General features: G+C 44.2%; 1 long non-coding RNA gene across 4 annotated transcripts; it reads left to right on the top strand.

The window, feature by feature from the left end:
- The first annotated feature begins 31,859 nt into the window (after window positions 1–31,859).
- LOC132490664 (uncharacterized) lies at window positions 31,860–55,069 on the top strand. 4 transcript variants are annotated; one of them, XR_009532590.1, is made up of 6 exons: window positions 31,860–31,989; window positions 38,202–38,339; window positions 38,585–38,671; window positions 40,584–40,763; window positions 51,412–51,754; window positions 52,681–55,069. It is a non-coding gene; the product is annotated as an uncharacterized LOC132490664 (long non-coding RNA). The 4 variants fall into 4 exon arrangements; XR_009532585.1 differs by lacking the exon at window positions 52,681–55,069 and having other exon boundaries at window positions 51,412–52,565; XR_009532587.1 differs by lacking the exons at window positions 40,584–40,763; window positions 52,681–55,069 and having other exon boundaries at window positions 31,862–31,989; window positions 51,412–52,565.
- Window positions 55,070–72,089: the final 17,020 nt, after the last annotated feature.

The raw sequence follows: 72,089 nt of genomic DNA, 5'->3' as shown, positions 1-72,089 counted from the left end.
CCCGCTGCCATTCTTCACCCCTTCAATCCATTTTCCCTCTGAACCTGTGGAGAGCATTCTAAAACCCAGGTTTGCTATGTTCACTCCCCTGCTTGAAACCTCCCCTTGGGTACTCTCTTTAAATAATTTCTTCTGTGGGCATGTGGAGTCCAAACTTCATGACTTACGAATTAATTCATGTCTCCATTTACAAATAATCAAAGCCACAAGGCTGCCAATCAGAACTGTTGATTAGCCGGAGATAAGAAGTGCTAATAAAATTTCAGCTCAAAGCAAAGAAACTTGATGTGTTATTGACCTTTGCGGATTTACCTTGGGAAGCAGGGTATGGTTCCTGCTGAGCTTCTTGAAATCCTAAAAATAGCTCAGAGATACCCTTTCCCCGGTGACTGCCTACTCAGACTCTCAGGGGTCAGGGATGCCTGATGGGGAAACCACGTGATTGGGGGAAAGGGCAAAGTCTTAACCAGGAGTCGAGGCTCACATACTTGGCTTGATCCTCCCTTTTGAGTTTTGTCTCTTGCTCCTTCCCGTTGGCTGTCTGTTCATGGGTGTCTCCTTGACCATCTGGGAGGGACTTGAGGGCTGAAGTCTAGCCCAGTACAGCACGTGCTCAAAAACTATGGAATAAATGAATGGCACTGCATAACGTACAACAGATTTACTTTTAAATTATTTCTCAGATTATTTTTCTCATAATTCGAGTTTTTCGAATTTTAATGCACAGGTGACCGTTATGAAGACTCGACATATAGGTTCTAGATCTTGGCGTTTATCTACATGTAATAGGATGCTAAAATGTTACTCACTGGGAATTATAAAAGGATTGAAGTAAAGAGGCCAGGACAGAGGATTTTCCTGAAAGGAGTAGTTGGTTGGAATGTGGTACATTTTCCCTTTTCACAACCTTTTTTCTGCTTCCCCCATCACCCGCCAGCTGCCGCTGCCCGGTGGCTGCCCTGGAGGTGGTATTTGCTCCTTACTTCAAGCCAAAGGAGACAGGCTCGAGGGGGACCACTCAGAAAACTTGACATATGTCCCCTAGAACTGGGGGCCTGGGTACATGAGAATTCCCATGAGTCATCCCATGAGGCAAAGGGACCTGCTGTTGGCTGGTGGAACAGTGTGACCCCCAACTTCAAACATCTGAATAGGGGGAACTTTAAAAGGCATGCCAGTGGATGGGATGCCTTAAGTAGTGGGAGAAGGAGAAGCTCCCAGCAGGCAAGTCTCCAACAAACCCAGAAAAAGCACCCTCCCCCTCAAGAGAAAGAGTGAGATTTGAGCACCCACAACAGCCAGCAGGATGTGATTACATCTGAAAGAGGCAATCCTCTTCTTCCTCCTCCCTTCGAAACCTGTGTGCTCACGGGTGGTTGGGGAACATGGGGAGGAGAAGGGTAAGGCCACCCTGTCATCATGGTCCACGGCAGCCTCCCTGGCTAAAGTGAGGGTGGAGGGCTGAGGAATTGTAACCCTGGGCTTGACATTTTAATCACTGAAATTAGACTGTGCTTGGGACTAAAAGTGACAGCAGGACGGTTTGTTATTGAAGAGTGACCAGAAAAGGGATGAGAGTTGACTGAGATTTTATCCCAGGGCAAGGAAAGAACACCCCGCGAAGCTGGTTTGAAGGGACATTTGGGCTTGGTGAGGGGAGGTTGGAGAAAGTTGTCCAATACAATGGCTCCACTACCACATTTACAGAGATATATGAAAACATATTTACATACATATACATATATAACACAGATTTATATCTGCACATGTGCATACAGATATAGCCATATGTATAAGACACGTATCCATATATACAAACTACCATTTTTGAGAATCCATTACTGCACATGCTCTAAGCCAGGCATTTTTACAGACATTAGCTTTAAATTTCAAATAGGATAGGTATTATCCTATCTTACAGATGATAAAACTGAAGATCAAGGGCATGAAATCTTTTATTATTGAAGTATAGTTGATTTACAATGTTGTGCCAGTCTCTGCTGTACAGCAAAGTGACTCAGTTATACACACATATACATCTTTTTTTTTTTTTTTTTTTTTTTTACGGTACACGGGCCTCTCACTGTTGTGGCCTCTCCCTTTATGGAGCACAGGCTCCAGACACGCTGGCTCAGCGGCCATGGTTCACGGGCCCAGCCGCTTCACGGCATGTGGGATCTTCCCGGACCGGGGTACGAACCCACATCCCCTGCATCGGCAGGCAGACTGTCAACCACTGCGCCACCCGGGAAGCCCCACATATACATCTTTTTAATATACTTTTCCATTATGGTTTATCACAGGATATTGAATATAGTTCCCTGTGCTATACAGTAGGACCTTATTTTTTAGTCATTCTAAATGTAATAGTTTGCATCTACCAACCCCAGCCTCCCAGCCCATCCCCCTCCCTCCCCCCATCCCTCTTGGCAACCACAAGTCTGTTCTCTATGTCTATGAGTCTGTTTCTGTTTTGTAGATAGGTTCACTTGTGCCATATTTTAGATTCCACATATAAGTGATATCATATGGTATTTCTCTTTCTCTTTCTGACTTTCTTCACTTAGTATGATGATCTCTAGTTGCATCCATATTGCTGCAAATGGCATTATTTCATTCTTTTTTATGGCTGAGCAGTATTCCATTGTACATATGTACCACATCTTCTTTATCCATTCATCTGTTGATAGACATTTAGGTTGTTTCTATGTTTTGACTATTAAGGGCATGAAACCTTTTATCCTAAGATCGCATAGCAGATGGCGGAGCTACAATTCAAACCCAGGTCCCCTCCCTTATCCAGACTATATCTTTGGCTCCCCTACTACATGCGTGAGCTGGGTCTGTCCCAAGGTCTAGGTTTTTTCCATGACCTTATGTGGCCTGTAGATTTGGCACTTCCTGTGTTTCTTTATGGAGCTCTCTCTCTATGCATAGATAGGATGTGATTAATTAAGCTATTGGCTCAGACTAACGGATTCCCCCTCCCTCTTAGCTCGCTCAGGTCTTGGGTGGCTTCTTCTGAACAACATAAGGTCACATGTCTAAGGCACATGAAGAAGGTGACTGGGCTGTGGAAGCCTGGGGGACCGAAATAGCGCTGAGGGGTGGGCAAGGTGGGAGTGGCATAGGGACTGAGCTCACAGCTTGATTATTCAGTAAAATAGGTTCACTTGTCCTGATTGAATTTCCGGGTAAGCACATCTCCCTCCTTTCTCCCTCTGGTCCTCTCTGCACGCTGCCCATGTGGTCAAGAGACGTCCTTTGTCTCTGGAACAGCCACCTTCTGGGACCTTGCACAGCCCACAGAAGGCCATTTATCCCATCTCATTGGGCACCATTTTTGGTACCCACATGTGGTCTCCCTGAAGCAGGCTGTAACCCCATGGGGCTGCGCTGGGGGAAGTGGGGGAGAGCTTGTACACCGGCATTTCCCACGCTGCTGTCGTTGTCCTGACATTCTTTGAATAAGGTGCCCTGCATTTTCATTTTGTACTGGGCCCAGCAAATTATGTGGCCGATTCTGGAGGGGGGCACCTTGGTCTGACAAACCCCTGGGTCCTCCGTAGTGCCCAGCACCATGCAAATTCAGCCCAAACCATGTTGTGTGAGAACTTGTTAAACAGCAATAGGCCTGAACTGCTTTGCATGGTCTGTGTGGGTGTGGCCTGGGCAGGGTGATGCATGTATGTGTTACGTAGGAAGGGACCTCGTTTCCTGGGTTCCACCCGATGCAAGGGAAAAAAAATCCACTATAAACTGAGATCTCAATCAGGAAGTTACTCTTCTCAATGAAAGGAAAGAGATGAATTATTCCATCCATTCCTACACCAGAGCCAAACCCCAGAAACAAATACACAGAGCCAGGCATCTGGCCATAAAACCTTGAAAACAGAAAGAAGCCATCCCCTTGGGTAATAAGTAATTAGCAGCAGGTATTTTACTAAAAGGATCAGAAAGATGCAAAGCTTCCCTGGCAAAGCGATTGCTAGAGACTTGGCACTTACAGTGTCAAGGACAAGCACAAGGCAAGCACAAGCACAAGCACAAGCACACAGGCAATGACGATTAATGTTCTGCAAATCCCAAGAGCCCTACATACCAGGTGACCACTGATATGTAGGATCAGGGGCTGATCAGGAAAACGGAAACCATATATAACAGAGGGAGTGTAACACAGGGAATCTGCTACACAGGTGATATGGGTGAGCCTAGATGGCAAACAGGGTTCAGTGAAGTACTTGAAGATGAGTCAGGGGAGGAAGTCATGCCCACCTGAAGCTGGAGAAACAAAGGGAAGAGATGGCGCTCCTGGATCCCAGTGTGATCTGGAATCAGGCAGGACTGTTCAGTGAAACCTGGAGCTGCTGCCAGAGAAGACGCCCCAGGCAGAGAGGTAGGAGGAGAAACACCTGCCTTCTTCCCTTCCCCCACCCTCCACTCTTTTGCCAGTGCCTCCCACTGGCTGACACAGGAGTCTGGGAAATGCAGCCTGCTGGGTCATCCTGCCGTGATACAGAGCAGGGGAAGGATGTAGAATGGACCTGAGAGCAAAAAGGCCCAGGGCTGGCACAGCATCCTAGCACAGAATGGGAGGGGACACTACAGTAAAAGACTACGAGAAGATCTCAAGGCTATGAGAAAGTCAGATAGATTTAGCAATAATAGTAACACCAGCCATATATTGATAACACCATGTGCCAAGTGATACTTGATTTCATGGAAACTTTTATGACAACCCTGTGAAGTAGGTGGGGTCTGATCCCCATTTTGTGGATGAGGAAACTGAGGCTCAGACATTAAATAAATTGCCCTAGGTCTCAGCCACTCAGTAGTGGAGTTGGAGCTGGAGGTCAGGTCAGTATCACTCATAACTTTGCCTCTAACCACCACAATGTGCCCGTCGCTTAGCTATTCCTGGGCTGAGTGAGAGGGGAGATTGGTGATATCAGAATCCCCGGCAAATCATTCATAGTTTGTGGATACAGTTGTATTCAAGGGAACTGAGCCATAAATTGTCTAGAATTTTCACTTTGTGGACTGGTTCAGCAAATTCTTCTCCTTCTCAACAAATTCTTTTATTGGTATCATGAAGTGTCAAGTTAGTGGCCCCTCCAGGTAGGATTTTGGCCAAATAGCTAATCTGGGAAGATCCCTCTGCTGACAGTCTGGTCCCCAGAGTGGGAACTTCTAGTGAGCAGAACACCTTGAACAAATCTTATCCTGCATTGTCTTTTTTTTTTGGTAGCAATTCCAGTGGTTGTGTAGTGGAATCTCATTATACTTTTAATTTGCATTTCACTGATGATTAAAGATGTTGAGCATCTTCTCATGTGCTTATTGCCCATATGTACATCTTCTTCTATGAGCTCTCTGTTCAGAACTTTTAAATTTAATTTTATTTATTTATTTTTGGCTGTGTTGGGTCTTCGTTGCTGTGCACGGGCTTTCTCTAGTTGCAGCGAGCGGGGGCTACTCTTTGTTGAGGTGCATGGTCTTCTCACTGCGGTGGCTTCTCTTGTTGTGGGGCATGGGCTCTAGGCGCGTGGGCTTCAGTAGCTGTAGCACATGGGCTCAGTAGTTGTGGCTCACAGGCTCTAGAGCGCAGACTCAGTAGTTGTGGTACACAGGTTTAGTTGCTTCTGGCATGTGGGATCTTCCCGGACCAGGGCTCGAACCTGTGCCCCCTGCATTGGCAGGCAGATTCTTAACCATTGCTCCACCAGGGAAGCCCTGTTCAGAACTTTTGCCTGTGTTTTTTTCACTGGGTTGTCTTCTTATTGAGTTGTAAAAGTTCTTTATATATTCTGGATGTATATTATTTACAAGATATCTATCTATATATATCTATATATCTATCAAGTGATCTATCTCTCATCTATCTATCTATCTATCTGGTGAATCTTTTCTTATATCTGTTGCTTGCTTATTTATTTTTTCTTAATAGTGTCTTTTGAAGAGCAGAACTGTTAATCTTGATGAAATCACTTAATCTTTTCTGTTTATGATTAATGTTCTTTTTCTGGGACCCATCTAAGAAATCTTAGTCTACCTCAAGGACACAAAAGTTTTTCTCCTATATTTTCTTCTAGAAATTTTATAACTTTAGCTTTTATCCAGGCCCATGACCCATTTAAAGCTAATTTTTTAATTTTCATTTTTTGTATAGTGTGAACTCTGGGTCAAGATAAATTTTTTTTTTTTCTATTTGGATATCCACTTATTCTTCTGGTGCAGTCTCTGGCACTTAGCAGGTATACCCTAAAAATCTTGTTTTCTAATCTCCCCTTGACCTCAATTCCTGGGACCTGGGGAAGCTCCATGAGCAAATGAATGGGATCTCCCGTTATGTATGTTAGGAGAAGGTAATAAATCAACTAAGGTGTTCAGCAAGGTAAAAAGAAGATCAGGGCATCTGCTCCATCCATTCCTTAGGACGTTTCCTAAGGAAGTTTTGCCCAGTCCCCTCAAAAGTGTTCTGCTGTTTTAACTGCTAGAAGAGTTTAATGATAAAAATATGCCCTGGACATGCATTTCTGTCAGATATGGAGCCCAGCCAATAGCCCTACTTTCAGACCTGACTGTAAGATGCTGGTGACTATGGATACCAGAAATGATGAGAAGTGTCACGATAGGCAAAATCAGACAACTCTGCTCTGACAAGGTAGCTCCATGGCCACAGGGCTTTCTCCTCTATGGGAAGATGGAACCTTATCCCCATGTCATCTTTCTAGCCATGTCAACCTTATTCACATGTCATCTACTGTAAACTTGGGCACAGAGAAGCTTCAGGGAAGGTGCGGATCACCTGGCAGGGCAAGGCTGACCCACTTATTACCTGCAGCTCTGAAATGACTGAGCTGGGGTGGGGGAAGGGGAAAGATAAGGAGGGATGAGGTTAGGGAAAAGTGAGGAGGGTGTGATTGATTGAAACATTGGACACAAATTCTTCACTTCTATCTAGGAGTATTCTACATCCACACCCTTGTCAGAGCTTCATGGTGGACAGGCGGGACCTCCCTGCCCTTTGACTTTGGGCTCAGTCATGAGACCTGCTTTGGCCAATGGGATATTCACAGATTTAATGTGAGGGAGGATTGAAATGTGATTGCTCAACTGGCTTCCTCTCGTGCTTCTGCTATTGCTGTGAGGTGTGTGTGCCCTGAGCAGCCACTGCCCTTTTAGTATAAACCCCAGAAGGTGACAGGTGGAGGAGAGCAACCCCAGTTGAGTCACAGACCTACAAACAAGAAAAGTATTTGCTCTTAGTCACTGACATTTTGAGGTTGTTTGTTATGCAGTGTTATGTGTCCGTAGCTGACCAATACAGAGGGGAAAGCTGGTGTGTGTCGGGGAGGTGTCATGTTGATGGGAAGTTCCAGTTTCTTTCTTAGGATTCTGGCTCAGCCTGACAGCCCTCAACTAGCTGCTTCTTGATCTCCCTGGCTCCCCTGGTGGGCTTCAATGCTCTGTTTCTCAGAGGAGTTTTTGGAATGCGGGCTCAGCCAAGCCTGCTTTGAGTCACCCAGTGTGGTAGATTGTTGGACTAATGACCCCCAATACATCTAATGCTTTCTGTGTCAATTTTCTTGTGTGGTTCTTTCCCAGAATGATTCTGGGCTTGGCTGTGTGACTTGCCGTGGGCAGTAGACATTAGCAAATGTGATGTGAGCCGAGTTTTAAAAAGTGAATGTGCATTGGGCTTGCATCCTCTTGCTGCTGGGAATTCGTCTGCCATTTGTGAAAAAGCTGGGCCAGACTCCTTGAGGATGAAAGACCATGTAGAGAGAGGCCCCAGTCATCCTAGAAGCCTTAGACATGTGAGTGAGGATATCCTGGACCATCTGGCTCCAGGAGAGGAACCTAGGCCAGAAGAAGTGCCAGCCCACCCACGGGATCATGATAGCTAGTACATGTCTGTTGTTTTAAGCCACTACATTTTAGGGTGGTTTGTTATGCATCAAGAGCTAACTAATACACCCAGGCAAAAGACAGTTTGGAAAATCAGAGAGGTATCATTCATGCATATACACTTTTTGAGCACTTACTATGTTCTAGACATTGTGCTATGGGCTGGACTTGGGATCTTGAGGTAGGAAACAAGTTTGACTTTTCAAATGGAGAATCAGAAGGCAGATGGCCATGCAGGGGTTTTGTCTAAAGTACAATCAAGATCGGTCCTGTGAGAGGTGGATGTTGACACAGTGGAGAGCAGGGCATCCAAGGCTGAGAAGAGTAAATCCAGGAAACACTGATTAGTACGAGGGCAGAGATCTGAACTTCAGGTTCAAGTTAGGCTGACTGTGAGAGCAGCAGTGGGTGAAGAGAACAAAAGGGCCTACCACTTGGGAGATGCCTGCCCCAGACCAGAAACTCTTGTTCCTTAACTGCAACAGCAGGATAATGAGAATAATCCCTGACATCTGTTGCACACCCTCACACCTAGTTTCTCATTTGATTCTCATGACCTTGTGAGTAGGTGGGCCAGGTGTTCTTAGCTCCATTTACCGAAGTGGAATTGAGGTAGAGTGACTTACTCCCGGCCCGACAGCCACTAAGAGGCAAAGCTGGGCTCTGCTTAAGTCTAAGGCTCACTATGTCTACCCATCCACTGAAAATCTTCCAGGACCTGGAGCCCAGCATTGGTCCCACAATAGCCCTGGAAGGCCCAAAGGATGCAGGATCATGGGGCAAATAGCAAGGACTGGGATAAAATGGCAAGTTCTGGGTGTTGGTCAAGGCAGGGAATTAGGTTCAAGGGAGTTGGGTGGGTATCAAGGGCCCTGGAAGGAGGGAAGGAGAGGTTGTGTAGTGAGCAGGAAATATATGACACCAGTTAGTGAACAAACCAACCTCTCCACTATCTATCTACCCAACCATATACCAACCATCCATCTACTCACCCACCCATCCACCCATCCAACTATTCAACCACCCACTCAATCAGTCAACTACCTATCTACCTGTTAACCAACTACACATCCATCCATCCATCCATCCACCCATCAATCCATCTAATCAATCAACCATCCAAATAACCCACCAACCAGCCAACCTGCCAACAGACAACCAAGCATCCATCTATTCATTAGTTCCTTTTGCTAGCAATGCAGAGTGCTGGATGCTGAGTCTCACTTGACTCTTTTTTTCCCCCTTACCTCCCACATCCAATCCATTAGCAGGTACTTAAAAATATCTGCCCTAAAATATGTCTCAAATATGCCTCCTTTTCCCATCTCCGTTGCTTCCTCCCCAGGTCATCATCATTGCTCCCTGACTCCTGAAATAGCCTTTTATCTGGTACTGCCGCTTCTGCCTCTGTCATTATACTGTGAGATGGATCACATCCCTTTCCTGATTAGAGCCTTTCAATGGTTTGCTCATCACACTTAGCAATAAATCCAGACTCCTTACCAGGGTGATGGCACCCTGGCTGATAGCTCTGATCTCAACTTCTGCCAGTTCTTCCTCTATTTACCTGACTCCACCCTTACTGGTGTCTTTTTGTTACTCACCTTCATAAGCTTGTTCCTGTCTTAGAATCTTCTCCTTCGCTTTCTACTCTGGAATGATCTGCCTTCAGATCTCAGCATGGCCAGGGCTTCCTTTGGGTCCAGTCTTCGGATGTCACCTCATCAGAGAGGCCTTCCCTAAGTTCCTTCTCTAGAGGAAACCTCCAATCTCTCTCTCATCATCCTGTTTCATGATCTTCAGAGCACATATCACTTGAATGTATTTATTTAAACTCAATAACAAATGAACAATAAATACATTGTGGGTTGTTTGTTTCCATTTTTAGAATAAGCTAGATGAGAGCAGGGCCTTGCCTGTTTCATTCACCGTTGTATCTCTGGTGCCTAGAACAGTGCCTGGCACATTGTAGGGCCTCAGGGAATGGCAGTTGTGGATATTATATGCACCATCTGATTTCTCCTTGCTGCCCGATTTCTTTTGTCCCAGAGTGCACTGCTCAGTCTCACTTTCATGGCAAGGTGACCTAGTTCTTTCAGACAGAAGACGTGCTCACTTCTTTGTTATCATCCTCCCTGCAGGCCCCCTGGGGGATGTCCACACCATAATGTACATCCAGGCTGGTGCCTGTGAGGGCATGAGCTGACCAACTTCATTTTCAGGATCCACCCCAGTGGGATGTTGGCTTCACCATTTTCATGCAAGGACATCCTTCACCTTTTTCTTCTGGGGTTTTGCCTTCTTGGATCCTCCCCCAACCCCAAAGAACTCTCCTTTTGGTATGAAATTAAGCAGATGGAGTCAGAGCAGAGCCTTGCAGGGTATGGCAGGACCGAAGCACATTGGAGCAAACATTCTAAGTGGAGAATATTCCCTGCCTCATTGAGCAGGGGATTAATGCTGTGCCCTTGCCAGGAGTGCAGTAGTGAACGTGACACTGTGCTCAGTTGTCCCAAGTTGAGAACTTTCCAGATAGCTAAGTGTTTTCATTCAAGCTCTTAACACTTAATATATACTTTTAGTAGAATTATTTTGAAATGCACCATCCACGTTATTTCCTTATTAAGAAGAACTCATGGAACATAGTTAGTCTTTGGCTTCCAGGCTCGGGGTTCTCATTTTGAACAGAAATGATTTCTGAGCCATAACACCGTGAACCCAGTGACCACAGGACCAAATGGCCCCAGGCCGTAGAGATGTGGAGAGAGATCCTTGAGTCTGCTTTTCCTTTTTTTAGAAGGATTTTATTTTTTAGAGCAGTTTTAGGTTCATAGCCCCTAGAGAACGGCTAGGGTAAATAGGACTGGACCACCTTGGGGATGATGTTCGCATGCAGGGAAGCAGCCACAAGACTCCATCAGTGGGTGGAGACTCATGCTTTAAAGGCAAAGAGAAGGGGGAAGCCGTGTCCTTCTTGAGTCTTGAATTCCTACTGCCTTAAGGCTTGTAGGTGGCAACGGCCCATGCTTGGAGCAGCTGCTCACACATCTGTGTCCCTCTGCAGCCCTAAGAAGTGTGTTTGCTTGGAGAGGAATGTAGAGCAGTAGACTTGAGGTCTGGGTGGGTGGTGTGGTGGTTTATGGTAAAACCTCTCTGCTAAATTCTCTTCTTTATTGGATGTAAGGCTGGATCTGGGATTCTCTCATTCTTTACCCCTAGTATTGCAGGGCAGAGGTGACCCTATCTGTCAGCGAGACTCATAAGCTCATTGGCAGTCACTGACATCTTTCTGATTGCCTAATGCACGGTGGGCCAAATGGGAGTCCTGGACAGGGAAGGGGGGTCTTGCCAAAGAGGCATCTGGGGGACAGGAAGGAGGCTGTGTGTCCTTTTGTCCAAGTCAGCACAATGCAGGAGAAAAGTATACTGTGGAGTTCACTCCCATGTTCCTGGGAAGACCAGAATATTTTGCAAAACTAGCAGATAAGCAGTGGAGATGGGGATTCTGCCTCTGCCATTGACACAGAATCCTGGAAAGATCAGGTCTTTGGAATCATGCAGATCTAGTTTTAAATCCTAGAACAGTCACTTACAAGTTGGGTGGCCTTGAGCAAGCAATAATCTCCCTAAGTCTCAGTTTCTTCATCTATACAATGGGAATACTAATACCTATTTGCAGGGTTTCATGAAAATTAAATGAGAGGTGGGGATGAAAGATCGGCAGAGGTAGACTTTCTATACATACTAGCATTTTCCATTTCTCCCTGCTTATAAAGACAAAACCCAGCCTGCTGCTTCTCTTCTCTTCTCTTTCCCTTCTCTTCTTTTCCCCTTGTCTGCGTGGGAACCATGTGCAGATTACTTAAGTAGTCTCTAATTATGAAGCTGGGAAATTGGGCAAGAAAACACAGCAAACCTTTTATTTCTCTGTAGACTGAGTGTGTGCATGTGTGTAACAGGAGATTGGGTGAAGGAGAGTTAAACTTCCCCAATTCTAACCACAAACATACTGTAGGTACTTTTATTCCTGTCTCTTCTCTGTATCCTAAATGATTTATTTTAAGGTCTGCTATAAAAGCAAGACATTGCTTAATTGTCTTGCTATAAAATATGTAAAGTATGACACTATTGGGGCTCATTAGCTAAAGCGGAGCTGCTGTTTAGAAATCCATACGGTGATACTTGTTAATGAATGCTGCAAATAATGCTGCTAACTACCTAAAGAGTAATAATAGATATGTCAGCTCGAACAAACAAGTCCCCAGTCCCCAGGGGCCGTGGAGACACTGGATCATAATTAGTGGGGCAGAGCAGACACTCGTATTTTTGTGGCTGTGGCTCTCTGTGTGCTTCCCCGTCATTCCTTCTGGGTCTGCAGAGGTGGAGTGCCTCTTGCATTTGCACCCTCGTCTGGTGAAGCCTCTTTTCCTGCTCACAGTGGAAGTCACCAGTGGACGATGCTGAGAGTCAGAGTTCCATTTGCCAAAATGTGGAGCTGTTAGGATTCTTTTTTTTTTTTTTCCATTTTTTTAATTAGTTTCTGCTTTATAACAAAGTGAATCAGTCATACATATACATCTGTTCCCACATCCCCTCCCTCATGCATCTCCCTCCCTCCCACCCTCCCCATCCCTCCCCTCCAGGCAGTCACAAAGCACCGAGCTGATCTCCCTGTGCTCTGCGGCTGCTTCCCACTATCTATCTACCCTACGTTTGGTAGTGTATATATGTCCATGCCTCTCTTTCGCTTTGTCACAGCTTACCCTTCCCCCTCCCCATATCCTCAAGTCCATTCTCAAGTAGGTCTGTGTCTTTATTCCCGTTTTACCCCTAGGTTCTTCATGACATTTTTTTTCTTATATTCCATATATATGTGTTAGCATACGGTATTTGTCTTTCTCTTTCTGACTTACTTCACTCTGTATGACAGACTCTAGGTCTATCCACCTCATTACAAATAGCTCAGTTTCGTTTCTTTTTATGGCTGAGTAATATTCCATTGTATATATGTGCCACATCTTCTTTATCCACTCATCTGATGATGGACACTTAGGTTGTTTCCAGCTCCGGGCTATTGTGAATAGAGCTGCAATGAACATTTTGGTACATGTCTCTTTTTGAATTATGGTTTTCTCAGGGTATATGCCTAGTAGTGGGATTGCTGGATCATATGGTAGTTCTATTTTTAGTTTTTTAAGGAACCTCCATACTGTTCTCCATAGTGGCTGTACCAATTCACATTCCCACCAGCAGTGCAAGAGTGTTCCCTTTTCTCCACACCCTGTCCAGCATTTATTGTTTCTAGATTTCTTGATGATGGCCATTCTGACTGGTGTGAGATGATATCTCATTGTAGTTTTGATTTGCATTTCTCTAATGATTAATGATGTTGAGCATTCTTTCATGTGTTTGTTGGCAGTCTGTATATAGGATTCTTATTTACAGGTGGAGCGGTGCTTTCAGTGGGTCTCTCAATCCCTTGAGGATAAAGCTGAAGCTCATTATTGTTATCCACTCCACGGCTCTGAAGTCTGAAATAAAGCAGAGTGGGTGTGGGGGGAGAGGGAGTATGTGGGGCGCTGGTGTGTTAAAAGCCATTTGGTCCTTGGAAAACAATATGACGGTTCCTCAAAAATTAAACATAGAATTACCATATGGTCCAGCAAGTCCACTTCTGGACTACCCCAAAGAATTGAAAGCAGGGACTCAGACAGATATTTGCACACCCATGTTCTTAGCAGCACTCAAAAGGTGCAAAAACAATCCAAATGTCCATCGATGGATGAATGGATAAAGCAAATGTGGTATGTACATACACTGGAATGTTATTTAGCCTTAGAAAGAAGCGAAATTCTGACACACGCTACAGCATGGGTGAACTTTGAAGACGTCGTCGTGTTAACTGAAAGAAGCCAGATACAAAAAGACAAAGACTGTATGAATCCACTTGTATTAGGTACGTAAAATAGTCAAATTCACAGAGACTGAAAGTAGAACAGATGTTATCGGGGGCTGGGGGTGGGGATGGTATGGGAAGTTATTGTTTAATGGGTACAGAGTTGCAGTTTAGGATGATGAAAAGCTTCTGGAGCTGGATAGTGGTGACAATTGCACCACAATGTGAATGTACTTAAAGCTACTGAACTGTATACTTAAAATTGACCAAATGGTGAATTTTATGGTATGTATATTTTGCCGCAATAGAACAAAACGCCAGTGGGTCCTTATTTAAGTCAAGCTGGTACTCTGTGGTCAGATGTGGCTAGAAACGTCCCACATTATGCCCTGACCCAGTGGTTGGGAGGAAGTGGGGTGTAGGCAGGTCAAAGACATGGGCAAACATTGGGATACTTTGTGGGCAGTGAACTAGGCCAGACCAGGGGTGCTGGGGCTGAGGCAACCAGAAGTTGTCTCTGGTTCAATGTCGTGGCCTCTGGTCATTGCAGAAATGCTGTTGGGATTGCTGCTGCCTCTGTTCTGTGCTTTAGTTTTGACAGTGTCACTGGACCCCTTGACCCTTCTGTGAGACCCCTGACAAGTGACATTCCCTTTCTTGGTTCAATTCCCCCTTCTGCCAGGGGAACGGGCTGGTGAGGAGGCTCTCAGAGGCACCTGAACCCTGGCATTCTAAGAAGCCAAGGACACTCCTGGAGACCTTTGAGAACTGAAAGGTCCCCGCATCCTAGGCTGGGCTTGTGCAGAACTTTTGAGGTCCTTGACAAGGAGGCATCCTGGACCCCTGGCCAGGCTGGGGACCTGCCTGGGCCAAGACAAAACCATCTCTCTATTGCTTTATGAAGTTTCCACACGAAAGTGTTAAGTCCCAGGACTCAGGAGATAGACCGTGTTCAAATCCTGATTTCTCCTCTTACTGTTGATTTTAGCATATGAACCTCTCTAAAGCACCAGTTTCCACATCTAAAATAGTGGGACTTGCCTCATAGGCTCATTGTGAGAATTAAATGATATAATGTGAGTAAAATGCTTAGCTTGTGCCTGAAACATGGCAAATGTTTAGTATTGAAATTAATAATAGGTATTTTTAATACTTAGGAATAAACCTACCTAAGGAGGCAAAAGACCTATACTCAGAAAACTATAAAACGCTGATGAAAGAAATCCAAGATGACATAAACAGATGGAGAAATATGTTCTTGGATTGGAAGAATCAATATTGTGAAAATGACTATAGTACCCAAAGCAATCTACAGGTTCAATGCAATCCCTATCAAATTACCAAGGGCATTTTTCACAGAACTAGAACAAGAAATTTTACAGTTTGTATGGAAAAACAAAAGACCCTGAATAGCAAAAGCAATCTTGAGAAAGAAAAAGGGAGCTGGAGGAATCAGGCTCCCAGACTTCAGACTATGCTCCAAAGCTACAGTAATCAAGATAGTGTGATGCTGACACAAAAACAGAAATATAGATCAATGGAACAAGATAGAAAACCCAGAGATAAACCCACACACATATGGTCACCTTATCTTTGATAAAGGAGGCAAGAATATACAATGGAGAAAAGACAGCCCCTTCAATAAGTTGTGCTGGGAAAACTGGACAGCTACATGTAAAATTATGAAATTAGAACACACCCTAACACCATACACAAAAATAAACTCAAAATGGATTAAAGACCTAAATGTAAGGCCAGACACTATAAAACTCTTAGAGGAAAACATAGGCAGAACAGTCTATGACATAAGTCACAGCAAGATTCTTTTTGACCCACCTCCTAGAGTAATGGAGATAAAAACCAAAATAAACAAATGGGACCTAATGAAACTTCAAAGCTAAGGGAAAGCATAAACAAGATGAAAAGACAACCCTCAGAATGGGAGAAAGTGTTTGCAAACAAAGCAACAGACAGAGTAATCTCCAAAATATACAAGCAGCTCATGCAGCTCAGTATCACAAAAACAAACAACCCAGTCCAAAAATGGGTGGAAGACCTAAATAGACATTTCTCCAAAGAAGACATACAGATGGGCAACAAACACATGAAAAGATGCTCAACATCACTAATCATTAGAGAAATGCAAATCAAAACCACGATGAGGTATCACCTCACACCGGTCAGAATGGCCATCATCCAAAAATCTACAAACAACAAATGCTGGAGAGGGTGTGGAGAAAAGGGAACGCCCTTGCAGTGTTGGTGGGAATGTAAATTGATACAGCCACTATGGAGAACAGTATGGAGGTTCCTTAAAAAACTAAAAGTAGAACTACCATATGACCCAGCAATCCTGCTACTGGGCCTATACCCTGAGAAAACCATAATTCAAAAAGAGACGTGCCACAATGTTCATTGCAGCACTATTTACAATAGCCAGGACATGGAAGCAACCTAAATGTCCATCAACAGATGATTGGATAAAGAAGATGTGGCACATATATACAATGGAATATTACTCAGCCATAAAAAGGAATGAAATTGACTTACTTGTAGTGAGGTGGATGGACCTAGAATCTGTCATACAGAGTGAAGTAAGTCAGAAAGAGAAAAACAAATACTGTGTGCTAACACGTACATATAGATTTTAAAAAGCAGCACTGATGAACCTAGTGGCAGAGCAGGAATAAAGACGCAGACATAGAGAACAGGCTTGAGGGCACGGGAGTGTGGGGGGAAAGGGGAAGCTGGGACGAAGTGAGAGAGGAGCACTGACATGTATACACGACCAAATGTAAAGTGGATGGCTAGTGGGAAGCTGCTGCATAGCACAGGGAGATCAGCTCGGTGCTTTGTGACCACCTAGAGGGATGGGATAGGGAGGGTGGGAGGGAGGCTCAAGAGGGAGGGGATATGGGGATATATGTATACATATAGCTGATTCACTTCGTTGTGCAGCAGAAACTAACACAACATTGTAAAGCACTTATACTCCAATAAAGATGTTAAAAACAAAGAAATTAATGATAGGTATTTTTAATGGTAGAAGAGAGAGCACTTGGATTCCTGTGGATCTCGGGTAATAGCCTGGATCAGCCACTGCAAACTCTAATACTTATCTTAACAGTTCATGAGATTGGAGGGCATAAAATAAGAATCTATGACTTCATACTCATGATAAAATAAATAAATAAATGAATAAATAAAGAGGAGGGAAGCTTTTCATTATAATAGCTTTCAAACAATAGATGTAGGAAGAACGATGGAATTGAAAATTAACATTTGACATCTACTGTAGTTATAATTGTTTCAGGCAAGAATCATCAATGGGCGCTGACATTATTGGTTGAAGTTAGGATGAGAAACAGGGTATTTACATGGTTTCAAAGTCTTTCTCCACAAGATACTGATTAGTTACAGAGAGGAAAATGGTAACTCTACAGTAGAGAAACCTGGAGACACCGGATGAACTAAGGATCAAAGTGAACATTACAGTAACAGAGACAAGTCAACATTGTTTATCTCCCCATGTGGCGCTCTGAGACAGTGTAACACCCTTACCATGGTTTTCCTCATGAAAATGCGTAACCGGAACCCAGTCATGAGAAAAAGTCAGACACACTCACATTGAAGGACATGCCACAAAAAAACTTCTTTTCCTCTTCCAAATGGTCAAGATCATGAAAGATAAAATTGGAAGACTGTTCCAGATTCAGCGAGAGTAAAGAGACATGACAAGTAAATGAACGGTTGTCCTGGATTGGATTCTGGACCAGGAAAAGGACAGTGGTTTGACAGTTGGTGAAATCTGAATGAAGTGTGTACATTAGATAAATGCTATTTTATCAATGGCAATTTCCTGATTTTGATCATTGTACTGTGGTTATGTAGGAGAATGTCTTTTTTTTTTTGAGAAATACACATTAAAGTAGTGATAAAAGGGCATTATGCCTCCACCTTACCCTCAAAAATTCAGAGAAAAAAATTAAACTTATACACCTATAAATTTGTATATATTAGGGAGAAACAGAGAGAATGATAAAGCAAGTTGGGAAAATGTTAACATTTGAGGCAGCTAGGTAAACGGTATATGCAAATTCTTTATACGACTTTTGCAACTTTTTAAGTCCAACATTATTCCAATAAGAATTTAAAAATTTTTTTAAAATTATGAGTATTATCCTACTATGTAACTTCTCTTACCACTCGTCTCATTTAATTAATTTATTCCTCTAGGCCACTGTGGAAGGTAGGTACTGCTATTTCCCTCACTTCAAACATGAGAAAAGGGAGGCTTCAGCAAGATTCAGTAACTTGCCCAAGTCTCAGTGCTAGTAAATGGCGGAGTTTTGATTTGAGATGTGATTATAGGTGGTTTCACTGCAGGGCCTGCATGCTTAAACACTTCAAAACAGGTATTGATTGTGTCCCATAGGGGCTCAGTGCTCTGCATATGATGTTTTATTTAATTCTTGCTGTAACCCTTTACAGTAGGCAGTGCCATTCTGGTTTAATGCATGGGAACTTGGCTGCTCAGGAAGGCTAAAGGATGGGCAAATGTCCTACAGCTAAGAGACAGCAGATACGGGATTCGAACTCAGATCCTTCTGAGGCCAAAGTGTGTCTCTCTACTATGCCATGTGCTTCCAGGCTGGGTCCAGGCTGGGAACAGTCAACAGAGTACCCGTATCCTGGCCCACATCAGGCTAGCAGCTGTGCTACCCTTCTTCCTTGTGGAGCAACTATCTATCAGTTACAAGCATGGGCTCCATCTTGCAAACCTGAGGAGCAAAGTGTTAGTTGCCCACTGGCGTGCACTGTCATTGATGGGGAAACGCAGTATCATTGTGGCTGGGAAGACTCCTGGGGAAAAGCCTGCAGACAACGCCATTCACACGATGATCTGATCTCCGTGAACCGTGCCTGGCTCTTGACCCAGCCTCAGTGGGAGTGGGCCCAGGGCTGGGGATCCTCTTCTCCCAGGGGCATTCCACTGTGGCCCATGGGATGTGGACTCAGGGCCCCGTTAAGAGAGTCTGCAGGATTTATCCACAGCCTCCAGGCCTGCCCCCCTCTCCGAGGGGCGACTGTGGACAGCATTTGCTCACAATTTTGGCAAGACAGCCTGATCATGAGTTAGGTATAAAAATATTCAGGGGAAGACAATGACTCATGATTGGGGAATTCGAGGGGACACACGCGATGTAATGTGGTTTTAGCACGAAATCCAAGGGGCCGCTAGGGTGTGAAAGAACTCGATCAGCAGAGGAAGAGGCCCAAGGGGGGGACTATTAATGCCTTCAGACAGGCTGTAGATGTCACTTTGATATTTTCTTAGATTAAAAATATGTATGATGTTCACAGATGTGGGTGTTGGAATATGCAAATAAATCAACTTCCAAAACAGAACCTTAGCCAGTGAGCGCTGGCTGGAGCTCACAGGTCATGGAGTTCAGTGCCTGTATTTTGGCCTGAGGTGGAAGAAGCCCCATCAGTCCTGACTCCCAGCCCAGTGCTTTTTCTCACTAAGTTCTCTCAGTCTGGCCTCCCCGCTGAGGCCTTCCCCAGCTCACCCTCGGCCTGCATTCCCCAAGCTGTTTTGCATTAGAATTCCCCTAGGTCAGTGGCTCTTACACTTTTTAAAAATTGTAACTCACAGTAAGAAATATATTTTACATTGTGACCCAGTACACACACACACACACACACACACACACACACACACACACACACTTTCCCTGGATCAGCAGTAGTCAGGGTCCCAGTAGGAAACAAAATCTCCCTCCAAATGGTTTGAATAAAGAGACAATAAAGGAGGGATACTGCCAGAGGTGTGGGTGGACTGAAAGAAACAAACAATGGCCGCTGAGGCACGCAGACACTCGCAATAGTGGGAAGCTGTTACCACCCCCAAGAGTGTGGAATCCTGAAGAAGGCTCCTGGCAGGAGCTGTGGTCCTGGGAGATGCAATCTTCATCAGAGGCACTACGCTGAAGCTGGGCTCGTGCTGAAGCCCAGCCTCTCTCTGCTCCAGCCTTGTGACCTCAGGCAGAGCTACCCACTGGCCAAACCCAACTGGCAATAAAGCCAAGGAGCTAGATTTGGAGGAGTCAGCTGCAGGGGCCCAGAGCAGAGCAGGGAAGGGAGGAAAATGGACAGTGACTGCGACGGGGCCCAACGGACAGGGTCCAGCTCGTGCACACAGACACTACTGGCCCATGTGCCCCCTTTGTGAGTATGAGAAAAAGGGCGCCCCCCTCTGGAGAGACACAGCCCAGTCGGCACACAGCCTGGCACGTGGGAGAGCATCTCTGTGCACATGGCAAGCAGGTGCCGTTTCCTCCCGGAGACGCGGCCCCATATGAGAGCGTGGGTGGTGAGTGAAGGTTGGGCTGGTGCATGAAGGCCAACCTGCCAACTGTTCCCCGCGGCCCTGCACACACATGTGCAAAAGAGAAATAAAATTTCCTGAAACAGTACTTACCATTGCTTGCTTGCATTGCATCCATCTAGCTTAATCCTATCTCATCCCATTCCATTCTTTCATTAAAAAATGCTGGTCTTGACCTGGCGAATGGGTGGTCTTTGTAGTTTAAAAATATGTTCCTGAATGTGGGTTGGGGAGCTTCCAGAGCCCAATAACTAGGTGTAGCATTGTTTTTAAGGCCCAGGATGGACTTCACCTTGGCACTACTCACCCCCTAGGTCTAGACTTCTCAGGGGGTGCCCAGCCTGCCTGCAGGGGTGGGTAGGGCACAGAGCCTGTGCAACATTATTGTAGCTTTGGTGTTAGAAGGATTTGGGCTCAAATCTGGCCTCCATCGTGAGTGACATTGGCTAGGTGACCCAACCTCTTTAACCTCCAGTGTCCTCATCTGTAAAATGGGCATGATAATTACCCAACTCTTAGATTTATGTGAGTATTAAATTAAACTAGATGAAGTCAGTAATACACATGGCACATCTACATGCTCAACAAATATTGCAGTAGTTATTATTATTGTGATTATGGCTCCCAGGGACTCTGATTCTTTGCAAGGAGTCATCTCCCACCCCTGGGAATGGCAGGCAGAGACTGTGTTTCTCAGGCAGATGTTGGTAACTCAGGGGTTGCCTGGTCTGGAGGGAGAGCTGGCTACCAGCTTCTGCTTTTCTAAACTGTGAATGAAATAGGCCAAGGATCAGCTTGTATGTGTCCGGGGGGTACTCGGAGGATGGGAGAGGCCCCATATAGTCACTGGACACGTACATACAACATCCTCCTGGTTACTGAGAAGCTGGACTGAAAAGTCTGAATATTCAAAAATTTTTTCTACACTTTGCTTTTATGAGGGAGAGATACACACAGATAAAGCAGCCAAGAGCCAAGGTTTGTGCAAGAGAGCAATTTCCTGGGCAGGTCTTAGAGGATTACAGACTCAGCCCCGCCGTTCAGCCCTTCTGCCCGGATGATCACCATAAAGCCCGCTGCCCTCTTCCCCCAGGGCTGGTGTGGAGCAGCCTTGTCACTGCACAGCACTGGCAGAGTCTATGGTCACCAGCTACAGCCTTAAGAGAGGACAGCGTGCCACCCTTTCCCTACACTTTGCTTGGCCCAGTTTGGTTTCTCAAGTCTCACCTAGGAACTCTTTGCCAGAAAGCCTTTCGTGACCATCCTAGTCTAGCCAGGCCCGCCCGGCCTCTGTGCTCCCTCTGTAACCCCACGCTGATCTCCCTCAGAGATAGCCCCTTCCACACTTAATGGGAATTCTCCTTTTGCTCATGGGACTCCTGGATGTACTGTGGGCTACTTGAGGGCAGGGCCTGTCTTGATTCATCTCTGTGACCCCCGTCCCAAGCAGGAAGCTTTGCATGTGGCAAGCACTGATTCCAGGCTTGTGGAATGAATGGTGTGAAAAACATTCAAATGAATAATTTTTGAATTTCATGTCATTTTCCCCGTGTGCTGTGTGCTGACTACACTTGGAGGAGGCTACTTAGTTAAATTAAAACCAAATGCAAACCCAGATCCAATCCCTCCCACCTAAACTTGTCGTTTGTGTAAGTGGAGCATCAGTCGAAATGACTTGGGGGATGAAAAAGAATCAGGACACTCCACATTTCTTCTTTTTATTCTTAGGAACTTAGCTTAGGGTTTGTGGATTCTTCCTCTCACCCTGACCCCCAGGCCTGGGATTCACTCACTCACTTACCATCCCCCCACACACCAAATAAAAAAGATCTCTGTTCTGATCACCAATGTAATATAAACTTATCATAAAGAATCAGACAATACATAGAAAAAAAAAAAAAAAACCAAGGAAGAAAGTAAAAATTACCTACAAGCCACTCCCGAGAGATAACCCCTACTATCAGATTGGAGTATGTTCTTCCAGACTTTCCTTAGTGTATGTAAACACATATACACATTTAAAAATAGATGTCATCATCATCTCCACAGCACTTTGTAAGATGCTTTTGTCAACTAACATCACACCATGACAGGCTTCCACATCAATAAATACAGTTCTGAGTCATGTCATTGTTTTTAGAGCTCCTTTAAGTTTTATTCATTACATGGCTTTACCATACAGTCTCTCATGACGGGACATGTAGGTTGTTTCCAATCCCTTTGCTACTGGAAACAACACTTGCTTTGGACACAAACTTGTACCCAAAAATCTGGGTGGAGAATGATATTTTGTGTCCTATGAAAGGCTTGACAATACAGCTGTTTATTTCCCCACTAAATCGACTAATTAGTGTGGTGACAGCCTTAGAGTGAGAAAGAGCGTTTTCTCTTCTGCCCAGATAAATAGCCAATATCATCAGAAGGAAGACGAAGCCTTTTGCAGGGAGGCTGGGTGTTTTTTCAAGTTGGTGAGGGCAATACCCGCAGCCCTCTCTAGCCCAGCGATTTCAGGGAGAACAGTTTTCCCTGCGGCCGTCTTAGGGTCTGAAACCTTCCCTCTACCAGTACACAGATGCGTGTTTTACTCTCTAGCATGACAACCTACTAGGGAAATACAGACAGAAAGCCCCAGAGAGCTCAATAAGATGACATAAACATGCTTATGTCTAGAAGGTGAGAATTAAGATCAAGACCCGAAATCTTCTATCAACTTCCTCCCTTTTCATGAAAAAGAGCTTTCTTCCCACAGCCTGGAATCAAATGTGTAAACGTGCACCAGGATACAAAGGCACTTACATTTGTGAGCTCCAAGAAAAATCCTGGTGATGTCACTTGATTGTGTTGACAAATTAGCCTAATGAGAATAGTTTCCCACTATGAATTCATTAAGCAAAAATGTGCAAAGTAGGTATTTGCAGCCTATTAACCCTTAATTGGCTCAACACTGAAAACACTTAATTGTGACGTGTGTCACCAAAATCCCTAATGTAGTTTATCACCGGTAGACTTACAAAATTATACATTTTAAGTGGTGATCTTTAATTAAAAATTATTTGGGATTATCTTTAGCCCCTGGTTTAAAATGAGCAGCTTGGGTCCACTTGAGAAAATGGTGGCAAAGACAGTAGTTTCGGGAGGGTTGCTGTCGGCTTGTAATAAGAATTCTGCATATGGGGAATATGGAGATAAGATACAGGCAGTTTTCAAATAAGCTTCAAATGTTTCAAAGTCGTATGGTGGAAAGTGCTGGACCAAAAGAGAGGAGAGGCCTTGCTCCTGCATGGCTGTGTGACCTTGGATACATCACTTCTCTGCTTGGGACTCAGGGTCCTGATCAGTAAAATGTGGGGACTGGATTGGTCTGGTGCACACAGGAGAGAGATGAAAATAAGTATTTTAATGTATCCATTGGCTCAAACAAAAGTCAAGACACAATGGATAAGCTTCTCACTCAATGGATCAATGAGCAAATGTGCTATAGCCTCTAAAATGTGCCATGGAAACTTAAAAAATGGAAACAACAAAAAGTGGGGCTCAATTCAGTTTTCTTTCTGGCTTCTGACCTCAGAACACTCACTGACACAAATATTTAACTGCCTTTCTCCTTCCTTGGTGGTCCCAGTAGGTGGGGAGGAAACTTTCATCCTAACCAACAAGCCCCAGATTGCAGAGAAAATACTTTTCCTAAGTTGGAAAAAAAAAAAGAAATTTTGGAGTTGCACTAATCTTTACACCTTCTATATCCTGCACACCCCATTTCAGTGTCAAATACAAACTATAGTAGCATCTTTTGGGTCCCTGGTGACCCTTCATCAAGTACACAATTTTAATGATCTACATTCTAAGGTGGTTGAACAGTAGTCTCCCCCAAGAGACTTGGAAGTCTCTGAGGTGTCTGTTCAAAAAACACAGCTGGCGGCAGGCCTGGAAACCTCAGTGGGGTTGAACATGGAGCAGGTGGGGGAAGGGAGGAGGCCGACACGAGGACCATGTCCGTACAGACTGTTGCTGTCACTTCAGCAACATGGCAGCCTCTGGCCTGACCCACAGTGAAAGGAGGGGTGCTGGGAAGAGGGTGAGTATGGACTGGAGTGGGGCTGAAGTGTCAGAAATATCAATCAAAGGGAAGTTGGGTACTCTTTTGTCATTGTGACTGTAGACCAGGAGCAAAGAAAGCCAGGTTCTCTGGGTGAGGCTCACCTTAGCTCTAGTGTGGCCTCATGGTAGGTCCACTGAACTTCACCCATCAGTTATTCAATGTCAGTTGTGTACAAGGCTCCAAGCTGGGGGGCAATGGAGCCTCCATCCATTTCCTCTCCTCCACCTTCCACCCTTCTCTACCAGCCAAGCGGCTCGACATAAACAGACCATAGCTGCTCACTGATCAGCTCTGGAGTTTTGCTGGTCTGATCTCACCAGGTCTCTAGGCTCATAAACCTCTATTGTTTGGGCTTGGCTGTTCCCTGAATTGCCCTCCTTGGCAATGGTGTGGACTCCATGACCCTTGGGCTCATGATGCTCTGACTGGGCTGTTTTTCTGGACCTCCTCCTGGCCAGGGTGAGCACTATGGCTGCGGGTGAGAGGCACCCACCTCTGCCACTATAGGGTTGCCCTGAGGCGGTCCCTCTCCCTTCTCAGTGAGGGGTGAGATGGGACACCATGAAGCATCACTAGCGGGATGTGGGGCGAGGTACCTGATGTCATGGGCTTCAGGCCGGTGGGGGAGGGCTCATGACATCCAGGAACCAGTGTGGCATGGACCCTGGGAGGAGCCATGTGGAGAAAAGCCAGAAGGAAGTCTTTCACAAAAATCAGTGTAACCTTTACCTTCCCTGCTACCAAAGGAAACTATATAATCAAGTAAAACCAATAAAGGCAGAGCTTCCCTCATGGAAGTGAGGAATGGGAGTCTCCAGAGAACACTTAAAAAGTTATAGTCACTCAGTGAATTCATGCTCCTTTAAAAAAAATAGAACACTGAACGATTACACTAAAATCTACTGACGCCCCATGACCAGGCCCACTTCCCTCCCAAGAGGAAACCACATTACAAGTTGGTGGGTATTCTTTGCGACCCGTAATCCACACTCGTATACACATCTCTGTCTCCACAGCATTGTCTTGAGTGCGTTTTATATCATTGTTATCCTACTGTTGACCTGTACACACCTGGTTCATTCCTTTTAACTGCTATATGGTATTCCGTTGTATGTATACTCCCCATTTTATACAGCAGCCCCCTACTGATGAGCGTTTAAGTTATTTCTATTTTTCCTGGTCACAAACAAAGCTTGTGCATGTATTTTTAGGCATAGGTAAGCGAGTTTCTCTATTGAGGAGAATTTTCCTGAGAGCTTGGAAATCACTATGCTGGGGGCTTGGGTGCGGGTGTGGTGGGAACGGCAGAGGGGAGGATGGATGTGAAGGCTTCACAGAGGAGCTGGGCTTGCACCAGGCTATGAAAGGTGAACCTGGGCTTCACATAGATGGAGAAAAGGAAAAGGGGGTCTGAAGTTGGGAGAGGCAGGTGATGTGGTCAAGGTGCCGACCCAGAGGAAACAGGAGGTTGGTGACTGGTGCCGGGGGAGGGGGGGTTAATTTGGCAGGGAAGGGCATGCTTTCTGGGGGTTTGGCGTGGGACAAGGACATCTCGCAAAGGTGTTTGTAGGTGATGTTGGACCCAAGGCTGGCTCTTTATTAGGCCCCAAGGTTTACCTCTGCCTTCAAATCCTCGGGGAGGCTGTGATCTTGTACCAGCACGTGTCCTCTTCCCCCGGCCCAGTGACCCAGGCCTCTCCCTTCTCTTGCCATTATGCTGTCACTCAGCTCTCACCCCTGCACAGCAGAAGGGAAGAGCTGGCAGCCAGGGTCACCGGCCTCCCCAGGGGTTGGAGGTCAGTGGGCAAGGCCCATCCAGGTGCTCGCAGAACCCTTGGGAGGTTTGGAGGAGGACGGTGCAGGCGAGCCCCCTCTGGGTGATGCAGGGACGGTCCATCTCTTGGGCCCTGGGTGGAGCCTCATTGCCTCACGATGATGGAAATCATGGCCATTGTCTGCTCACACGTTTGCTGTGCGCCTGGCAGGGAGCCACGGTCCCTAAAACTACTGTGGGGATGTGGAGGGGTGCCCTTCCAGATTGGTCCTGGGAGTAGTCACAGAAGCAGGACTCCGGGAGGGACATGGAAGCCTGAGGAGGGGGCTGCAGTGAACGTCCCTTGTCCTGGGTGGGGACATCACTCCTAAAGCTCACTTTTGCTCGAGTACAGTCATATCAGGAGAAATCTTCTGACTGTGCCTGTTTCCCCATGTGCCTTCGGACTGGCTCCCCCACCTCTTGACATGTCCCACAGTGGGCTTACGAGTGTTTTGTCTTGCCTCTGGGGTAGGAGGTTCTGAAGACCACGGGGGAGTGGAGACAAGGGGTGACAGCTTGCGGGAGGTCTCAACTGTCCTTGCAGCTTCTGTCAGTGTCCCCGCCCACGGCCTCTCTCTCCAGCCCCCTCTGAGGTCAGCACATGTTCAGGCAAGAGGTCTGACACCCCGTGGGCTTCCAGGAGAGGGAGAGGTCTGAGCAGCGGAACTAAGACTGGAGGGTGGAGGGCAGCGGGGTTGCCAAGGAAGCTGGGGCTGCCTCGTGCAGGTCCTGAATGCCAGGCTAAGGGGTTGAAACCATCTCCTGTGGGCAATAGGGAGCCACTGAAGGTTTCTGAGTAAAAGCAGCAAAATGATCTGCTAAGGAAATGCAAGATGGATTGGCGGGGGTGTGGGGAGTCCAGCTGGGAGAGACCGAAGGACAAAGAGCTGGTCTATGGGATAGCAGAGCAGGAGGCAGAGAAGGAAAAGCTACAGAAGCAAATCTGGAAAACTCAGTAACTACGCTGGAAAGCAGAGAGGCGATACACACACAGCCCAGCCCCTAGTGGCCGGCTGCATTTTCTTTGGGAAAGCCTTCCTAATGAAGGTGACTTTTGTCCGGTGGATGAGTAATTAAAAGAGCAGAACTTCTAAACTTTGAGGCCCTTAGCAGTCCCGGGTCAAAAATAATGGTCGGGTCCTTGGAGACAACGAATGCCAAGGTAACAGAAAGAGCCCTGCTTCACTGGAGGAATGCGTGGCCACAGCCTCCAGCAGCTACACCCACCTCTGCCCCCAGCTAGCGAGGATGAAACCTCTCTGACTTTTGTTTTCTTATCTGGAAGATGGGCACAGTGCTATCCCCAGTCTTTATGTTGTGGAGCCATTAACTGGGCTGCTGAGCGCGGTGGGTGTTGACTGCAGAGCCTGGCACAGAGGGACCACTTTGTAAATGGCAGTTGTCATTCATAACAGACCGGCTGAAGCTTTTCTCAAAGCTTCTTCCTTCTCTCAGTGCTTCTCATGAGTCCCGTCTGACTTCAGATGAGTCTCTGCTCTCAGGATACCCCACGTGTCACTTTGCCCTGTCCCATCAGCCAGTCCTGAATTCCCGTGAGGATCCCACAAGGGCCATTTGAACTGCCGGCACTCACAGTTCCACGGGACTCTCCCCGGTGCCCTTTCTGAGGTCACCGCTCCCACAAGGGCCTTTGGATTCACAGCTTTGCCTACCTGTGAATTTCTCTCCCCTTTCTCCTGGCCGGGGATAGTGAAGGTGGGTACTTCTCTTGAAACTGGATTGAGGGAGTTGTGTACTTTTGTCTGTAATAAAACCCAGCAATTTTGTTGGTCCAACACAGCCAAGTTTTTTTGTTTTTTTTTTTTTGCGGTACGCGGGCCTCTCACTGCTGTGGCCTCTCCCGTCGTGGAACACAGGCTCCGGAAGCGCAGGCCCAGCGGCCATGGCTCGCGGGCCCAGCCGCTCCACGGCATGTGGGATCCTCCCGGACCGGGGCACGAACCCGTGTCCCCTGAATCGGCAGGCGGACTCTCAACCACTGCGCCACCAGGGAAGCCCCAGCCAAGTTTTTAAGACGATGGCTTTGCCAAAAGCCATGATATAAAAGGGACTTATTAACACTCCCTCCAGTTAGCAGACAGCTCTGAATGCAGTGCCCTAAAGTGTCCTACGTGCTCTTCTTATCACATTGACTGATTCTTCCCAGCATTAACAAGGTGGTGCCAATGTTTAGCTGAGAACGGAGGGGTCTAACCTTGGGAGCTGCTGGGATGGAGGGAGCCCCAAATGAGGAGAGGTTTGGGGGTATCCGGGGTCCAAGGAGGCCAAGTGAATACACTGAAGAAAAGTGCCTCCATGGAAGTGGACCACGGCCCAGGGCTGAGACCTGCAAGTTCTTGGAATGTGCCTGATGGAGAAAGTGAGGATGGGTGGGTATTAGGGTTTCTTCTTTTTGCCAAGAATGGAAATGAAGCAGAACATCGAAGTCCACTCAAAGCTTGGTGGCAAATTCCTGGCAGAGAACTGAGCCATCCCCATGACTTCAGAAGTCCAGGGGACTTTGCTGTGGGGGAGAAGTCTGCCACCTCAGCATATGCATTAGGATTTGCACGTGTTCCTGGAGTTATGGAATGTGGATGAAGACAGGTGCACCATTTGCGGCCTCGTTGTTTGCCTGTGCGTCAATGGCCGGAGGACTCTGTCTTAGGAATGCAGAAAGGGTTAGGGAGCATGATGACACATGGGGGAGGCAAAAAGCCTCGCCAAGCAAGTCACAGAATTTATGGTGGGAGGTGACTCTAGAGGATGCTTTGTTCTGTTTTTATCAGCTCAGCATTCATTTCAACCTTCACTGGGAAACGCAACTTATTTTTTCCCCCCTGGGAGAAAATTGTCTCTTTCTATTCTTAAACCATTAGGTTTGAGTCAGTTCATATTACTCCCTGATCCAGGGGAAGCACGTGAGTCAGACCTGGCCAATCAGAGCATCCCACGCCCCCTTGGCCATGGTGAATGATTCAGGGATAGGGCAGATGACCCAAGCCCATCTACTGATGCTGAATTCAGAGATGTTTCTTGATAGTATTGTGAATGAGGAACTTTTTTTTCTACTAACACTTAAGTCTGGAATTATTAGCAATCAGCTCTCTTTCAGAAGCACGAGTTCATGTACGATTCTTCTGGAAGAAATTTGTAAGTCTGCCAGCTCGTGACTGTCCCTTTTTGTTAATTCTTTCTGCCACACTCAAACTTGATTGCCGTTCAAAATGCTCTGACCAGTACCCGGGGTTGCTGGATGTGTGAAATTGGTAAGCAGGCCATCTTGGAAAGGCAGGCAGCTGTAGGGGACTCAACATCATCCAATTCCCAAACCGGAGCTGTGAGTGCACAACCAACTAAATCAGGTGCACAAAGCTCTGGCACCATCTCATTACCTGCCTATTAGTTTTGCCATCTTTTTTTCTTGTCCAACAACGAATTGATTTTCTCTAAGATAGGATGTGGTTACATCCTGCCTACCTTTTTCTTGCCTACTCATTGATATTTTGCATGTGAAGACCCAGGCTCTGGGAGTGCCTGAGAGGTGCTGTTAGTGCAGTTGGTGGGGTCCTTGCAAAGGGTCTGCAGGGAGCTCTCTGAGCTCTTCCCTACAAAGGACCAATTTGTGAAAAGAGCTTAAAGATGCAAGGATGCAGATGCATCCACAGAGCAGGGCATGATGGATAGAGCAGCCCCATCAGTTCCAGTCCCTACTGGCTTCAACGCAGGCATACTAAGGGAAAGCCAGTTACGTGATTCCGCAACGAAGACCATGGCATTCATTGACTTCCACTGCATAACAGAACTGGAAAGTTTGTGAGGTAGACCTGGCTTCCTCCATGACTTAAACGTCTGTCTTTCTCTCCCTTGTCTCTGCTCTGCTTTTCCCAGTGTTGTCTTCATCCTCAACGTAAGCCCCACATTCACATCTTTCTTGTGGCCAGCAGTCCCAGGCCGAGTTATTGCCCTCTTTCACCCTCATTTGGCTTAGTCTCTGAAACAAATTCTGATTGCCAACTTGGGTCACAGGCCCTCCCCAGTCAGGCCCTAGGGATTGAGCATGGAGTATTCTGACTGTCCAGACACCCTGGAGGAAGTAGGTGTGGTCCCTTGATTGACAGCCCTATCAAAATCAGGTGGAGTCAGTGCTGTTAATTTACAAAAGGAAGGGAAGTAAGACATACCCCGAAGTAATTGAGATCTTCCATATTCATGGTATAAATTTCTTTTCACATGACAACTCCATCAGGTTGATGTTAGCTGCCCATAGTTAGTGGATTAGAAGGCTACCGTTGATTAGCAGGGTCTGCCATGGGTGTAGGATATGGATGCTGTGGACACATGCTCTGTTTTTTGCTGCATCTGAACTTCTAGGGCATGAGAGGCTGGAAAGCTCACATTGATTTACTTTGGAGGGAAGTTCCTAATCACACATCAGAGTTGCTGATGCAGAAATCCCAGGCACATCATTAACTTGCTCCCAGCCTCTCTCCCCTATCCCATTTCCCTGCTTCACGGGAGCGTTTCCTCCCTGTTAAGGGCCTCTGCTTGGGCTGGGGGAGGAAGCCGGATACCCTAGCTGAGGACCCTCCTCTTCCCCTAGTGCCAAAAAGAGGTCCTCAAATATTCCCATTCTTGGGAGGAGGGGCTGTCCTGGGGCCAGGCTTTTCCATCCTGGATGGAGAGGAAAAAAACAGGAGAAGAGAAGAGATGAAAGAGAAGAGATGAAAGAGAAGAGAATAGAGTTCTGTAGCAATCTGGCTGCTTTACTCTGAGCTGATTGTTCTCTCCCAGTCAACAGCATCCTGGCTGGTGAAGGGAAAAGGGCAGTGGCCAGGACGCCTGGGGTTGAAAGCCATCCCTGACTCAATGAGTGGAGGCCCTCGGCACCTCCTCTGGGCTCAGTGTCCCCATTCCTGAAACAAGGGGTCAGTACTTTACAGCCTTCTCTAGCCCAGACTTTCTGGAGTTTGATGACAATAGTAGCTCTTTTTTCCTTCTCATAATGGTTTCTCACACAGGGCCAGGGAAGTGGTTCCTTCTAGTCACAGACACAGATGCAATCCCATATAGATTTTTTAAAGTTTGTTTATTATTATTCAAAAAAATTTTTTTTTTAATATTTTGGCTGCACCACTCGGCTTGCAGGATCTCAGTTCGCTGACCAGGATCGGACCCTGACCATAGCAGTGATAATGCCAAATCCTAACCACTAGACCACCAGGGAACTCCCCAGATTTTTTTTTTTTCAATAACAGAGAGAACTTGGACCCACGTGGTCCTGACATATTTGACCTCCATTTGCTTCACTCGCATAGGGCGATGGTTTAACTGACTCCCAGTCCATTTTCAGTGATCATGAAACATGAGTTCAAATGCCAACTGTGCCTTATTGTATTACTTCTTTGCTCTTTTGCTGGTGACCTTGGGCAAATCACTTTGCTTCTCTGAACATGATATCCTTCCTCCGTAAAGTGGGGATGTCCACTTATTGGGCTGGTGAGATATTCAAATATTTGATAAGCGTTTTGAAAATCATAAAGAATCGTACAGGAGACAGGGATGAGCTGTTATTAAACTCTCACTCAAAACTGGCCTAAGAATGGGCCAGAAATTCCTTCAGGCCTGTTTGTACTGTGCCTTGCACGTAGCAGACACGTGGCAAATATTTGTTGAATGATTGGAATCCCAGGGGCTGTTTGAGTTGTGGTGGATCTCCACATAGCACTCGGGCTGTGCTACTTTACGTCCCAACTGCGGATCTCTGATAGGACAGCAGCTGGGAGGGTGGGTTGTGGGCCTGGAGCAGGGCTGTCTGGTACCTGCTTGGTGCCAAGTCCACTTACTCGCCTGAGATGGGGCATCTGTCAGCCAAGGTAGGAAGATAGATTTCTAACAGCCGGTGGGGGGGTGGGGGGGTGGGAGGGGGCTTGTGTTTTTCTGATCGTGTTGTAGCTGTTTTGGGAATAAATTACTGTGGCTTTATAGCCCTTACAGGAGTTTCTGGAAAATCTAATTGGATGAATCCCCAAAACTGAATTCTTTTTCGAGTTTCCAACTCCCTCAGATCCTCATTTGGAAGGAAAAGGGGTCAGCCTCTTTGCCTTTGACAGACACCCAATCACGCTCCCAACGGGGTCACCTCTCCTTGATCTTGGAAGTCTCTTTTTTCCCAAAGGACTCCAAGAACATGGCTGAGCCACTCAGACACACAGCCACGCCCCGAGGGTCAAGAGGTAGCTTTGTCACCTCCTTGGCCAAGCGATCAAGCCAATCAGGACAGAGCTGGGGGGTGGGGCGGGGCGCGGGAGAAGCCAACTTCCACCCAGGCTCCTTGCCCTGTCCTCTGTTCCCCTCTCCTAAGAAATGGGCATTGACACCCAGAGAATGCTTTTACACCGAGGTAGGTGCACACGGCTTAACAAGCACTGGCGATGCTCTATTGTCAATTAAATTAAACACCCAGCCACCCCCCCGCCCCAGCCCCCATCTTAGAAAAATGCTCTGTGCAGCCAAACATCTGTAGCCCAGGATATGTGATCTCCCTCTGTTTTGTTTTGCTCCAGACAAAATGGTGGAAAAGCTGAAATTTATGCCTTTGGAATCTGAGGCATTAACCGTTGTAAATCAACATTTGGTGCCCAAAGGTAGCAATTACTGCTCTCATTAATAGATTTCCCCAGCCTCCATCATAAAACAACTCTGGAAATGTCTCCAGGGACAGGGTGGGGGAAGCGTGCCTGGGGATCATTAACAGTCAAGCACCCTGGGCATAGAGGGAGGCCGCATTCCTCTCCCCAGGGCCAGCCCAGGGGACGTGAGGGAAAGTGCACACACACAGGGTCCCCCAGACAGGGCCGGGGGGCTGCTGACATGAGGTGCAGGTCGAGCAGAAGCCCCACATCTGTGCAAGGCCTCCCAGGCAGGGGATCAGAAACACTGGGTCTTGAAGAGGAAAGGACTGAGGAGGGAGAACAGGCGGCTGAGGGAGGGAGGGACACGTGCTAGTCGGAGGGCAGGGGGAAGGAAGGCTCGCATCTCTAAGACTACAGGTGACTTTCTTCTTTTGGGAACACCAGGGCTGGAGGGCATCTTGCCTTCAGTAACGACCTGGGCACAACGCAGGCCCCAGGGCTTGCCCGGGGTCACCTGGCAAGTCAGTGTCTAACTCAGCCATGACCATGAAACAAAATGTAGAGGCCTGCCTAGAGTGTCGACCGTGGACCCTTTCTGTCTCTCTTTGGTTGGAACATAAACTGGATTTGTACCCAGGAGATAATTTCTTCTGTTCTGTAGATGGAAGCAGGGTGACGATGCTGAGGCCACACACGTGGCCCCTGGAAACGGTAGATGAAGAGGCCTCGCTGGGCTGGAGGGACGGGCCGATCCCCTCCTGGCATCCCTTTATACCTGGGGATGGATGTGAACGCGGGGGCAAAAGGAACAGAGAATTCTCTCTGCTACTCGCTGATCCCCGCCTTAGTTCTGTGTTATTTTTCTTTTCCGGTGGGATTCTGACATCTCTTTTTCTGGGATATTCGCTTGTAGAAAGAATCCATATGGGATTTGGATGCGACGGGGCCTGTGTTAAGAATCCTATAACTGCAGCCTTAGTCGATGAACAAGCTGTGAGGCCTCGTGAAAGACAGTCTCAGAACCTCTTCCCTCCTTGTCTGCAACGGGCACCATGGTTCCTCCATGAGACGGTGCTGTAAGGGTGGGTGCCCAGCTGTGTGCGCAGAGTGTGTGCCAGGCTAAGCAGCTGGCACGGGGTAGGTGTTCACAAACTACTTCTGAGTGAATGGAAAAGAAAAGGTATCTATTAGTGTAGAACAAGAGCGGGGTATCCTACCCTTCTGGGTCAGTTTAATTCTCCCCCTTGCAATTTTCTCAGATGCAAGAAACCAAAGGCTTCCTGGTCCTTGGGCAAAGCTTGGCTCAGAGAAGCTGCCATGCTGCTCTGGGAGCACAGCGGAGCACCCAGCAGGCGGTCGGCTTCCCATGCTCCATGCCTCCGGCCCGGAGCCTCGCTTCCAGTTCCTCGCTTCCAGCTCATAGCAAATCCACCAGGCTGATTGACAGAGAGCATTGCCCCCTGTTTGTTCATTTTTGTTGTGGTAAAATATACATAATATAAAATTTACCACTTTCTCCATTTTTAGGTGGGCAGTTCAGTGAGATTAAGTACCTTCACATTGTTGTACAATCACCACCACCGTTCGTCTCCACATCTTTTGCATCATTCCTGTCCTCGTGAAATAATAACTCCCCCTCTCCTTTCACCCAGCCTTGGTAACCTCTAATATTTCCTGTTTCTATGAATTTGACTGTTCTAGGTAAGCTCGTGTATGTGGAATCATACAATACTTGTCCTTTTGTGTTTGGCTTATTTCACTTAGGATATTGTCTTCAGGGTTCATCATCCGTGCTGTGGCATGTGTCAGAATTTCTTTTTTTTTTTCAGTACGAGGGCCTCTCACTGCTGTGGCCTCTCCCGTTGCGGAGCACAGGCTCCGGACGCGCAGGCCCAGCGGCCATGGCTCATGGGCCCAGCCGCTCCGCGGCATGTGGAATCTTCCCGGACCGGGGCACGAACCCGCGTCCCCTGCATCGGCAGGCGGACTCTCAACCACTGCGCCACCAGGGAAGCCCTCATTTGTTTTTAAGGCTGAATAATATTCCATTGTTTGTATGTACCACATTCTGCTTATCCGTTTGTCCATCAATGATCATTTGCGTTGTTTCCACATTTTGGCTGTTGTGAATAATACCGCCATGAACGTGGGTGTGCCATATCTGTTTGAGTTCCTGCTTTCAATTTTTTGGATATATACCTAGAAGTGGAATTACTGGACTTATGGTAATTCTACATTTACTTTTTTGAGGGACCACCATACTAACCCTTTTTAAAACTTTCCCAGTGGAAGGTCAGTGCTGCAGGGGTGGTATCTGATGAGAATAGACACTCTGGGCCTTTCCAAAGTTAGGACTGAGGGCTGAGGGTGGACAGGGAGGACCCTGGAGCTGGCACAGGTCACCCCTTGGCAGTTCAGCACTGCCCTCCACCAACTGGGACCCATTTTACACTAAGCCCTGGGAGAAAGGAAGCACTAGTTCTGTTCACCATGGATGGACAGAGATTGTTTTGCTTCTTATGATTAAACACCAACTAAATCCCCCACCCCGTGTATACACACACCAATTCCAGATTTGGTTCAGAACGGTGACTTAAGAAGTTTTAAGACATTGTGATTAAATACATGGGCTTTGGTGCCAGTTCAAATTCTGGTTTACAACAAGGACCTACTATATAGCAGAGGGAACTATATTCAATATCTTCTAATAACCTATAATGGAAAAGAATCTGAAAAAGAAAATATGTATATCATTATTATATATATAATATATGTATTATATTATATATATATTATATATATAATATATGTATTATATTATATATAATTATATATATTATATTATATATATTATATATATAATATATGTATTATATTATATATATTATATATATATTATATATATATTATATATATATTATATATATATTATATATATATAACTGAACCTCTTTGCTATATACCTGAAACAAACACAACATTGTAAATCAACTATACTTCAATTAAAAAAAATAACAGGGCTTCCCTGGTGGCGCAGTGGTTGAGAGTCCGCCTGCCGATGCAGGGGACATGGGTTCGTGCCCTGGTCCAGGAAGATCCCACATGCCGCGGAGCGGCTGGGCCCGTGAGCCATGGCCGCTGAGCCTGCGCGTCCGGAGCCTGCGCTCCGCAACGGGAGAGGCCACAACAGTGAGAGGCCCGCGTACCGCAAAAAAAAAAAAAAAAAAAAAAAAAAAACCAATTCTGGTTTAGTCACTTACTAGTTAGGGATCTTGGACAAATCATTGAACCTGAGAGCGTCTGTGTTCACATATAAAATTGGGGTCACAGGTCGTTGTGGCCTTAGAGGGACATTGGATGTGAAAAGCTGTGCACGGTCTTGGGCCAGAGGGAGCTCTGTCCAAGGACTGGGCTTTTGCTCTCAGAGGCTGCTGACCACGCCACGACTGGCGCGGTTAGAAGGTGTCCCCGACTGGCCTCTTGGCTCTGCGTCACCTGCCTGCTCTGGAGGGGGAGGGTGCTTGAGCCCCGGTGTTCCACGTTCACTGCTGGGCCCCCCAGGTCCCGAGGCTGGCGCTGCCTGTGGGGAACGGCCCACAGTGGGGGGATTTATTATCTCTGGTCTCCGGTGCTTCACGGGTCATGTGACATGGCTAATCCTTAATTACACCTAATGTTAAAGGTTAGTCCACCTCTGGGATGTTTCCCAGCTTGAAGGTGCCTATGGAAAATTAGTTCATTCATAAAACACAGTGTCAGGTTACAGACCCAAATGGCTTCCCCCAGCCTCTGGTGGAGATGGGGTTGGTGGAGGCTGCTGAGAAACATCCCCAAGCTTGCCTCCTGACTCATCCGTTACCTCTAACAGGGTGTCAAGTGAATGATTCCCTTCCAGAAAGATAGCAATCGTGCCCAGAGGAAGGGTGAGTTCAAAGGGCTTCAGAAGCATCGAATAATCACTCAGATGGACAGAGGTCAGCATGGGGGAAGATGAGGCCCAGGAAATTTCATGGTGGTTGTTCAGCTTCCCGGTTCCTCAGCAACTGTCCCCCGACCCCCATGGGTGCTATACTTTGTATGGTCAACGGAGACATTGCCAAGCTGCTGAGAAGTGCTGGGGCCCCGACTCCACCCTGGGCAGTGCCCCAGTGGGCCCAGAAATCATCACAAGTGCCTGCCCTCCAGGGCAGCTTTGCTGGGTCCAAGTTCTGCTTGCTCTAAAGATGACTTCCCATCAGTCCAAAATTTATTAAGTCATCCAGCAAATGTTCATTGGACACTCACTGTGCCAGGTACTATTCTAGAACCTGGGAATGGATTGCAGTGACCAAACCGACAAAACAAGAATGGCTACCCTCCCAGAGTGTCCATTCTAGTGGTGGGGGGAAAGACAGACAATGAACGAAATGTAGTAGTAAAATGATAGCATTATCTGATGGTGATAAGTGCTATGGAGAGAAAGAAAGCAGAGGAGGGAGAGAAGAAATACTAGCCTGGGTATGTGCTGCAAGTTCTGATAGGGTAGTCAGAGAAGGCCTTACTGTAAGTTGAGAGTGGAGCAAAAAAAGGAAGGAGGTGAGGCAGTCAGCCATGAAGAGATCTGAAAGGACAGTTGCTCCAGGCAGGGTGAATAGCAAGCGCAAAGGCCCTGAGGCAGTAAGATGCAGGTATGTTTGAAGAGTAGCAAGGAGGCTGTGCAGCTGGAGCAGAGAGAGTCAGGGGAAGAGTAACAGAAGATGAGGCCAGGGAAAACAAAGACCATGCCTCGGTTTCTGTGCCTCTAGCCCTGTGCTCAGCGTTTCCTGGCCTTGACCACGGATGTAATATGTCGACTGTAAGGTTTTAGAGTAGGGATCAGCAAACTACAACCCTTTGGCCAAATCCATCCAGCTGTTTTTGTAGATCAAGTTTGATTGGAACAAAGCTGTACCCATTCATTCACATATTGTCTATAGCTGCGTTCAAGCTAGCAGGTCAGAACTGAGTCACTGTGACAGTGACTGGATGAACTGAAAGCCTAAGATATTTACTACCTGGTCCATGTTTTAGGGCACGGGCTTTGGAGTTAGACCACATTGGTTCAAATCTCTGCTCATTTATCATCCAAGCGGCCCTGGGCAAGTTACTTAACTTCTCGGAGCTTTATCCTCCCATCTGTAAAATGCTGATAATATCTATCTTACAGAGTTTTCTGAGATTAGATAAAACAACTAATATGGAATGCATGCACCTGATAAATCCAAATACTTTTTAAGGAGTCAGCAGTGGGTGCACAGTCCTGGACTCACAAGGGCAATATCTTAGCAAAAGTTTTCATTGGTCTCAGTTTTCATTAGTCTCAGTTTCTCTGTCTGTTAAGTGGGGATAATTATTTGTGAAACTAAAATGAGATAAAGTGTATGGCTTGTAGCAAGCACATATTAAATGGAAGTTGCTGCTTTTATTTTCATCAGCTTTACCCTCCGTCGTCTCCTGTGTGGGGGGCCATCTGCAAATTCTCCAGGATCTGGGAGAAAAATCCAACATCTGTGTGTATATCCATGTACTGCTGCCCTGCTACCGGCTCCTGGTACACACCTCAGCAGAAGGGAGTGAGTATTAAAAGACCTCCCTTTCCCACATCTTGACATCCGGCCTAAACCCACTGCTACCCGAAAGAGCGCCAACCTGTTCAGCATGTTTGAATTTGCAGATAACCTCTTATTTATTCTCAGAGTATCCACAAAGCTGAAGCTTGTCATGGGTTTTTATCATGTGGCAGTAAGTACTGTTGGGGAAGGTCTATCTTGGCAAAGCCCAATTAGCGTATTTATTTATTAGGCTCTTCTTTCATCAGGTAAGAGTAATCGGAGGGTCATCGTAGGACTCTGCCCGCTGAAGCCGGTTTGAGCATTTGCCGATTGGCGGGGGTGGATGGCAAATGGTAAGAATTTGGGATGGGATGGCGGTCTGGGCTTGGGAAATGTTGATTTTGTTGGAGGACTTTGTCACGCCGCCTGGCTGTGATGACAATCCACTTGAGTTACATTGCATTAAAAAAAAAAAGTGGCGAGAGTCCAGTGGTTGAAATGCAGACGCCCACATGTATTTATATTTGCAGTGCCTGGGCCATGTGTGCAGTGATACAGCGAACAAGAAAGTTGTGGAACTGAAAATAACATATGTCTGTCTCAAGTGCCAGAGGAAATTGTAGCACTGGCGAGAAGGGGAAGGGTCCAGATTTAGAGACGGGGAAAGAAATATGCTCCTTGTTCAACTGTGGTGTTTATACACAAGCCCTCATTTCTCCTCACACGTAATGAACAGCCACAAAACTGACAGGAAAACAAATGCAAAACGGGGCAAGTTGATTGCTTCTTTGAGAGCTGGTTGGCGTAACGGAGTCCTGGATTGAAAATGAAGTTCAGGCAGATTGAACTCTGACCCCCCACCCCCCTGTTGCAGTTTTCTGAGTTCCTGGGCTCTTGTTCATGAGAACGAAGCTGTGGATACAACTGAAACGGGTAGAGGTGGAGATGGTTAGAAAGGGATTCCTCCTTCGCCACAAACCTCCTTGACTTAAAAATGACTGAAATAAAAAATCTCCAAACCAATTACTTTCCGTCTCTTGAGAGCCAGAGGATTGTCTAGGGTTTTTCTGGACACAGGGACCCCAAAGATCATATTTCTCTTCTGGGTGGGGTGCTATTTTTAAGGCTTGGTTACCAGCCTCCAACTCTTAATTCCATGTGTCTATATGTATAAATAGATGTGACTAAATTTAAAAAGAAATAATATTCACATCCTTGGGTTTTTTCCACCCTCACAAAAAACAAGTAATGGTTTTGACTTCATTTTCCACATTTCTCTGCCGTTTTGACGTTAATCAGACACAGCCCAAGACTAGGAGCACATTTGGTCTTTGAAAACAAAAAAATAGAATTGGCCTCTGACTCCTCTGGATGGTTCTGTAATTCATTGCTCTCAGAGCACCCCTGGCAACCCAGAACCCCAGCTCAGACCTCAGATCCAGCTGGAAACCTCCTACATCGGCCCTTGGCTTGAAACTAGACCCTCAAGATTTTAACATCATGTTGGCCAAGCCACTGATGTCTAACTCCCCCTGCCTCAGTTTTTTCATCTGCAGAATGGATGTGATACTCTCACCACCTGTCAGGACCAGAAGAGGTTGGGAGGAGTTGGAGAAACACCCAGGGTGGGTTTCGGAGTAGCTGCTGAAGTGAAATAGAGCCCGATGGCCACTCAGCTATTGTTTTCTGCTTCTTCCTCACCTTACTGGTTAAGTGTGGCCAACACCCAGTTTTCATGTCAGGCATGCGGGCCCCAGGGACCTGAGCCTGGGGGCTAAGCTATCACAGCCCGAACACCTCCTGCAGGCCAGCACCAGGTGTCTGGCCTTCGCTTGCTTGGTTACACCTCACGACAACTGGCAGAGAGGCATTGCTGGTTCCATTTCACAGACTGGGAGACTGATGAGCAGCTGCTCCTTTCACACCAATTGAAACGTAATACTCCCAGCGGTTAAAAAAATATGTTACAACCAACCAAAGAAAATGTATGCAGCTGTCTGTGGAGGAGGATGGGGCAGGTGGGCAGAGAGCAGGGCATTTAGACTGGAATCTTGGGAGGAGAGCGCCATATCTTTCCACATCCTGTGTAGTGGGTCTAATAGTACCACCCTTACCTCGAAAAAAAAATCTGTGTCTACCCAGATGTCAGAATATGCCCTTCTTTGGAAATAGAATCTGAAGATGTGTAATTCGTTAAGGATCTTGAGAGGAAATCATCCTGGATTTAGAATGAGCCCTAAATCCAATCACTGGTGTCCTTCCAAGGAGAGGACAGGGCACAGACACAGAGGGAAGAAAGGCCATGAAGACAGAGGCAGAGACTGGAGCCAGAGGATGCTGGTAGCCACGAGGAGCTCCCAGGCAAGGAAGGATGCTCCCCTAGCGCCTTTGAAGGGAGCACGACCCCGCTGCCACCTTGGTTTTGGACTTCTGGCTTCCAGAACGGTGAGAGAATAGATTTCTGTTGTTTTACGCCTCCAAGGTTGAGCAATTGGTTAGGGCATTCTTAACAAACTAACACCTTCTGGCGAGCTGTTTACATTTGGTCACCAGAAATAAAGGCAGGCAGGAGCTTGTACTGAACACACACAAGGAAGGGCTAACTCTGTAAAGGGAAACATTACATGTCTTTGGTAAAACAAAACAAAAGGCAGAAAGTCCCTTGTTCTTTTCTTGGAGCATGCCTTAGAGATAGAATCCCTGAGTCTGCGAGGAGTCCAGCAGTGTGAGGTGTGGGAGCAGGGGAATGATGTAAGACGATATGATTTATTGCTTTGTTGAGCAATGTTTTCAGCTGTGGATCTTGCTTTCAAGCTTAAACTATTGCTGAAATAACAGGCAGGCCAAGGGACTTTTGAACACACACAGAATATCTCTGGTGACAGGAGAGCGAGCGTGGCTGATGTTTCTATGGGGAAGTTGGGAGGTAAGCGGTTTGAAGACTTGATTATGGAAACACTGCACAGGGTGACCAATAATTGAGTGACATTGGGGTATGGGGAATATTGAAGTAGGCTGGTGCAGCCTTATCTCCAAGGGGCTGATATGAGAAGCCCTTTACAACAGGACAGCAGTTGGGGGCCTCTAACCCCAACAGGTGAGCGGAAGTGCTGTAATTAGCATTATTGTGGTAACTAGAGACCTGGGAAGGGTCAACACAAATGTGAGGCCAAATTTTGAAGAGGACAAATGATATGACAGATGAAGGAGGACCAGCCAAGAGCAAATCACAGCAGCTCAGCTGGGAGATGATGACAGCAGAAACCGGAATCTTGGCAATGGTCGTTGTTAAGTATCCCGCCATCCATGTGTGAGATACGCATGTGCATGTTGTATTTTTAAAACGAGATTAAAGTATAATAATTAGGAGACTTTGTTAATGCCTTTGGAGGAGTTAGAAACGATAATCTATATCCAGAATGACACACAAATTTCTAACCTGGGGCTGAGGGTATTGCTGGGATGACTTAATCTCAGGAAACTGGCAATCTGTCACGGGGAGGGTGAAGACAGACCTGCTAGGGAGGGGGGAGGGGTTAGTCCGGGAGAGGATGGGAGAAGGTTCTCTGGCGAAGGGCTTCATGGCTGGGTGGCCGCCCCACAGAGGAAAGACCACCTGCTCTCATCCATCTCTCTGTTGGAGTCCAGGGAGCTGGTCTTCCCACCAGGCTCTCAATCTGTGCTCAAATCACAGAGGTCAATAATTATTCAAGTTGATGGAAATGAAAACGTGATTTATAATGAGATAACGGCTCCCACATTTTGAAGGAGACAGTATAAGCCAGAGGCTCACAGCCTGCGCTCTGAAGTTTGAAGCGCGAGTTCAAATCCCGCCTCTAGCTGTATGAGATCCACCTGTGTGAGGTCTCAGAGTAGTGGATGCCTCCGAAGTCATGAGATCAGTACGTTGTATGTGCATCTCGCATTGCTGAACATAAGAGAAGTGGGTTCTAGAACCACTAGTGGTTGTGTTAGCCGACATCACCCCATTTAATCAGCATTACTTCACGGGGATGGGGTGGGTGTGTGTGTGGGGGGAGGTGTTCCTCCCTGAGTCATACACGAGGAAACTGAGGCTCGGAGGACTGAGTACTCATTTGCCTGAGGTTTCTCGCCTGGCACCTGGTGAGCGGCATCAGTGCAAGTCCCTGTCCCTCTCGTGAGTCAGTGGCCTCACCATCCTAAAGGCACCGTGGAAGGTGGGTAGACCCACTTGGGTCCTCTGCTTCTGGCCACCTCCGCTTTCTCTGTACCCTACCTCCTTGCCCCAGCCTTTCATCTTAATTACCATTGGGAATGGACCTTGTTGGAAGCTGCTCTGGGGCCCAGTGGCAGGGTCACCCAACAACGATGCTCCTCCTTAAGAAAAGACCATCTATATTCCACCTTCTGCAACGTCTCCCTGAAGTTCACAGGCATGGCCTGCCCCTGGGGAAATGGACACCACAGGGGTGGGGCAAGGTCAGCCGGTCTCAGGTCTGATGCACACATTCAAATCACCTGGGACCACTTTCAAAGGGTCCCATGCCTGTACCCAACCTGAGCCCAGCTGCTGCTCTATCTGCCCAGGTGAGTCTGATGTGCTGCCAGGCTTGAGAACTACCGCCAGGGCACACTTCTCTTTCTGGGTCACAGCCCTGCTGACGTTGTTTTACATTTTAAAACGTCTCACCTTAGAGTAGATTCCACGTAGCTGGTGGAAGGCTCCAAGTCTCCGTTTGGTGGGTTGTTACCCGGTCACGTGAGGGCCACTGGAACCTGCTAGGGTAGGGGTGGGAACTGCCTTGTGAGGACGATGTGCAGACCGTTCCCATCAAACAAGCAGGGATGGCCTGCTCCCCAGGGACCTGTGAGCCAGTCCCCACTGTCCCTGTGGCTGACACTTGGGGGGAATGTGGTCAGAGTCTTAAGGATCTTCATCCTCTGCTTCCTCAAAGGCAAGTCTTTAAAATGCCTCCCACTTTATATAAATCTTCTCATCATGGAAAGTTTCCTTTATTTACTGTAATAATAGCCGAGAGACACTCAAGTAGCAGTGTGAGTCTTGTGACGGCTCTGAGTGTTTGTAGGTATTATTATTCTCGTTTCATGGGTAGGAAACCTAGAAGTTACACTCGTTGGATGAATCACACACTAGAAAGAGTCAGAGCTGGGACCTGGCACTGCGTCTCTGCCCTGCACTCTGTCTTCTCCCTGCTTGAGGTGGGCAGCTAGGTTTCCATATCACAGATGATCCTTGACATTGACACATATTCTGGGTGATCTTGGACAAGTCCTTTTTCTTGGAGCCTCTGTTTTTTTGTTGTAAAATTCTGAGAGGGTCACACTCTTTAAGGATTCCATCAAAGCTGATATTTTAAAGACAATACAGCTTTTAAGGTCACAGGAGACAAGGAATGTGAAAAATGTTCTTACAAGGAGAGTGTCTCCTTGAGACGTGAGGGTTATAATTATAGTTTTCTATAACATTAGCTCCGGCCATTTTGAAAACATCTGGGCTACAATTGCTTGGGAGCAGGGCCACTTCTACCTTGTGTACCACTGTATACGCTACATACAGGTAACATATACAGGTGTTCAGTAAAGGATTTTAAGCAAATGTCTTAATTTTGAAGTATAACATAGAGAGATGTGTATAAATCACAAATGTACAGATAAATGATTTTTTTCAGTTGAGCATACCTGTGTAACTACTACCCAAAATAAGATGTGGAATATACCCAGCACCCATCACAGGCCTCCATCATGGCGCCTCCTAGTAATTACCCCCTGACTACTAACTGCTATCCTGACTTCCAACCTCATGGATTGGTTTTGCCCATTTTTGAACTGCAATTGAATGGAATCATGTAGGATGGACACATTTCTTTCAATCTTATGTTTGTGACTGCACTCAAGTTATAGTGTGTAATTTTATGTTGTTCATCCTCATGACTATCTATATTCCATTGTATGACTACCACTCGATGTATGTATTCATTTCACTGATGATGTATGTTTAGATTGTTTCCAGTTGGGGGCTATATGGAATAATGCTGCAGTGAGTAGGCTTGTATTTTGGAGCACATATGTACTCATGTTTGTTGGCTATATAACTAAAAGTAGAATTGCTTGGTTATAAGGTTTGTATATGTTCAACGCTGGAAAGTCCTGCCAACTTTTTCCCCATTGTACTTGTACCAATTAATATTCCCATCAGCAATGTAGGAGAGAGGATTCTACCAGTTGCTCCACAAACTTGCCAAGACTTGGTATTATCTTATTATTTTTAAAAAAGCTGTTCTGGTGAGTATGTAGTGGTATATAATTGTGATTTTAGTATGCATTTCCTTGATGGTTATTTATTTTGAACACTTTTTCTTATTTAAGTCCTTTGGCCTTTTTCTATCCAGTTGCTGATAGTTTTCTTACTGAGTGCTAGGAGATCGTATTTATTTATGTATTTATTTAAATATTTATTTATTTATTTGGCTGTGCTGGGTCTTAGTTGCCACACGATCTTCGTTGTCGTGTGCGGGATCTTCATTGCAGCATGCGGGATCTTTAGTTGCGGCATGTGGGATCTAGTTCCCTGACCAGGGATCGAACCCTGGTCCCCTGCATTGGGAGCCCAGAGTCTTAACCACTGGACCACCAGGGAAGTCCCACTAGGAGTTCTTTATATATTCTGGATATGAGTCTTTTAGGCTCACCTCACTTTCTTCATGAATCAGAAATGAACAGAACAGAAAATTGTTTTGTTGAACAGAAACTTAAAATTTGTTTTGAAGTAAGTTAATTACATATTAGTAGATGCTGCTAATGATAAAAGACTGAATCATTATAGGAATTATTTCCTTTGGAATATTAATTCCTACATTGTTTTTTTCAATTTTTATTTTTATTTTTTATTTTTTATTTTTTATTTTTTTGCTATACGCGGGCCTCTCACTGCTGTGGCCTCTCCCGTTGCGGAGCACAGGCTCCGGACACACAGGCTCCGCGGCCATGGCTCGTGGGCCCAGCCGCTCCGCGGCATGTGGGACCCTCCGGGATCGGGGCACGAACCCGTGTCCCCTGCATCGGCAGGCGGACTCTCAACCACTGCGCCACCAGGGAAGCCCTCAATTTTTATTTTTTAATTGTAGAGATAGTCTTAATTTTAATGAAGTCCAAGTTATCAATCTTTTCCTCTATGATTTTTGCTTTCTGTATCTTGTTAAGAAAATGTTGTCTATCCTAAGGCTACAAGGATATCCTCTTATGTTATTTTCTAGAAGCTTCATTGTTGAACTTTCACAAGTTAGGCCTGTAGTCCCATCTGGGATTGACTTTTATGTATGGTGTGAGGTTGGGGTGACCATTGCTTCTTCTCCATTCAGATGGATCATCTTTCCTCCATGCATTGCAGATGTATGTTTATTGTAAACTGGGTAACCATATGTATGAGCCTCTGTTTCTGAACTCTGTTCTACTGGCTCAGTGAATACTTCAGGGATGAATGGTGGATGGCCTGGGCCTCACATGCTCCTCATGAAGATGGAGGTTCTGAACTCTTGCTTTCTGAGGAGATCCTGTGCTTCCTCTGCTGAATCATTTGGTTTATCTCTGCCCTTTTCTGACTTCTTCCCATAGACACAATTAATTGGCTGACAAAATAATCAAGATAGCAAAGGCTTCCATAACATTTACCAGGTCCTGTTCTAAATATGCTTGAATTCATTTAACCTTTACACAAACCCTCGATGTAGTCACTATTGTTATCCTCATTTTCCTGATGAGAAAATTAGGGCACTGAGACCACATGGGTGGCATGTACCAGACACGGAATTTGAACCCAGGGATTCAGCCTTGGAGTCCATGTTCCTAAGCACAACACTGGGCTTTCTTTCAGCCAACAGCAGGAAGTAAAATGGTAGAGGACAAAATCACCCTGGCCTAGGAATGAAGACATCTGAGCTCTTGGCTTCTACACCTATTGGATGGGAGATTTTGGACACATTGGTTAATCTCCTTGAACCAGTTTCCTCAACTAGAAAGTGAGAGAGTAAAATGATATTTTCAGCTCTGACATTTTACACTATCATCTCTCTGGAAGATTCCTAGAGAGACTGTGGATTTTTTGGAGAGAAGACTATTGTACAATGGAGACTAGGGTGGAGGCACAGATTGGAGAGGAGCCCAGAGAGAGTGGTGAGAGCTGGGTTGGGGGGAATAAGGAGGTAAGGAGGTGGGGGGGAGTGGGGGAGGGAGAGGAGGGAATGTCCCAGCCCTCCAACCTGTCTCTTCCCATCTGCTTATTCCCTTCATGGACCCTCAGATCCAGCCTATCAGATTACATGATGGAGGGGGTGGTGATGCCTAGGTGCTAAGTTTTCTAATTGACCCGCCTTCTGGGAATTTCTTTGAGAGGCTCCTGTTTGTTCCCAAGGCCATGGTTCCTGTGTGAGCCTCCTGGGGGGCAGTTTCTCTGCCCAGAGCTGGCTAATTGTTCACCCACCGTGTCCACTCACTGGTGAAAATCACACCAGGCTCTTCCATGTAGACATCAGAGGTCCATGGGGGTGTCTCGTGACCTTGGGGGCCCTCACAGCCCGAGGCTGGGGGCCTGGGAACAGTCAGTCTTTTATCATTAACTTCTGGACAGCAACATTGGCGGTGGTAGTGGTGGGGGGAGAGGAACGGTTAAAAGATAACTTAGAAACGTCACACAAGGAATATATGCTATTTTTAGACAAATTTAGAAAATTCAGATACACACAAAAAAGGAAACCAAAAAAGTGATCTGTAATCACTTAATCCAGAGATAACCACTGTTAACATTTTGGCAGTGATTTTCTTTAGAAGTGTTTTGGATATCTCTGTTTCTCTCTCTCTTTGTAGATCTTAATCTCTGTATGTATGACATACATATATATCTTTTTATAAAAATGGGTTGCAGTCTTCTGGAGCTAGATTTTTAAATTTGGCAATATATCATAAGCATTTCTGCAATCACTCAACATAGTTTATCATCTTTAATAGTTGCATGACAAGCCATAGGTGATAGTTTCCCATCTTTGTTATTATTCGTTGTGAACACACTTTTTCATGCATTTTTGAACATATTTCCTTAGGAAATTTTTGAAAATATTAGAATGAATATGTCCCAGTGATTTTTGAAAGATAATAAAGTTAATACTCATCATTATCAATAAACATTTATATAGTACCAATAACAGTAATAATTATTTTTTAATTGAAAGCCTTATAGATTACCAACTCTCTCAGTAGGTCATCTCATTTAATTTTTGAGAGGTTCTATTAGGTTCATTTATTCCCATTTTACAGCTGTGAAAATTGAGACATTAGGAGGGGAAATGACTCCCCCAGGTCACCCAATTGAGCAGGGCAGGGACAGGAAGTATGTCTGGGCTCCCTCCTCTCTGCTGGGCTCCCTGAACCCAGCAGGGCATGTGAGGCTGCCCAGAACGAGGCCTCCACTCACTCTCCAATGCTCTGGATGGGACGGGAGATTGGTGCCTGCAGATGGGCTGAAGATTGACATCTGTCAAAGGAGGATCCCAGGTAACGCCTGCTGGGGCTTCAGAGCAGCCTTCCTGGAGCTGAGCCTTAAAGCGGGGAGAGAGGGAGCCACAGAAAAGCACAGAGAGCATGCCAGGCAGGGGGGGCATGGTGTGAGCAAAGGGGTAAGTCAGGGAAACCCGACACCCTTCCCTCCTCTTGCTCAGGCCTCTGTGCTGAGATCAGCTTACCAGAGGCCTGTTCTAGCACCTTTGCCAGACACTGACAGCGAATGTGTAGTGTCACAGGCAACAGGATAATAATGGAAATTAAATTTTCTGTTAAGCAGCCTTATATATGTTTAAATCATTTCATTATACAGATAGAAATGTTTTTCTGATTTCTTCTTTTTTCCTTAAAATGGTAATAGCTTTTTGCCTGATTCTAAGAATGATATCTATTCAATGGTAAAAAGTAAAATTTTACACAATACAGACAAGCGTAAAGATACAAAAAAAGGCAAGAAGAGGACCCTCCCCATCCTGAGGTAACTGCTTGGCGTCTGGGCTTCCAGACTCTCTCTGGGCCCACAGATTCATGGGGGATTTTCCTTGACAGTTTTACATAAATGGGATGGAGCCAAACACACTCTTCTAGTGCATGTTTTCTCACTCAGCAATCTGTCTTGGACACCTTCCCCTGTCATTACGTATGGATTTCCATCGTTATTTTTATTTATTTTTGTAGAGTCTGACTTACGTTAATTCAAAAAGGTCAAATTGCCGGTGTATAAAATGTTGATTAAGGTGCACAGAAATTGGGGTTTGACTCTTCTCAAAATCACAAGGGCTTTGTCAGCCCTGGTGGCCCATGAACAAGGGATCTTCCTGTTTATATTTTTTTTATGTTTACTTTTTTTTATTAGGCAAATTTTCAAACTACTTAAAAGAAGAGAGAATAGTGCAAGGAACTTTCCAATACCCATCACCTGGATTCAACAATTATCAAGATTTTGCCACATTTGCTTTATCAATCCTTTATTTTATTTTATTTTTTGCTGAAATATTTTAAGGCAAATCCAGTTATCTTGTCATTTTAGCCCTCCATCCTTTAATATGCATTGCTCAAAAAAAAAGAAAGATATTTTCTTATGCAGCCACCATGGCTTTCTTTTTTTTTTTTTTTTAATTAATTAATTAATTAATTTATGGCTGTGTTGGGTCTTCGTTTCTGTGCGAGGGCTTTCTCTAGTTGTGGCAAGCGGGGGCCACTCTTCATCGCGGTGCGCGGGCCTCTTACTATCGCAGCCTCTCTTGTTGCGGAGCACAGGCTCCAGGTGCGCAGGCTCAGTAATTGTGGCTCACGGGCCCAGTTGCTCCGCAGCATGTGGGATCTTCCCAGACCAGGGCTCGAACCCGTGTCCCCTGCATTTGCAGGCGGACTCTCAACCACTGCGCCACCAGGGAAGCTCCCACCATGGCTTTCTTTTCCAACCTTCCTCCCTCCAGCCTTCTTCCCTTCCTGTCTTACTTTCTAGGTAAGAAGCCTTAAACAGGCAACCTCATCTAGTTAGATTATAATAACATAATTTCTTTGTATTGCGGTTACTTTTACTTATGGTAACTGACACTAATATTCTGTTTAGGGTAGTGTAGTATTTTTTTTTAAAGACAGTGCATTTATTTGAATAAAATGAATGGACAAATTTAAAGAAAAGCCATGGAAAGGGTGACAAGCAAATACAACAACCCTTCCAGAAAGTGATTTGAGAATGCAAGATGCTGCTTTAGCTCATCCTCTTCTGAAGGGCATTTAGAGTGTTTCCAACTTTTCCACTACTAAAAAACAATGCTGTAATGAATAATCTTATATATACATACCTCTGGTGCTGTCTGGTTATTTTCTTAGGATATATGCTCTAGAAGCAGAACTGCTGGTTTTACAGGCTATGAATCTCTTAAAAAGCCATGGTTTCCTAACCAGAGGGTGCTGTACTTAATTTAATATTTTGTTCCTGTTTTTATTTTCTGGTGACTCAGGGTCATATTAAAGTATCAGCAATTGTACACTGATGGTCTTAGGCTTTCTGCACTTTTTCTGTACGTCTCCAGGCTATGATGGTGAAGCTTTTGCACCCACATTTCATAGTGTTTCTGTCTCATCCTTTTCAGTAAATTTTCCTTTGTCGTTCTCTCCCTGTCTTTTAATCTTCTTCTTCTCAAGTACTGTGAGCTGGAACAGATAAACAAGTTTGTGCTGATTGTACCTAAATTAAGGATAAATAGACTCTCAGTAAGGGTCTGATGGGACAAATGAGGCAAGATTTTTCTTAGGTCCTGCCCATCCCACTTCCTTTTAGATCTATCCTGCTTCAGATCTCTAGGGCTGTTTGAAGGGTGGCCGCTGGTGATGGTAATGGGAGTTACTGCTACTTAACAGCAGATAAAGTGACAAACGGAAAGTATCGTGGATCCCTTGTGCTCCCATAGAGATTTTTCAGGATACAGCATGGATTTGCTACTTACCTCCCTCCATCCTTACAAGCATTTTGATGTAGCTGGAGTCAGCCTTATGACCTCTGATTTGTGGAGGAGGGATCTGTGTTTCCCAGAGACCAGATGATTTTCCAAAGGCCACACCGCTGGCTTATGGCAGAGCTATGACTCGAATTTTTTCTGCTTACCACCTGGGCCAGGTGCACCTGGGGGTTTGAATAATGGGTGTTTCTAGGAAGAGTGATACTAATAGCAAAGAACCAGCACGTCATGCGGCACTTGCCCAGCCAGCGCATGGACAAGGTCCAGGGACTGGGACAGACAGATTCACGGGAGTTCGACTGCTAGGGACAAGGCTTTTACGTGACTCGAGATGTCCTCAGCCAAAAGGACAGCTGGGCAGCAGTGGGGGCCAAGAACGCTAAGTCCTCATTACTGCTCAGCCTCCTGGCTGTGGAAGAAGGATCAGGGCCCCAGGCGTCCCCGAGCTGGGCTCCAGAGCCTTCCCGGCTGTGTGCCCTGGGCCAGGAAACACCCCACCTCTAAGCCTCAGCTGAAAAGAGGGGCTCAGACCCAGATCAGGGGTCTTCTAACTGCAATCCTGGGGAGGCCACCCCCCCTGCACCTCTCCAGATACCTCAGTCATTGAAGAGGCTCTGTTTTTTGTTTTTAATTCTTCAGACTTAATTGGAAGGATTCTGATGCCAACATTTTTCTGAACAATTGACCAAAATGATCTTGCATGTTTCACTCTCATATGCTCCTGAGTTTCCACCCCTGGGTCATGGTACTTCCCCACCCCACACTGACATTAACCAGACCTTGGGAGACAGCCCTGGACGCTACCCCCACCTGGTCCCCTCTGTTTCATTCTACCCATCCCGCTTCCTCAGTTTCCCTTTTAGCCCCTGGTACCATCCTGCCCCCGCTCAGTTGCCTGGTCTCCTCACTGGCCTCACCCCTGCACTCAGCCCTCCACGCAGTTGTGTTCACTGCCAGCGGGAGAAAGCCCAAGACATCAGGCATTCCAGGCCTTTTGGTCCTGCCCTCTCCTCTGTGTCTAACCCAGGGGACGGTTTCCAGGTTTCTGAACTCTGCTTTCTCTCATGCATCAGGATACAAGATTCCCTGTGCCCGGAGCTCTCTTTCTGGCCCTTGTCATCTTGGAGCCACCGGACTCATCCTGAAGACTCAGCTCAATTGTCATGTCCTCAGTGAAGCCTCCTGCAAGCACCCGCCCCAGCTGATGAGTCACTTCTGTGTCCCTGCAGCTGCTGCTAAGATCTGTCACATCAATCCTCCCAGGCCTGGTTCCCCGCTCAACCCCAGGCTTCTCAGGGTCTGAGATTTAAAACTTCACCCCAATCACAGATGTTCGGTGTTTCTAGCAAACCTGAGCTCAGCAAATGCTTGTTGAATGAACAGATGAGTTTCCTCTGCAGCCGGGCCCTGTGCCAGGTATGGGGGGCTTGCACCTCACCATTTGGACCCTGTGAACCTGTAGATCCTACCATGTCGACCCCTAGAATTCTCTGACTGGAGCTTTATGAGCACAAACTTAAAAAACATACAGAATTATACAAAATCAGATGTATTTACAACTGACAGATTAGACACACTCCGTCCAGCCAGTTTAGTGGATTGATTACTTTTCTATAGAACATGGTTAAACGGGTCCTGATTTTTGTCCGTTTTTATCAGTATTGATTCTTTTCCAGGTAGATTTTATAATGAATATTTGCTTCATGGACCAATTTTTTGGTCCCTCATAAGGTTTTACAAATTATAGCAGTTTCTGTTGTAATTTTCTTTTGTGGGTGTTATTTTTACCCTACCCAGGTTTTCTGGAACAAATTTTGTGGTAGACTTAAAAAACTTAATTAGCTTTTTATTTTTTAGAAGCAGTTTTAGGTTCATAGCAAAAACTGAATGGAAAGTACCGAGAGTTCCCAGATACTCCCGTCCCCATACCTGCACAGCCTCCTCCTCTATGGCTGTCCCCCACCATGGTGGCACATTTGTCACAACTGATGAACCTACATTGACACATCATCACCCTAAGTCCAGAGTTCACATTAGGGCTCACTCTTGGCGGTGTACATTCTGTGGGTTTGGACAAATGTAGAACGACGTGTATCTGCCGTGATAATACCATACGAAATAGCTTCACGGCCCTAAAAATCCTCTCAGCTCTGTCTATGCATCCCTCCCTCCTCCCTAACTCTTGTGATAAAAATATGATCAAAATGATTTCAATCTTTTGTTAATTCCAACTGTAAAATAAATTTTAACATGTTCAATTTGAACTATACTCAGTTATATTTTGTGTAAGTTACTTTTACAGGTAACAATTGATTAAAAATTAATCTGTATTTATTTTTCAGATTATTTATGTGAAAACTGTGAGGAACCTTCTGTTGGATATTCCAGGCTTCTTCTAGGGACAAAGAGTAGCCAGGTGAAAATGGAGAAGTCAGACTGTCCCTTCTCAGACCCTACTGTGGCTCTCTTTACTCTAAACAAAAGCTGGTCTCGGACTTACCTGGTGGCGCAGTGGTTAAGAATCCGCCTGCCAATGCAGGGGACACGGGTTCAAGCCCTGGTCCGGGAAGATCCCACATGCCACGCGGAGCAACTAAGCCCATGTGCCACAATTACTGAGCCTGCGCTCTAGAGCCCGCGAGCCACAACTACTAAGCCCAGGTGACACAACTACTAAAGCCCGCATGCCTAGAGCCCATGCTCTGCAACAAGAGAAGCCACTGCAATGAGAAGCCTGCATACTGCAACAAAGAGTAGCCGCCACTCGCCACAGTTAGAGAAAGCCCATGCACAGCAACAAAGACCCAACGCAGCCAAAAATAACTAAATCAATCAAAAAACAAAAAAACAAAAGAACCCCAAAACGACCTGGGCTCTATCCCAGCAGCTTAGAGAGCTTCAGTCTCTGGTCAAGGTCACGGAGCTTATGTTGAGGACAGAATCAGGACCCAAACCCAGCCAGCCTGGCCCCAAAGCTGATGCCCTTTCATTGAGCTCCTGCCTTGTCCTGCAACTGTCCCAGGTGACGACAAGGTTTTGTAGAGTCTCTTGGTGGAGGGTGTCCATCAGGTTACAATGAAAGATCGTGGATCAGACCAGGGCAACCCTGGGTTGGGAGACTGGAGAGGGTAATGAAAGCCGGTTGGAAGCAAGATATTGCCTTCTAGACCCAGTACTCCAGTCAACCTTGGGTATGACTGTATGCAAGCCATTTACCTTCTCTGACTCCTGGTTTTCTTATTTGTAGGACTGATTCATCCAACAAATATTTGTTGGACACATATGACATGCTAGATGCCAGACAGGGTCATAGGTACCAAGGATACAGCCACAAATAAAACAAAGTTCCTGACCCCATGGAGTTGACTCTGAACTAGATGGTCTCTAAACCCTCTGAACTCCATGATGCTATGGGGGAGTAGGAGGGGGCATTTTGTAGGGATACAGAATCAGTTCAAGGCCAGTTCTTATTCGAGAGTAGTTGATCACTGGGCAGGGGAAGACAGGCTGCCCACTGTAAAACAATCAGAGACACAAATTGCCTCTAATGACATCAAGGACCTGCATAATTTGGCCCCTCTTGTCCTCTCTGGCAACCTCGCAGGCCAGTTTTCCTTCAACTCACCAGCCGAATCCTTTCCAGCCTATCTTAGGCTGGATCCCCTAGAAGCAGGCTCCGAGGTTAGTAATTTGAGTGCAAGCAGTTGATTTGGGAGGTGATCCCAGAAAGCAATGGTCATAGAGTGGGGCAGTAAGGCAGGGAAGGAAAGGAAAGGAAGCCAAGTGTGTCCCATTACAGCAGGTTATTGCTGAGAGCAATTGGAACTCAGTCCTGACGGAGTATTCTAGGGGTGAGAATTCTAGGGGTAAATGCTAGGGCATTTACCCATCAACTCCTATTGAGCATTGGCTGAGGGTTGCTCCTAGGGGCATTAACTTCCTGGCATTTCCGGTCTGTTCAAGGCACCATCCAACAGAGAGCCCTCAGGCAGAGACTCTTGGGGGCTTGCAGTAGGGCACTGTGTGTACTGAAAAGGTAAGTGCTGATATGGAATATGGGGAGCGCACTGCTATAAGGCCTCAGAGCCTTTGCACTTACTGTTCCTTTAATTGGAGCAAACTTCTTCCCAGCTCTTTGAAGAACTGGCACCTTATCCTTCAGCTCTCAGCCCAGAGTCTTTTCCTCTGACAGATCCTCTGTGAATTAGCACCTCCCCATCCTGGGACTCTCCATCATATCTTCTCATTTATTTATTTCATAGCGCATGTCACAATCAGAAATCAGCTTCTGTGTTTGTTTGCAGGCACTTCTGTATCTCCAGTGCCTAGAGAAGAATCTGGCTCATAGTTGCACTTCCAGAACTATTTTCTGCACACACATGTGCCATGTCATCCACACCCAGCTACATACCAACATGCCTTCCACTCCCACTCCCAGACTTGCGACCAGAGAACGGAGTAAAGATTGAGTTTGGGTTACGGGGACACAAAGACACTGCTCAGGTTTTCATGTACATTGGCTAGACGTCTGCTCATCAGAAAAGTCTGAAGCCTGTATTGTGCTTTGGGAGAACGATGGTAGTAACACTCCAGCAGGGTGAGGGAGGCAATGACCGATACTGATGAAAATAGTGGAGTCTGCAAGTTGCCCGAATGATTGGATATTTTTACTTCTGATGTAAAGTACGGATCCCTTCTAACAGCCTACTTGTAGGTATTAAATGGACAAGAGCCCAGTGAATGTCCTTCAAGGTAAATTTCATGTCATCTTTTCTCGTTCAAAGAGGTTTATTCCAGCCCTTTAAAAATCTGTAGGGTATCCTGCTTCTGTTTTTTAAAAACTATATTTGGTTTGCTTTGAAGATGAATAAAACTGAGATGCTATTATGTTCCTTTCCTACTTTGCAGCATCCAGAAATTCTTTTGCTATTAGTACTCTAGAGAAACAGATTTCTTTGATTTTTTTTTTTCAGTTTAGGAGATCAAAAGCTGCCAGAAATTGTTTCAGAAAAAAAATAAATCTCTGAGAAGTTGGATTTGAAATTCTGAGAGGCCAGCGCCTGTGTCCACTGTGTCAGGAGCCATGTGATGAGAATGGCTCTAACTGTGGCATCTGCCCCCTTGTGCCTCTCCGCCTCTCATAGGGAAGCCCCGCCTTAGCCTCTACCTTCTGCTTTCTCTTGTGAAATCATAGAATATTGGGCTTAAAATTAAATTTATTGTAAATCTGAGCAGGCGGAATCATTTCCCAAAGAGAGTGATTAAAATAAATGACTCTCAGTCTTTGGAGAAACCCACTATTTCTTGGAGATGAGGACTCAGATTATGGAAAGTTTTCAATGAAAGATTCAATTTTCTATAAAAGTAGTGCCTGAGGGACTTCCCTGGTGGCGCAGTGGTTAAGACTCCACGCTCCCAATGCAGGGGGTCTGGGTTCAATGCCTGGTCAGGGAACTAGATCTCACATGCATGCCACAACTAAGAGTTCACATGTTGCAACTAAGGAGCCTGCAAGCCGCAACTAAGGGGCCTGCCTGCTGCAACTAAGACCCAGCACAACAAAATAAATAAATAAATAAATACTAAAAAAAAAAGTGCCATTGATAAAAAAAAAAAAAAAAGTTGTGCCTGGACCAATTCCTTACGTTACTTCTCCTCTCTGCCCTGGGAAGGTTGAGGGTTTAGCAACCATCTCTCCACACTTTCCTATGTGCCTTGGGACATTTGTGCTTTGGGCTGCCGAGAGGACTTGGGGATCTCAGAATGCTGGTGGATGGAATATTTGGGGAGAACAGAAAAATCTCAGAAACCCCATTGGTAGAGGTCAGATACCCGGTAGGAGATAGAAATCAAAGAAGGGGAGAAAGGTCCAATATCACCTGGGTTGATGTTCTGGGAGAAAACAATAGAGACTGGATTCAGAGAAGACAGCGACCACAGAATCTTGGTGACCACTCACATTAGAGCTGAATCCTGAAGGTGGGTCTTTCCCTGGTTTCCCAACTCAGCTTCATCCTTGGATTACACATAAATATTAAAATGATAAAAGTTGGAACACACACTATAAAATGGATTAATGACAGAAGAATTAGAAAATAAAGACAAAGGAAAAGAATTAACACCATCCACAATCCCACCCACTCTGCAAAATGAATGGTAACACTTTGGTATTATTTTATACTTTGGGTATGATATAATATGATTGATATATATAATTGATATATACAGTAAGTATATAAACAGGTATATGTACATATATACACATTTGAACAATAAATATGTATGTATACATACTTGTTTTGATAAGTAAACAAGCATATTATAGATGCCTATTTTTGTGATTTGCTTTTTCTCCTGGTATGTTGTAAAGACCTTTCATGTCCATAAATACATATTTTCATCTATATAATATTAAAATTTTGGGGTAAATAATTTTAGACAGTGAAACATTTGCAGAATAGTACAGAGAGTTCCTGGAAGGCCTTTGCCAAGCTTTCCCTGATGTTAACATCTTGCACAACCATAACATGATGATCAAAACTCAAAAATTAATATTACTAAGCTACAAGCTTTATTTGGACTTCTCCAGTCTTTCCTTGAATGTTCCTTTCTATTCCCAGATCCAGTTCAGGATTCCACAATAATCTTAGTTATATCTCTTAGTCTCCAACCTGTGACAGTTCTTTAGCTTCTTGTTTTTCGTGACTTTGATCGTTTTGAAGAATACTGGTCAGTTATTTTGTAGGATGTCCCTCAATTTGGGTTTTTCTGATCTTTTCTTATGATTAGATTGAGGTTATACTTTTTTGGTAAGAACACCACACATGTCCGTTTCAGTGTATCATCAGGGGCTGCATGGTGTTGTTAACTGGTGATGTTAACCTTGGTCAATTTGTTAAAGTGATGTCTGCTGGATGTCCCTCCAGTGTAAAGTCATTATTTTTCCCATTGCAATTAATAAATCTTGGGGAAGATACTTTGGGAGTGTGCAAATGTCCTTTTTTTGTTCAAATGTTAGTCTGCTGATTTTAGCATCCACCAGTGGATATAAATTGCAACAATTATTACTGTGATATTTTAATGGTGATTTTCTATTTGCTTCATTCCTTTGTTTATTAACTGGAATTCTTCAGTACAGAAGGGCAGCTTTTCCTCCCTCCCCACCCCTCTCCCTTTCTTCCTTCCTTCCTTCCCTCCCTCCCTCCTCCTTTCTTTCTTTCTCTCTCTCTCTTTCCTTCTTTCTTTCTTTCCTTCCTCTTTTTTTTCTTTCTTTCTTTCTCTCTCTCTCTCTTTCTTTCTTATTGATTGCTTGCTTCCTTTATATTAGTATGGCTGCATAGATATTTGTTCTTGACTATGGTTATAGTCCAATGTTACCTTTATTGATTTTGTTGCTCAGGTTGTACCAGCTCTGAACTTTGTGAGCTCTTTCTGGTTGGTCCCCAAGCCTTTTCACCAGGTCCTCCACACCCTCACCCCACCACCTTCCCAACCTTCCTTTGATCACTTTCTTACTTTTTCGCACCTGGAGATGCTTCATGTGTACACAAAGCATTGCATATTTTCCTTGACCAATGTTGGAAGCAACCTCTTCTCCAAGGAGCCTTAGTTCCTTTTATTGGAGAATGGTGTTTAGAAACCAGGATCTGGCTAGATGGCCACATCACTACTGGGATGTTATTGCTTCTAAGCCCTTTCAACAGCCAAAGCTTGGAAATACACACACACACACATACACATACATACACGTACACTATTTGGTGCACACACATATTTACCTTCATTTCTTAAAAAATCCCTCGAGTTTATACTAATACCTCTTGTTCCAATCCAATACCACTAGGATCATTCTAGCTTTCTCACTTCCCTTATTTATAACTTCCTCTGACATGAGAAACCTGGCCCTCATTGTCTACAGTATGTTGACTTAATAGTTCAACTAATATAGACACATAAAGCAGTTTCAGAATAGCTAACTCTTCCTGTAACAGAAATACAGTATTTGTGTACAGTTCTTTTGTCTTTAGCCTGAAAACATCCAGTCGACATTTTGTTTCACAAAGTAATTTAGGTTAGTTGTTTTTTCTCACCCCCTTCAGTGTGGTAGTATGGTCCATTTGTAATACAGTCAGCTTCACTTGTTACACTAGGTCTTCCACTTGGGGTACCCTCTGCATCTTGATTTTTTTGAAGTTACACACAGTAAAATTCTCTCTTTGTGGGGTATGGTATTATGGCTTTTGAGAAATTCATGGAGTTATATATTCATCACTCTAGTACCATAGAGAACAGGTCATCACCCCCAGCACTTCCTTCATGTGGTCCCTTTATAGGAAACCCCCCAATTTGTTTCCATTTCTATAGTTTTACTTTTTCCAGAATATCATATAAATGGAATCATACAATATGTCACCTTTGGGGTCTGACTTCCACCACTTAGAAAATGCATTTAAAATTCATACGTGTTGTTGTGTGCATCAACAGTTCATTTCTTTACATTGCTGCAGAGTATTCCATTTTATGGATGTACCACAGGTTGATTTTTCTTTTTCTATATGCAGGTTGAAATATATATGGGTTGTTTCCAGTTTTTGACAATTACAAATAAAACTGCTTTAAACATTTATGTACAGGGTTTTTTTTTTTGGTGTGTGTATGTAAAATTTTATTTCTCTTGGATAAATACCTAGGTATGGGATTGCTCAGTCATGTGTTATGCGTATATTTAACTTTTGTAAGAAACTGTCAAACTGTTTTCCACAGTGGTTGTACCATTTTGAATTTCCACGAGCAATGTATGAAATTTCCAGTTCTCTGCATCCTCACTTATGCTTGGTATTTTCAGTTTAAAATTTTAAAAATTGTGGCCCTTCTGCTAGACACATAAGTGGCATCTTATTGTGGTTTTAATTTGCATTTCCCCAGTGACTAATGATGTTGAGCATCTTTTCATATACTTACTTGTCATTTGTATATCTTCTTTGGTGAGGTTTTTGTTTATATCTTTGCAATGTAAATTTATATAATCTTTAAAACATCTTTTTGTCTATATCTTTCTCCCCATTTTTAACTGGGTTGTTTGTTTTCTTATTGCTGAGTTTTGAAAACTCTTAACGTACTCTGGATACAAATCTTTTATCAGAAATGTGATCTGCAAATATTTTTTCCTACTCTGTGACCAGCATATTAATTTTCTTAACAGTGTCTTCTGCAGAGCATAAGTTTTAAATTTTAATAAAGTTTTATTTATCAGATTTTTTTCTTTTATGGATTGTGCTTTTGAGGTCATATCTAAGAAATATTTGTAAACCTTAGGTTACAATGATTTTTTCCTGTATTCAACTAGACCATTTTATAGCCTTATATTTAAATTTAGGTATATAATCCATTTAGGATTAATTTTTGTATAAAATGTAAGATTCAGATTGAGGGGTTTTTGTTTGCTTGTTTTTGCATGCAGACAACCAATTTTTGTAGGCACCACTCATTGAAAAGACTATCCTTTCTAAATTGAATTGTCTCTGAACCTTTGTCAAAAGTCAGTTAACTATTTTTGTGGGTCTCTTTTTGGACTTTCTAATGTGTTAAATTGACGTATGTGTCTGTCCTTTTGCCAATACCATGTTGTCCTGATTACTGTAGCTTGATAGTAAGTTAAAATTGGAGTATGAGTCCTCCAACTTTCTTCTTCTTATCAGGATTGTTTTGGATATTCTGGTTATTTTACTTTTCCATATAAATTTTGGAAACAGATGTTGATATCTACAAAAAAGCTTGCTTCCATAATTCCCTGGCCATCCAGTGGTTAGGACTCTGCATTTCCACTGCAGGGGGTATGGATTCAATCCCTGGTTAGGGAACTAAGATCCCACAAACTTCACTGTGTGGGGGAAAAAAATAAAGCTTGCTTGGGGTTTTGATTGGGATTGCATTAAATCTATAGATCAATCAGGAGAGAATCAATATCTTAACAATATTGAGTCCTTCAACGCATGGGCATATTATCTTTTTCTATGTATTTAGGTCTTTTATTTTTTCATCAGTGTTTTATAGTTGTCAGCATACAGATTCTGCAGATTTTTTGTTTGATTTATAGCTAAACATAATCCTTTTGTGCTACTATAAATAGTACTGTTGTTAAAATTTTATATTTCAATCATTCATTCCTAGTAGATAGAATTACAATTATTTAATTTTTGTGTGTTGATTTTTTAAAAATTCTGCAACTTTTAGTTCAAGGAGTCTTTGATTCAATATTTTGATGTTAAAGATGATGTTAGCTGTAGTTTTTTTGTAGATGCTCCCCTATTTCGAAGTTTCTGAGATTATTAAAGATCATGATTTGAGGTTGGATTTTTTCAAATGCCTTTTATGCATCTATTAAGATGATCAAATGGTATCTCTAGTTTATTTATATGGCCATTTGCATCACTTGGATTTTGAATGTTGAACTGGCCTTGCATTCTTGGACTAAGCCTCACTTGGTTGGGATATATCATTCTTTTTATATATTGCCAGAATCTGTTTGCTAATATTTTTTGAGGATTTTTGTGTCCATGCTCATGAAGGATATTGGATGTTGGATAGCTGTTGTTTTCTTTACTTGTAATGTCTTTGTCTGGTTTTCGTATTAGAGTAATACTGGCCTTTTAAATGAGTTTTCAGTTTTTTGCTTGGTCAACTTAGCTAGAGTTTTATCAATTTTATTGATCTTTGCAAAGAATCAGCTTTTGGTTTCTCTGTTATTTTTCTGCTTTCAGTGTCAATAATTTCTGTTGTCATATTTATTATTTCCTTCCTTCTGATTGCTTCAGGTTTATTTTGTTCTTCTTTTTCTATTTTCTTAAGCTGGAGGCTCAGATTACTGACTTGAGACTTTTCTTCTTTGCAAATACAGGGAATTAATGCTATAATGTGCCCTGTAGGCACTGTTTTAGCTGTATCCCACCAATTTTGTTATGCTGTATTTTTATTTTATTACAGTTCAAAATAATTTTTAATTTTCCTTGAAATTTCTATCCTTTGATTTATGGATTGTCTAGAAGTGTGTTGTTTAATATCCAAATATTTGGATATTTTCAGGATATCTTTCTGTTATTAATTTTGAGTTTAATTCTGCTACAATCTGAGAACATAGTTTGTGAGATTTGTATTATTTTAGACCTGCCATGGTTTAATGGTCCAGAATATGATCTATCTTGGTGAATGTGTACTTATGTTATCATGGTCCCTTAAGACACTGTATTTTGATGTTTTGGGCTGGAGTGTTCCATAATTTTCAATTGTTTCCATTCGATTGATAGCATTGTTCAGGCCTTATAAATCCTTACTAATTTCCTGCCTCCTTTTCTATTAATTATTGAGAGAGCAGTGTTAATATCTTCAAGTAAAATTGTGGATTATCTATTTCTCTTTTCAGTTTTACCAATTTTTGCTTCAAGTACTTTGAAGTTCTGTTTTTAGGTGCATACATGCTTAGGATTGTTATATCTTCTTGGAGAATTGACTTCTTTATCATTATACAAGATACATTTTTTTTTCATCTCTGATAATAGTCCTTGTTTTGAAGTCTACTTTGTATGATATTAATATAGGGACTCTGGCTTATTTTGGTTAGTGTTTGCATGACTTATCTTTTTCCACCTTTGTTTTTTTCAACCTGTTTATGTCCTTGTATATCCAGCATATAGCTGGATCTTGCTTTAAAATTTTTTAAATCTCAATCTTTTATTTTGTGTATTTAGACAATTCACGTTTCATGTAATTATTGATATGTGTGGATTAAAATCTACCATCTTGTTAGATGCTTCTTTTTGTTCCATCTATTCTTTTTTCCTTTTTTCCCTTTTACTGCTTTCTTTTAGGCTAATTGAGTATTTTGAAATCATTTAATTTTTCTTTTCTATTGATTTATAATTTATGACCTCTTTAGGATTGTTTTAGTAGCTGCCCTAGGGTTTAAAATATGTATTTTTAACTAATAAGGGTCTGCCTTCAAATAATATCATACCATTTCATGTATGGTATAAGGACTTCCAACAGTATAGTATTCCTAATTCCTTCCTCCAATTCTTTGTGCTACATTTGCCATACATTTTACATTTACATATGTTATAAACACATAATACATTGCTACTATTTTTGCCTTAGAGAGTCATTTATCTTTTAGAACAATTAAAATTAAGAAAAATGAATTTCATTTTACCTTCTCTTTTCCATTTCTTTGTTTAGATACAAAGTTCTGTTCGATATCACAGTCCTTCTGCCTGAAAAACTTCCTTTAACATTTCTTCTAGTATAAGGGTCTTGGCAATGAATTCTCTCAGTTTCTGCTTCCCTGACAATGTCTTTATTTCTCTTTCATTTAAAAAATATTTGTTCTGGGTATGAAATTCTGGAATGGAAGGGGTTTTGCTTTCTTACAACACTTTAAAGATATCACTTCATTATCATCTGCTTGCATGGTTTCTGATAAGTCTGCTGTCATTATTATTTTTTATCCTCTATAACTAAGAAGTCTTCTTTTCTGGCTGTCTTCAGAATTTTTTCCTTGACTTTCCCCCTCCCTCTCATGTAGCTAGGTAGTTGTTTTGTTTTTTTTTTTCCTTTGGTTTTGAATATATCTTACTTGGTGTTCTATGACCTTTCTGGATCTGTAGTTTAGTGTCTGTCATTAATTTCAGAAAATTCTTAGCCTTTATTTCTTCATATATTTCTTCTGCCTCTTTCTTTTTCTCTTCTTAGGTGTCTGGCTGTGTCTACCCCAGTTAAGCAAGTGCTCTTGTCTTATCTCTCCTTCTAGGCACCTGCCTTTCTCCAGATTTTCAGTTAGTTGGCTGTCCTATGACCTCAGCTCTCTGACGGGTTCAAGAAATGTAGTAATCTTGAAGCTTCTCTGGATTTTTTTTCTTGTAAGAGTAAGAATGATGCTTTTTCCAGTTCTTTCCATCTCTTAGTGGAAACCAGGAATCTACAACATACTTTTAAAATAATTACACTATATTTTATTTTATAGATGTGTTATGCCTTGTTAAAACTATTCTCTACTTTTTTGGAATTTAGATTATTAATATTTGTTTTTGTTATTATTAGTAATGAAGCAATAAATATATTTGGACATACATCTTTGTGCTCTTATCTGAGTAGGATAAACTAGTAGAAACTGGATTGCTAGGTATGTATCGTTTGAAAAATTTTTATTAAGTGTTGCCAAATTGCCTTTCAGAAAAGGCACCCATCCATCAGCAAAGGTGAGAGTGTTCATGATTACAGTTTTGGGACTCTGGGGAAGCTGCCTCCATGGCATGAGTGACTTTCCCTCACCACAGACATGTCATTTGCTTGGACATGCCTAATCCTGACCCAGGATTTCCTAGTTTCCATCTCTGGCCAGCTCTCACTGCATGAAGCACTGCCAGAAAGGAAAGTCTGAAGTGGGCCTAGATTAAATATTGATAAACCTCAGCCCAGGCTGTGACTACAGTGTGCTCTTCTAATGGCTGATTAAGATATTGGAAAGGCGTTTGACATTTCCTGTTTTAGGAGTTCTAAATCAATTCTAAGGCACAGACCAACCACAGTCATGCGAGACTGATCGCTTAAATTGGACATGGTGGAGATTAATTTCTGATCAAGACAACTTTTAATTATTGTGCTGGGAAATAAATAACTGAAACAATCTTTAAATATTTTTGGTAGTGGGGGATGTTGTGGTTTGGATTTTTAATTCCAAATTAAAATATTTAATGCTTTATAAAGCAGTTGCTGTTTAAACTGCCAATAATATTTAACATGAAGTTACTCACCATTTCTTATCCTCATACTGTATAATTTATAACACTAAGCCCTTTCAATACTCCAAAATGCCAGATAAACTTTTCTCATTTGCTCTTAATTTGGTCACGCAGGATAATACCAACATCTGAAGGCGCTTTAAACTGCTTCTTAAGATGCATTCCTGTGAGATCACCCGTGCCGCCTCTGCTCCTTGTCATCAGCCATAATTATTTCCAATCCAAAGCGGCCCTTAATGCACTTATTAATCTGGCATTCTCCTCAGTACGAAGCACATTCAGCTCGATTAATTTTTTAAAGCCCCCCTTTTTTATAGGGGACTGCAGATGCTCGCTTATTACTGAAAAGCTATTAGAAGCTAACACCTTTCTCTCCCCGGAGACTGGCATCATCCTAGGTCTCCAAATGCCACCCTGTTTTGCATTATCAGCTGCTAAGATGAAGTATTAGAGTCTTTTTTTTTTTTTTCTTTTTGCTTCAGGATTGGTAATGCTATTATTAGCTAGTGGCAGAATCCTGCGTGGCCTGTGGATGGAGAGAGATGGTTCCTGGGCTAAAACAAACAGATTTTTAGATTTTCTGGCCTTCTCAAGGGTGTGTACCTCCAGCTCTGGAATGCCTGTGCTTCCAGGTGAGAGAGACAGGACTGGACTGTTGGGGAGAGAGAAAGAGAGAGAGAGAGAGAGAGAGAGAGAGAGAGAGAGAGAATGAGATTATCTTCTCTCTCTTCCCCAGTGACCATTTTCACTTTGGATGACACTCATAGACCATTCCAGGCACCCTGAAAACATCAAAAAATCGCTGAGGCTGTTGTGTAGTAACAAAAAGGCAGGCTTCCTGTTTTCTCAGAAACTACAACAGGGACACAAGCAAAGTGATGGCTCTTGGCTTCATAAGTCCTGATGATGCACTGGTGGCTTGGGTGGGGACCAGGAGAGGATGCTAATAGATGATTTGTCAAGGCCCATTTAAGGATATCAGGTTTTACAACTTGGGGCTGTGCTCCAGGTCACCTGCTGGGAAACACTAGGGACAGTGAAGCCAACCTCTCAGAAATGGCTATTCCTTAGGAACTGGTCACAGCCTGGGGTCCCCAGTGAGGAGGGAGTTAGGGGAGGATCATGCCAAGAATCAGAGTCTCCAGCTGAGGTTCTAGGCTCTGGGGTTGAGCTCAAAGAGGCAGATATGGCTGCAAACCAACCAGATTAACAGGATGCTGACAATGTGTATCTGGTCTCAAGGTTTCTCTCTTTGTCCTTCTCCACACTTGTATTTGGGAAAACAGAGGGCCAGGATACAATGCTGGGGATGCTGAAGGAGCGACCATGGGCCATCATGACTGCAGCTCTTCCCAGGAGCATCTCTGCTAGAGTGAGGACAGCCTTGGCCCCCACCCACTGAACCTGGACCTCTGACCACGCGTCCCACCTTTGCTTTCCTGAGGCCTGGCCATTGGTCACATTATCCTCACCTGTAGATAACTTCCTTAGGGAATGTTCCATTAAAACATTCATAGCCACAGTGCTGGGGGAGACTTTCTTACGTCCAGCTTACAGATGAAGAAACTGAGGCTCTGAAAAGTGAAATCATTTCCTGAGGCCATACTCTGATAGAAACAGGGGTCATCCCAGGCCTTGCTCTTGCCACGGTCTGTGCTTATTCTACTCCAAGACCCGCCTGTGTGGCTTGGATGGATTCACTGGGATCCTAAATCCTTACCAGCATAAATAGCCAGAAAACACACCACCGTGGTGAGTTTAAGTTGCCAGAGCTGGTCTCTGTCTGATCGTCTCTACCACAGAGATTGATTTCCTACAGAAGCCTTTTCAAGGCACTTTTCTAAAGGGCAGTAGTAAAAAAAAAGAAAAAATCTTAGAAGGAGTTAAGATGTGGAACAGTGGCCCAAGGATAGAAACAACTCATGACTGAACTGTTCTAATATAAGACTTTAAAACAATACTATTTTTTGTAACACTATAAGGACTGTTTTACAGGCAGTTCTATTTTTCCTAGATGCCCCAAATAAATGCATTTTGTTTTATCTCAACATGACATTGCTTGTAATTTAAAACCCCCACTCGACTAATCTCCAAAGATTGTAGATTCACTATGATGATGCTAAAAATAACAATAATAGCCTCAACACTTTCTATATGTTGAGTGTCCCTGGACCACTCACATGTACATGTTATTACCATTTTGGGGGCTCTGAGAGGTTAAGTAACTGTCTCAAATTTGCAGAGGACGAGTTGAAAGGATCCAGGCACTGTAATTCATTTCTGATATACATTGTATTTTTATTTATCTTTTTGAAGAAAGTAATCTGACAGTAGCTACTAAGAAAAAGTATGCATATATACTTGACCCTGCAATATGCCTTGAGGAAATCTAATCTACAGGCAGTTTGACCTCTGGATCTTCTGCTTCTGGAGCAGACAAATAAGGATGTTTTTCTCTAGCATTATTTGTCATGGCAAAAAAAAAAAAAGAGAGAAAGAAAAAGAAAACAATCTAAAAGAAGTCTATTAAAACAAGATTGAACGAACAAATTAGAGTGTTGATGTGGAGTGCTCTCTGATATATTAAATGTCAAAAGCATTCTCCAGAGTAATATTTATAGTATGATCCTATGTTTGTAAAAACAAAATCAAACCAAACCAAGGTCATATATGTATCTGCGATCTAATTTGCATTTGTGCGATTATGGATGATGTCCTCCTGGCTGTTAATATGGGTTGTCAATGTGGTTGGAGGATTATTAACTTTTCCTTCTGTATCTTTCATGGATTTACTTGTTATAGCAGGCATGCATTACATTGTCATAAAAACACCGGATAAAGAAAATAAGAGGAATAAAGTCACCAGGCAAAGTCAAGGCTGAGGATCTGGGTTCCCACTTTATAGTCAGAGGATGTTAAAAATTAGCTGTGCTCTTGTTATGGGAAAGGCTATTCCCACCACTAGTCATTTTGAATATGTAATGAGATTTTTCCATTTTTTAAACTGCTGGTTCCCGATGTTGTGTTCCTACATTTGACTGTAGAAAAGAATTTACATGTTAACACAGCTCAGCAATAATATAATCACTGCAATGGAGAATATTCTTCAGTTATCATAGAGTGCTTGTCTCTCAAATAACTTAATTTTTCCTCATGAGTTAAACAGCAGATATGGATGGCAGAATAGATAACAGCAAAGTAGAGGTTTGAATGAGTGGTGGCTGAACCAGAATGTTCTATCTTTCTAATAAAAAGTAATGCTGATTTAATGCCTGATAATGCACTCAACTGAATATATTTAAAAGACTGCTGAATAGATTGATTTTCTCATGGACTTTGCTCAGACTCACACATGCCTTCCCTGTCCCTCAAGGAAGATTCTTGCAAATGATTGAGTAACTGAAATGAGTTCTACTCTTAGTCTAAAAGTTGTAGCAGAATGATCAACCTCTGTTGAGAAGAGTTCCTGGGCTCTAGGAGGCTTGAGGTCAGATTAGAACCATGTGTGCAGACTCATTCTTACTCTAGATGTTCCAGTGACTTTTGTTTGATGGCTATCATAAGGCCATTTCCTTTTGTGCCTCTCTCTACAGTGATTATTCTTGTAGAAGTCTTCAGATGACAAAGTCAGAACTCTCATCTATTAATTCTATCACCTGTCATTTTCTGTTTCTATTGAGTGATTTTTCTCCTCATTATGGAATGTATTTTTCTCTTTCTTTGCATGCCTAGTAATTTTTGATTGCTTACCAGACATTGTGAATTTTATCATGTTTAGTGCTTGATATTTTTGTATTCTTTTAAATATTCTTTAGCTTGTTCTGGGATACAGATAAATTCTTTAGAAACTATTTAGTACTTCTGGGGTTTGTTTTTAAGCTTTGTTGGGTGGGACCAGAGCAGTCTTTAGTCCAGGGCTAATTTTCCTCTAGTACTGAGACAATACCCTTTTGAGTACCTACTTGATGCCTGTTCCACTCTGGCTGATGGTAACACAAACTCTTCCCAGGCAAGTGTGAGCTCTGGTGATTGTACTGCTTAGTTCTATCCTGTGGTCCACCCGCCCGCCCCCCCCACCCCAATTCCCTTCTTGAGTAGCTTTCTCACATGCAGGCACTGATCAGTACACTGCTAAAGACTCAAGGAGAGCAGGTCCATGGACAGTTCTCTCTGTAGCTTTCCCCTTTCTGTGCCATTGTCTTCATAGGTACTCCACCCTTCAAATTCCAGCCACCTTGGCCTCCCCAAATTCATAAGAGTGTCTTTTAAACTCAGTGAGATTGTTGGGCTTGTTTGAGTTTCCCCACCTTGTGCTATGGTCTGGACACTCTCCAGCAGCAAGCTGGGCCAATCACAGGGCTCATTTTACTTATTTCTCTTCTTTCAGGGATCACTGGCTGTGCTGCTTATTGTCCAAGATCTGAAACATATTTTTTTTTTGTATCTTCTCCATTTCTTGGTTAAGGTGAGAGGGTACATCTAATCCCTGTTACTTTATCATTGTTGGAAGTGGAGGTCTTAGAGTGAAGATTCCCTACCTAAAATTCCAGGTGGGTTCCTCATTCCCAGAGGGTTTCATCATTGTCTTATAAATCTGCAGTGAAGTGCTGTCCCTTAGTGAGGCCCAAAACCTGGAAAGTCTGATTCAGGCCTGGGAATTTCGAATAGGGTTTTGGATCTATGAAGAAACAAGATGTCCAGGGAGGCTTTGCTAGTGACAAGAGTTAAGATCGAACCTGCCATGTGGTACCCACAAGAGCTTCTTTAAATCACAAATTTGTTGCTTTCCTGCTCAAAACCCTGCAACGGCTGCCTGTTGCTCCTATGGTGAAAAGAAACAACCTGGTCCTTGCCTGTATCTGCAGACTCATCTCCTGTCCCTGCTTCTGGCTAAGCTGGCTTTCTTTCAGTTCTTGGACCTTGCCAGCCTGCCTCGGGATCCACTCCTGGGCATGTTCCCATCTCTAGTCTCTGTTTATCTCTCAGGTCTCAGCTGTGATTCACTTCCCTAGACTAGCTAAGACCCCTTAGGGGTCTCAGAGCCCTCTGTACTCTCCTATATAGCACTTACACCATTGTGATGACAGGAGGCCTTGTTATCCATGGGTAATCATACTGCAAAGGCCACTTTAGACCAAGTTCACTTAACAAGGGAGCCAATATTTCAGGGCAATAGAGGGGATTTCTTTCTTTTCTTTTTTTTTTTAACACCTTTACTGGAGTATGATTGCTTTACAATGGTGTGTTAGTTTCTGCTGTATAACAAAGTAAATCAGCTATATGTATACATATATCCCCATATCCCCTCCCTCTTGTGTCTCCCTCCCACCCTCCCTATCCCACACTTCTAGGTGGTCACAAAGCACCAAGCAGATCTCCCTGTGCCATGCAGCTGCTTCCTACCAGCTATCTATTTTACATTTCGTAGTGTATATATGTCCATGCCACTCTCTCACTTCATCCCAGCTTACCCTTCCCCCTCCCCACGTCTAGAGGGGATTTCTTTAAAAAGGTTTGATTCAGACTTTAGCTGGAAAACTGAAGCTATGCACTATAAAAATAAATTTATTTTAATCTTATTCTTTCCAATTTTAGAGCCTAATTTCCACCACACACTGCAGTTTTAGTATGAACAAAGAATGAATCGTGTTGATAATTCTGAGAAATGCAATTTTTATGACAAAATTGGATGGTGGCAAGATATGGTTTCCCTAGCTTCATGTTTTTTATGGCTTCAGGTTTCCCTGGTGGTGCAGTGGTTGGGAGTCCGCCTGCCGGTGCGGGGGACATGGGTTCAAGCCCTGGTCCGGGAAGATCCCGCATGCCGTGGAGCAACTAAGCCCGTGTGCAACAACTACTGAAGTAGTTTCCTAAGATGAGTGCATGACCCGGGTCTTTAACAAGTTCCTTGCATGGTTTTGGGAGATTTAAGCCTGTCTCCTAGGACTCACTTCTCAGGCCCAGGAAAGTATAATAAGGACCCAACATTTTAGCCCCAGACCATCTCTCAGAGGAAATGCAGTGCTTTTGATGATTTTCTTTACTCAGGAAAATGTCACTTGAAAGTGCTTACTTTGGGGATATTTTAGCCCGTGGAGATTGCCTGAGATTGGACTTTCACCCTGAGCCACATCAGTATCCCTGATGGCAGAGAAGGGTACCCCTGAAGACACATGCTGGAAGGACAATTTTTGATGTTTTATTGCAAAATTAGTGTAAAATTTGCATTTGATTTCAGTATCATCCCAAGTGTACTTTTATACAAAACTAGTATCCTCCACAAACCCCCCTCAAACAAACAAACACACAAACAAACAAACAAAACCCTGAGAAAACAGTCCTTCAAGTGAAAATCATGCTCCTGGAAGATTCAACAAGTGGATTCTGTAGGCTTGTGTACAGTCAGGCAGTAACCCCAAGGGTTTACATAGTCCAGTTTGTGAAACTCATGTTAATGACTCTTTTCTGGAAAAATATCCGTTTCCCCCCACTCCCCTCCTGCAAATTTATTCCCAGATGTGCCAGCAACCTCAGTATCTCGGTCCTTCTAAACACTGATTCTGAAATAGAAAAATAATGTCACTCTTGGCTAATATATATTCTTTATCACTTCCAGCCCCAGTTCCAAGAACACAACTTCATGAAATATCAGTTCTGTTCAGAGAGAATTGGAGTGTTATTATGATCTAGTTCAATCACTTAAGAAACAGAGAAAACCCATATATGTTCCTCCCATTTCCATTTTATTTTTCTAGGTAACTTTTGAAAAGAAAATCTTTGGGTCAGTTTCTAGATAGATTAAAAATATGAATTTAGGGATTCAGCAAATTCTTAAGATTCATTAAGATTTTTCTTCCTATTGCAACCTGGGGGTTTTCTCCTCCACAAGACATAGTCCCAGCTCTGTTTTTGCATTTTCTGAAAGCCTCACATCCGAGCAGAAATCTCCTTCTGGATTTAGATGTTGATAGTAATTTCCTTTCTTTGCATGCCAGGATCAGTTACCGTTTCTTTCTGGTCAGCTTTTTTCAACTTCATATTTTAGCCTAGAATCCAACAAGATCATAAAATGCTGAAGAAACATTTTATGTTTATGCTCATATGTCAGGTAACCAAACCTCAGAATTCCTTGCCTCAAGGCAAGAAAACTCCAGAGACCCAGTTATGCCTCAACTCAGTTCATAGAATTTTAACTGCACTCATGAGTATTTGTTATTGAGATTTAGAACCACGGAATGTGACAGAACTAGAAGGGGTTTTTAATGCTCATTTAAATTTGATAATTTAATTGACTGTCCTCATTTTATAGAACAAGAAAGTAGGCACACCAGAAAGGTTCAGTGACTTGCTGAAGGCTGTACAGTGAGTTATAGGCAGGACTCCTGCCTCCTGACTCATTCTGGGATACCACAGTGTATAGTTAACATTTGCTACATATCAAACCACCCCAAACTTAGAGGCTTAAAACAACCACCACTTATTTAGGTAATGATTCTGCAGGTCAGCAATTTAGCCTGGGCTCAGCTGGGTGGTTCTTCTTGTCTGGGTTGGGCATGGCTGATCTTGGCTAGGCTTGCTCATGTGTCTGCAGCCAGCTTGTACATTGACTGAGGCTTCTCTCCACATGGCACTCATGAGGTTCCAGGAGCAACAAGGGAGAGAGCCCTCAATGTGCAGTCACTTTTAAAGACTATGCTTGTGTCATGATTGCTTCCATTGTTCAATGCAAGCCACAAGGCCAAGCTCAGATGACAGGTGATGAAAAGAGAATAATTTGTGGTCACTTTGCAATTTGCGACACAGGGTGATTTCCATTTTTGAATGACAGGATATCTTACAGGCCATCTTTTTAAGAGTCTCACTTCTGGTTACCTCGTATGACAATATTGACATGCAGTCTTTGTAAATTAAGTCATGGGATAGTCTCTTAAAATCCAATTTTTTCATTTCATCTGGTT

The sequence above is a fragment of the Mesoplodon densirostris genome, chromosome 1 (genome assembly GCF_025265405.1).
Source record: "Mesoplodon densirostris isolate mMesDen1 chromosome 1, mMesDen1 primary haplotype, whole genome shotgun sequence".
Taxonomy (NCBI): domain Eukaryota; kingdom Metazoa; phylum Chordata; class Mammalia; order Artiodactyla; family Ziphiidae; genus Mesoplodon; species Mesoplodon densirostris.
Note: the sequence above shows the minus strand (reverse complement) of the source record. Positions and strands in the feature narration are given on the sequence as shown.